Source organism: Papaver somniferum, chromosome 6, assembly GCF_003573695.1.
Source record: "Papaver somniferum cultivar HN1 chromosome 6, ASM357369v1, whole genome shotgun sequence".
Taxonomy (NCBI): domain Eukaryota; kingdom Viridiplantae; phylum Streptophyta; class Magnoliopsida; order Ranunculales; family Papaveraceae; genus Papaver; species Papaver somniferum.
In genome coordinates, this window is record NC_039363.1 from 90,992,502 (window position 1) to 91,064,397 (window position 71,896).

Sequence of the window (71,896 nt, forward strand, 5' to 3'; positions counted from 1 at the left end):
AAGGTTCCGCGTTATCATGGTTCGATAACCTGCCGTCAAACTCCATCGATTCCTACGACCAACTCACAGAAAAATTTCTAGCAACATACATGTACAACAAGGTTGTCAATACCGGCATTGATAAGATATTCTCACTGGAGATGAATTACAAAGAGACCATCAGAGAATATACTGATAGATGGCACAAGATTTTCCAAGCTATTGGCAACGTAGATCCTGTGGTTAGTATCAACTGCTACAAATGGGGGATGGACAGGATGAGTCCTTTGTTTGTGGAGATCCACGGGACCATCCCTACCGCCGAAGGAGATCTCCGGATAATCATAGAAAAGCATGCAAGGTTAGAAGAAATTCAGCGTGCAAATCCCAGAGCTCATACTCAACGTCCTACACGCACAAATTCCGTGGATCAAGCCAACGGGTCCAAAAGAGGAATCACAAAATAGCATCCCAACGCAGAAAGGAAAGAACGAAGGGATGATAGAAGAAGAGATGATCGAAAATTTGAAGATCAAGTCTATACCAAGCTGAATACCAGTTATTCGCGCATCCTGAGACAGATCAAATGGAGGGAGAACTTCGATTGGCCATGGTCCAAGGGAAAGCAGCCTCCTAGATCAGAAAAATCCAAGGAATACTGTGAATACCACTGTTTCAACGATCATCAAACAGAAAAGTGCAAAAATCTCAAGATAAGGATTCAAAAACTAATCGACGCAGGAGACCTAAAGCAATATATACGGAAGATTGATAACGAAGATAGAACCAAGAGAGGCAAGCAGGTTCAATTACCAGAAGGCAACCGCACCCTCAACACAATTTCATGTTCAGAGATTCAAGTACCATCCCTAACCGCCCAGATTGGGAAGAGATTAAGAAAACAATTCGAAGATTATTGTGAGCTTTATAAGATCGATGGGAAAGAGGTAAACGAGCACGAACAATGGATGGACGCGCCCATGACCTTTGACGCAAACGATATGGAAGAAGACATGGAAGACCATAATGATCCTCTAGTCCTCACACTCCCAATAGCAGGGTGCAATGTCAAGAAAATTCTCATCGATGGAGGAAGCTCAGTCAACGTCCTGTTCTATGACACGTTCAAACGTATGGAACTCAACGACGAGCAACTGTTGTCATCTTACTACACCATCTACGGATTCAATGGCGCAGCTATAAAGCCCCTAGGGGACATTATCTTACAAGTAGACGCAGGGCCCATGAAAGTGGACACTCGATTCAGCGTCGTAGATGCACCTTCACCTTACAACGCCATCATCGGAAGAAGATGGGTTCACAAGCTCAAAGGAGTAGCGGCAACTTACCATCAATATCTCAGATTCCCAACACCCCGGGGAGTCATGGAAATTAAAGGAGACCAAGTAACTGCGCGGGAACGTCAGACCTCACATAATCAGATCAATAACGAGCAGTAAGAAAACCACTAGTCCCGAAGAGCCAAAAATAAGGAAATAACCATAGATACATATCTGAAAGAAATCTCCGAAAAAAAACCTTCTGAACGTGAGCACCACTGGCAGCGCAGAAGCCAGCACCTCCGCGACAAAAGAAAACGGAGAGCACACCGAATAGCAATCAAAGAATGTTCCTCTCTTGGGGGAACCAAAACCCACGTTTACGCCTGTCGAAGCAGCTAAAGAAATCAACATAGGTACTGAGGGATATCCAAATATTATCAGAATAGGCACCTTGATGGATGAAGAAATAGAAGCCGCACTAATCAAACTTCTAAAGGAATACGCGGAAATATTTGCTTGGAAATTAGGGGACATGCCGGGAATTGACCCAAAGTTAGTTCATCACGAACTTCGAATAAAACCAGGTACCCCCCCCCTGTTAGGCAGAAGGTGCGCAAAGTAGCTCCAGAATACCATCGAGCAGTTGAAGTGGAACTCCGTAAACTACTGGACGCAGGATTCATCAAAGAAGTTAAGTACCCAACATGGATCTCTAACATGGTCATCGTACCGAAGAAAAATGGCGGAGTAAGGATATGCATCGACTTCACCAACCTCAATAAGGCTTGCCCTAAAGATAGCTATCCACTGCCAAGCATTGACCAACTTGTTGAGGCAGTTGAAGGATGCGAAGAAATGTCATTCATGGATGGATACTCTGGATACAATCAATTATTCCTAACAGAAGAAGATCAACAACATACAACATTCTATACACCACACGACCTCTATTGCTATGTAAGAATGTCCTTTGGATTGCGAAACGCAGGGGAAACCTACCAAAGAATGGTGGATGCAATTTTCAAACCATGGATTGGAAGTACGCTGGAAGTATATGTGGATGATATGCTCGTTAAAAGAAAGCTGCGCAAAGATCATCACCAAGACCTAAAAGATATTTTCCAAGTGATGAGTGCCAAATATTGTATATATTTATCCCTTTTTGTTGGCATTTTAACTCATCTTTTATGCATTAATTCTACATTTTATCCCATATTCTGTATTTTCATTGTTTTCAAGAATAAATATTTTTATTAATTAATTTTGCATTTTTAGGTAATAAATAAAGTTCGGATGAGTCGCGGAGCGAAAAGAGCAGAAAAGTAGTGAAAAGCCGGGAGAAATTACGCAAGGAAGCCGCGAAGAATGGTGCGCACAACCTCATTTTCTACACACAAAAGCGCCTCCGTTCTCAGCCGTCAGATCAGTTCCCAAAAGCATCCGATGGTCGCTCCTTCATAGAGCATCAAAATCTGAAGTCTCTGCCAAGCACCACAGCGCTGAAATTCCAAGCCTTCAGATTAGATGGTTGTTGAATCCAACGGTCGCTCCCTTGCTGTTCATCAACGTCTGATATCTCCGCCTTACACTACAACACCTAACCCCATCTAGAGCCGTTAACTTCGTTGTATAAAAAAATCCAGCGGTCGCTACAAGCTTCACTTCATCTCACCGTCCGATTGATCTTTCATCTCCCTATCCCACGGCTTATTCTCGCTGAACATCAAAAATCGATGAACTCGCCTCACACCAAAATAACCCTAGGATTTATAACCCAAAAAAATGAAGAAACCCTAATATTTTCACTTCTCCTTCTCTTTCTTCCTCTCTGCCCGTACCACCTTCTCCACCGAACACCATGTCCTCCACCGTACACCACCACCTTCTCCACCATACGTCACCACTTCCACCAGCTCCAACAACCACCCTACTTCACCCTAGAAACGTACCCATCACCCTAGTTAGCCCATAGCACAAATCCTACCCACTGCTAGGGTTTTGATATGGGAAAACAAGGTAGATGGCTATGATTCATCACATGCGCATGGAGAGAATGAAAGAAGAGCAGCAGAAGACACATGGGTTCGACAAGACCAAACGAGTTAGGTAAAATAGAAAACCTAATTTCATCTTTTTGATTTTTGGGGAATTTTGGATGAACCCTAATTTAGGGTATAAATACTGGGGTTTGTAGAACGTGTGGGGGGTGTGCTTGGACTAGCCAAGTCTCCAATTAGGTTTAATTTCAGTTCTAGTTTCTTCAATTTCAAATCAAATTCAAAATTAGGGTTTCAATTTTTAGTTTAATTTTAATTCAATTTCAAGTCCAATTTCTATTTCAGTTACAATTAAGTTTGTTTTAATGTCAATTTCAATACCAACAGTTAAATTTAGGTTTTAATTTTGTGTTTAGCAAGTTTAATTTTGATTTAATTTTCAACTGTTAGTGCAATTAGGTTTATGTTAGTTTAATTTTAATGTTTGGTAATTTCTAGTTCCATGCTTAGGTTAGTTTTAATTTCAGTTTCATTGTTTCAATTTTTGCCTCAATTTTGTTTCCTGTTTAGCAATGATTCCTGTTTTGTTAATTTTTGTTCCCTGTTTTGTTAATTTTTGTTTCCTGTTTTGATACATTGTGCATATTTAGTTTAATTTCTAGTTTCATGTTTAATGTAATGTTAATTGGATATACTGTCATGTTTAGTGTGTGATGTTTAGTGTGTGATTTTTTGTTTCTCAAACTGTTAAGTTTAATTCACTGTCAAGAAGTGGAATGCTAGGTTAGAGCTTTGAAGCATTGGATTGATTGAGCAGTGGGGAGAAACTAGTGCTCACTAGTGACTGTGAGCAAGCTGGTTCTCTTCCCACTCTAGATGAATGCCTAAAGCCATTGCCTTGGCTTTGCTTGTTTTTCCTTCCTTTTTTTTTTACTTCACTGTCTCCCCTGCCCTTGGCTCACAGCCTTGGTTCATGCCATTTGCCCTCTTTGTTTCACTGCCACTATAACATTGTGATCTTGTATCTTGTTTTACATCATTTGCTAGCTTAGGAAAACTTCTTGTATGCTCCCACTCCCTGTGGACTAACCCCTACTCACCCCTATACTATAAAGCTTGGCCTTGTATACTTGCAAGCATATTGTGTGCATCTTAGAATTCACACCAAGTTTTTGGCGCCGCTGCCGGGGAGTGGTGCTGCCATCTGCTGATTTCCTTTGCTGATTTCCTTTGCTGATTTTCTTTTGTGGTGTTGCTGATAAACAAGCCTGCAAACTGCCTGTTGCTGTTGTTGAGCTGTGCTGCTAGCCTGAACTGCTGCTGTGGAGCTGGTGCTGCACTATTGTTGCTAGAACTTGTGCTCCTGCTGGTGCTCCTGCTGGTGCCAGGCCAAGTCTGCTGCAACCTCTGCTGCTCCTGGTCCTGCTGCTGCTGCTGCCTGCTGGTCTGAGCTTGTTGCTGAGAGCCAAAGCCCAACTGGGCCTCTCCAACAAAAAAAAAATTTAGGAAGACCCAAAGCCCAACTGGGCTGTAAGCTGCAGAAGGTGAAGAAGTTGAACCAAAGCCCAACTGGGCCATAGAAAAGCCAAAGCTTAGGACGATCCAAAGCCCAACTGGGTTTTTGCAACCAAACCGAACAGCTGGGCTGTGCTTTAGGTAAGCCTAAACCCATTAAGAGAACCCAACCTGTGGGCTTCCATTTTTAATTTGTGGGCTTGTAATAATTTTTTTGTTCTTTATTTTTTTTAATTTGGGCTTGTAATAATTATTTTTATTTTTATTTTCTTTTTCTTTTATTTTCTTTTATTTTTCTTTTATGGGCTTGTAATTATTTATTGTTGTTTTTATTTTCTTTTGTGGGGGTGATAATTTATGCTAGGCTAAGTTCATAAAAAAAAAAAAAAAAAAAAAAAAAAAAAAAAAAACTTTACTTTACTTTGCTCCCATTTCAAAACCAAATTTTCAAATATATCCCACCAAAACCAAATTTTTCCCAAAAATCCAAACCCTTTAAAAAACCAAATTTTGGGCTTTGTAACATAGTTACTTAGCTTTTGAGCCAATCATGTCTGGATTTTGGTCTGCTCCTGGGGATGGAAATAAAACTCTTAGAGAACTTGCTTATGGGAATGTGCCACGTTATGAACCTTCCACGGACCATGATGTCAATAGTCATAGGAATTATTATGGACATTTTCAAAGTCCCGAGCCGCAATACATGAACCCTAATGACTATTCATACATGCATCATTCGTCGCAACGTGAAAATGAACATTTTGCTAGTGCCTCACTCACACAATCATCACTTATGGATCAAATAGAAGCTCGAATCACAGCTTTAGAAATGCAATCACATGAGGAATCTTTCACATCTAATTTTCTTAGGCAACCTGAAATCTATGCATGTCCCGCATGTGGTAGTTTAGACCACCCTGTTGAGAATTGTCATATTTTGCATAATTTTAGGCAATCTAGAGAAAATCCAATGTATGAAATGCCCATAAATTGTGAGAATGGTAGTCATTGGGATCATAATCAATCCTTTGAGGGTTGCGATCAATATTTTGTAAACCCTAATGACCATGCACACATGTATCATTCACCACAATTTGAACATGAAGAATTTTGTACCCCCATGAATTTAGACTCCACCACAGAAGCTTTAAGACTCTGTAAGCAAGACTATGATAGATCTACAGCACGAATTCATGCACATTTAGATCAGATTTTGCTTCACCGACAAAAGGAGGAAATTCATGAGGAAATGTATGTTGTCCCTAATGAAGTGTCTAGTCCCATTCATGTAAATAATGTTGAATATGAACCCAATTTAGAGGAACATGAATCGACTAATGACACCACCACTGTTAATGAGGATCAATATGCATGCTACCATGATGATGATTATGATGATTATGATGATATGTTAGAAGAACATGAAAATATTGTGGAACCTGTTGGTTCAAAAACATATGGCTTCTCGCCCTCGACCTTCATGAATGTTGTTTTTTCTAATACTCATTGTAATTCATATGATTTTGACATTGACATGGGATTCGTACAATTATTCTGTGAAGATGAGCATGACATAGGAATAGTTGAATCTTCTGTAGACACTAATATGCATGAAAATATATTTGATGTGTCTGATTCTCTACCTAGGTCACATTGTGATATTTCTCCTGATTTGCCGATGCATGAGAATAAATTTGTTGATGATGTTGATGATTCTGAGTGTGAACTTGCTAAACTGATTGATGATTGTGAGCATTATGACATGTGTAGATGATTTAGGAGATTTTGATTTGATTAATAATGACGCACCTATTCTCCTACATGAGTCACAATCTGTTGGCCTTCCACCCAACCTAGATTTGGTTTGTACCAATATTGTAAAACCAATTTTTCTGAGAATGCCCAACCTAGGTTTGGAACTGTATGCTTCCCAAGTCCTCTTGGACTATTTTGCTTCTAAGTATAATACATTTGAGGAACCACAGTTGGAATTAGCATGTTTGCCCGTCCCTAGCAAAGTTCATTTCGAGCTAGACCTTGTGCATGATGAACCCCCAAAACTGCGCGATTTTGTTTTCAAAATTGTATCTTCTGTAAAATCCAGGTTTGGGGGTAGCTCATTTGGTTTCACAGCTTCACGTGCTTTTCTTTCATGTGTGAAGTTGTTGAAACCGCTACACTTTGTCTTTTGGGTTGATCCTCAACTCTTTAGACTTTTGGTGTATGGTGAATTTTTTGTATATAATCCAGTAGATAAATTTTAAAACTTTTTGGTTTCTTTTGTATATATTTTTGCTAATCCAATATAATCTAAGTTGAAAATGTTGGATTCTAGCCGGTGAATAATGGAGTTCGGTTCGTGTTTTCGACGAATCGGGTATTCTCTCTCCTTTTACTCTACTTAGCATGTTCCTCTTCATATGTTGCATTATAATTTTGTTATCTTTTGAAACATTGAGGACAATGTTTAGTTTAGGTTTGGGGGTATGGAATGGATACCATGATAATATGCTATAATTGAAAACGAACTCCTTCTTCTTTTGAAAAAATCGAAAAAATTCAAAAAAATTAAAAAATAAAAAATTGAAAAAAAAAACATAAAAATGGAGCTCATTTACCTTGAAATGTTGACTCTTGTGCAAATATGTAATTATTAGGAGTCTTAGTCTAGATATTTAGGCACCCTGATTCTAGCACAATTCACATAGTGATAAGAAACTTGCACGCGCACGATCTACCAATACATGTATAGCCTCGATCTTCAAGGTGTTTGATAGGAAGTTAGATTGCCAATCACTTTAGAATACTGAATGAGACTTGACTAGCTTGTTCTTTGGTTGGCTGGGATAGAAGTTGGAGGATACGTTAAGAAAAGCAACCATAGAATTTGACCGGATGCATTCGATAAGGGCCACCTCTTGCTAAGAGTCATGTAATTATGTTTTTCTTTTTGTTCATGTATCAAAAGTGTCACTATGTTGTAAAGATCAAAGTTATTTCTTACCAAAAAAAAAAAAAAAAAAAAAAAAAAAAAAAAAAAAAATCAAAAAAAAAAAAAAAAAAAAAAAAAAAAAATCAAAAAAAAAAAAAAAAAGAAAAAAATCAGAAAAAAGAAAAAAAATAAAAATAAAAAAATCAAGTATTTATTATTCCATGTTTTGTCATGTTAAAGACAATAGTTCTCTCTTGTTCCAAAAATAAAAGAGAGTAATCAATGTAAATAAGAGTCATGTAAAGAGTTATCTTTTTGTTGTAAATAGTCTTGTAATAAGCAAGGAGGGTGCAGCCATCGATGTATAACGCGGGTAAACTGAAATATCACCAACTCATTGGGTGAACATTCACAATTCTCGTAAAGCCGGACAGCTAGCTTGGCTTAGAATTCGGTTCTTAGCCTAAAAACTATCTCTTGGTGGTTAGTAGTCATAACTTCAGGTCATTCTAGAAACATGTGTAGATACACTTTACACTCTTATCACATGTCTTTTTTTGTTATCAGTGCTAGGATTGTGCCTTTGATAGCTAGATTGACATCTCCATTTTGCTGTGAGCTTAAACTGACTTGCACATGTCACATTTGATGGAATCTGAGCTTATATTTTGACCTAGAACTTTGTAGGTACGTTCTAAGCAAACCTTCACGAGACTTCAACTCGTCCACTAGGGACACTTAGTGGTTTAAAAGGCTTAGTGCATACGCTAAATGCATTCGAGAGACCAGCGACAGTGGTATAGTTAGGATTTCCTTAGTTTTGTTTTACTTGAGGACAAGTAAAATTCAGGTTTGGGGGTATTTGATGAGTGCCAAATATTGTATATATTTATCCCTTTTTGTTGGCATTTTAACTCATCTTTTATGCATTAATTCTACATTTTATCCCATATTCTGTATTTTCATTGTTTTCAAGAATAAATATTTTTATTAATTAATTTGCATTTTTAGGTAATAAATAAAGTTCGGATGAGTCGCGGAGCGAAAAGAGCAGAAAAGTAGTGAAAAGCCGGGAGAAATTACGCAAGGAAGCCGCGAAGAATGGTGCGCACAACCTCATTTTCTACACAAAAGCGCCTCCGTTCTCAGCCGTCAGATCAGTTCCCAAAAGCATCCGATGGTCGCTCCTTCATAGAGCATCAAAATCTGAAGTCTCTGCCAAGCACCACAGCGCTGAAATTCCAAGCCTTCAGATTAGATGGTTGTTGAATCCAACGGTCGCTCCCTTGCTGTTCATCAACGTCTGATATCTCCGCCTTACACTACAACACCTAACCCCATCTAGAGCCGTTAACTTCGTTGTATAAAAAAATCCAGCGGTCGCTACAAGCTTCACTTCATCTCACCGTCCGATTGATCTTTCATCTCCCTATCCCACGGCTTATTCTCGCTGAACATCAAAAATCGATGAACTCGCCTCACACCAAAATAACCCTAGGATTTATAACCCAAAAAAATGAAGAAACCCTAATATTTTCACTTCTCCTTCTCTTTCTTCCTCTCTGCCCGTACCACCTTCTCCACCGAACACCATGTCCTCCACCGTACACCACCACCTTCTCCACCATACGTCACCACTTCCACCAGCTCCAACAACCACCCTACTTCACCCTAGAAACGTACCCATCACCCTAGTTAGCCCATAGCACAAATCCTACCCACTGCTAGGGTTTTGATATGGGAAAACAAGGTAGATGGCTATGATTCATCACATGCGCATGGAGAGAATGAAAGAAGAGCAGCAGAAGACACATGGGTTCGACAAGACCAAACGAGTTAGGTAAAATAGAAAACCTAATTTCATCTTTTTGATTTTTGGGGAATTTTGGATGAACCCTAATTTAGGGTATAAATACTGGGGTTTGTAGAACGTGTGGGGGGTGTGCTTGGACTAGCCAAGTCTCCAATTAGGTTTAATTTCAGTTCTAGTTTCTTCAATTTCAAATCAAATTCAAAATTAGGGTTTCAATTTTTAGTTTAATTTTAATTCAATTTCAAGTCCAATTTCTATTTCAGTTACAATTAAGTTTGTTTTAATGTCAATTTCAATACCAACAGTTAAATTTAGGTTTTAATTTTGTGTTTAGCAAGTTTAATTTTGATTTAATTTTCAACTGTTAGTGCAATTAGGTTTATGTTAGTTTAATTTTAATGTTTGGTAATTTCTAGTTCCATGCTTAGGTTAGTTTTAATTTCAGTTTCATTGTTTCAATTTTTGCCTCAATTTTTGTTTCCTGTTTAGCAATGATTCCTGTTTTGTTAATTTTTGTTCCCTGTTTTGTTAATTTTTGTTTCCTGTTTTGATACATTGTGCATATTTAGTTTAATTTCTAGTTTCATGTTTAATGTAATGTTAATTGGATATACTGTCATGTTTAGTGTGTGATGTTTAGTGTGTGATTTTTTGTTTCTCAAACTGTTAAGTTTAATTCACTGTCAAGAAGTGGAATGCTAGGTTAGAGCTTTGAAGCATTGGATTGATTGAGCAGTGGGGAGAAACTAGTGCTCACTAGTGACTGTGAGCAAGCTGGTTCTCTTCCCACTCTAGATGAATGCCTAAAGCCATTGCCTTGGCTTTGCTTGTTTTTCCTTCCTTTTTTTTTTACTTCACTGTCTCCCCTGCCCTTGGCTCACAGCCTTGGTTCATGCCATTTGCCCTCTTTGTTTCACTGCCACTATAACATTGTGATCTTGTATCTTGTTTTACATCATTTGCTAGCTTAGGAAAACTTCTTGTATGCTCCCACTCCCTGTGGACTAACCCCTACTCACCCCTATACTATAAAGCTTGGCCTTGTATACTTGCAAGCATATTGTGTGCATCTTAGAATTCACACCACCAAGCAATGACAGTGCACAACATGAAGGTAAACCCAGAGAAGGCACTTTTGGTGTCACTTCCGGAAAGTTCCTCGGATATTTGGTGACGAAGAGGGGCATTGAAGTCGATCCCGCATACATGGAATATGGTTGCAAATAGGGTTGCAATATAATGTTTATGACAGAACATTGTCAGCATACATGAATTGGTGCAAACACTGGCATCACAAATCCCAAACATCAAATTCCGACACCTGGCAAGGAAGGAACTCAGGCACGCGGATGCCCTGGACTACATATCATCGATGCTCAGAAACGAGGACGTCAAAGCAATCAAAGTAACCAGGATTTACGAGCCTTCAATTGATATTCAAGAACTCTGCGCTGCACAGCAGAGGAACCATGCAGAAGAAGATATGGCAGATGATGACGTGGGAGAATTCATCGCGGATGATTTCCAAGAAGACGACATCATGGCTAAGGCAGATCAAGATGAAGACTTCAGCAAAGAAGAAGATTGGAGATCTGAGATTCATCTTTTCCTAAAAGAAAGAATTCTACCGTCAGACCTAAAGCAAGCCAGAAAAATACAGTCAAAGGAAGGAAGATATGATCTGAGAAAAGAAATTTTGTACAAAAAAATCTTTTCTCGGACCATTATTACGTTGCCTATCCAGATCCGAAGGAAATTTGATTTTGAAAGACATACACCGCGGCGACGCAGGAAATCACAGCGGAATGAGATCCCTAGCAGATAAGGCGAAAACTCAAGGATATTACTGGTCAACAATGATACGAGACGCTGCAAGAATGTCACGAAGATGCGAAGAATGCCAGCGTTTCGCCAAAAAAATCCACGCACCAGCAACAATGTTAAACCCAGTAGACAGCCCTTGGCCATTCTCAAAATGGGGCATATACATCGTGGGTCCCCTAATCGAAGGATCAGGGAAGAGAAGATTATTGATAGTGGCCACGGACTATTTCAGCAAATGGGTAGAGGCTAAATCCCTGGAAAGCATTCGAGACGCAAATGTCTTCACATTCATTTTTCAAAACATCATTTGCAGGTTTGGCATACCAGCTGAGATTGTATCTGACAATGGCAAGCAATTCCATGGAAAAAACATCGACTTACTCTTCGATACTTTCAAAATTCGAAAGAACAAGTCAACACCAATTTACCCTCAAAGCAATGGTCAGGCAGAAGCCACAAACAAAACCCTCGCACTCATCCTCAAAAAGCAGTTGGACGAATACAAGAAGCATTGGTGTGAGCAACTACACAACGTTTTGTGGGATTATAGGACAACTCGAAGATCAGCCACGGGAGAATCCCCATTCTTACTCACCTATGGAGCCGAAGCTATTATCCCAACAGAAATAATCATGCCAACTACGAAGACTGAAGCATGGGAAAAGAACCTCACAGCGGACATGATGTTGGAAAGGTTGGATGATCTAGAAGAGAGGAGGGAGGCAGCACTACAAAAAATGGAAAACTATCAAAGGAAACTAGCAAGGGAGTATAATAAGAGGGTTAAGCTTAGAAATTTCGTAGAAGGGCAGTATGTGCTGAGGACCATTCCCCAATACCAACGAGAAAAGAAGTGGGGAAAATTAGCACCAACATGGGGGGACCCTTCGTCATACATGATGTTGCAGGAAATGGGTCTTATTATCTGCGCAACCTAAAAGGGGAGATCCTCAAACACCCATGGAATGCAAAATATCTCAAGCCATATTACCCGTAGAGGGCAACGCAGACCTGCATCTACGTGAAGAGCACCAGAAGAAGAAAACGACGCTTGCGATCGACATGTTTCTATCTCTGAGAGAGGAATAGCAAACCTCAACCTATCAATCAAGCAAACTTTTGGCAAAAAATAGGCAATACATGGAGCAACATATAACAAGACGACTGCGTGTAAATATAACACCTCACGAGAACCCTACACCTGTAAATACAGCCTCCGCGTCAATACTTCATCCTCCTGTTTTTTACTATTTACTACCTCAGAGGTTCCATCAATGGAATTCTTCTAAATGTAACTCAACTGAATAGACACTTTAACCCTCTTTCACCCGTGGACGTAGACACTCTGCTGTCGAACCACGTAAACACTGATGTTAATTGTTCTATTTTACTTGGGGAAAGTAGTCACCTACAATCTCTCGGGACTCCCCTATCAGCGTCTATAAGTGTAGGACCATGGGGAAGGCATCCAGCAGAAAGAGATACCCAACCAATCTTATGGCAGCGGGTTGACGGAATGAACATACATTCCAAACAACTCATATCCTAGAACGCTGCCCCGACCCCCACCGTCTGGGAATCCTCTGGCCCAGGATTAGCCAGCGGGGTGACAGGTCTCAAGACGTTCACGAAGATACACATATCTTCGGGTTCGCACTCAAACACTTCACTTACACTTATGGCAGCGGGTCGACGGAATGAACGTACATTCCAAACAACTCATATCCTAGAACGCTGCCCCGACCCCCACCGTCTGGGAATCCTCTGCCCAGGATTAGCCAGCGGGGTGACAGGTCTCAAGACGTTCACGAAGAGACACATCTTCGGGTTCGCACCCAAACACTTCACTATCCCTGGTTACAGTCGGTTATATTCCAAATTAACCATAACAATTATCAATTCATTAAAAGTTGATTACAGGCTTGGCAATGGTACGCGGAAACAAGAAAATACAAAAGGAATCTCACGAAGCCTCATAATCAACAAAGATCAACTCTCTACAAAAATCTACTCGGATGATTCAACCCCACCAGCAGGTTTAGCAATCTTCCCCTTCTGCGTTGAAGGTACGCTCCCACCCGAGGAAGGGCCTGAAGAACCAGATGTAGGGGGAGGGGTTTCTCACGGCGCGGATAGCTCCTGATAAGGCCATGCTCGGTCTTCAGATCATACTCAATGCTATCCAGAATTTTGTTGGTCTCTTCCACTAGTTGACACCGAGCCTTGTACGCAATAACAGTATTCATCATCTCAGCCTTTGACAACAACGAGGAAAGGCGACTCACTTCCTTCGAAGCGGCTTGGGAAGCCTCGTCCCTTGCTGTAGCTAAACCTTTATGATAATTAATCTGACTTTCCTGATGCACTAATTGAGATGAGATGAGCCTCCGCAAGCTCTTCATTTGCAGTACGAAGCTGTCCCTGGAGCTCTGCAAGGAAAAGAAAAACGCAGATGGTTAGGTCCAGGAAATTGCAGAATCACACTCGATAATATAAGCATATACCTTCGACTCTCGCCGAAGCTATTTCATATTCGTTAAACAGCAGCATCACGGGCTTCACCAAGAAAATCATACTCATCTGACAACTTCTTATAATCCGCTTGAAGGGTTGAAAGGGCGTACTGACTCGCATCTAATTCTACCTGTTTCATTGAATCCAAGTGACGAAGATGATTGACCTCATTGTTTAAACCCTCCAGACCCTTGTTGAGCCGGTACATATTTACTTCAAGATTCCTCTCAGCCTCAGCTTGGCGTACCACATCAGCCCTAGACGCAGCTAAAGCTTTGCTGAGAGCACCAGCCTCAGCCCTAGCGTCATCTCTCTCCCTAGCAAGACGCTGAAGGTAATCTTTAACATCAGAGGTCTGAGAAGAACGAGCTTGACGCAATTCTTCTTCCAAGAGATTGATTTTAGCTTCCAATGATGAGACCTGTTCTCGGGATTCACGAAGATTATCACGCGTCCACAACAACGTTCCATCAAACAAACGACGATCATTGTTATATTGGTTCTGCAAATCAATCATTTGGACTCGCCTGACCCGCCACTTCTCTGCCAGAGCATTATGTTCATCGGCACGAGCATTCCACTTATCAGCCTCGCTCTTTATCTTCTCTACCAACTCTGCGATGCGAGATTTCTGACGCTGCCGCTCTTTCCGAAGCCATACTAACTCAGGAACTCCACCCACTGAAGATAGGGTGGGGGAGGGAGACTCAGACAGAACACTAATTACGGTAAAGGACAACACAAGGAAGAGAACAGATAATCAAACCTGTAACAGCCGAAGAATTCTTCTTGGCCTCCTCCAATTCACTACGAACCATAGCAAGATCCATACGAAGCTTCTCCTCCTCCTTGCCTTGCTCCTTAGCCTTGAGGAGACTCTTCAACTCACATATCTCCCTATCCCTATCAGCGATGACAGTCTCAGCCGCAGTAACGCTCCTCTTCCCGAAGACGAAGCTTAGCCTCCAACTTAAGGGATTTGGCCTTAAAAAACTGGTACAACATGTGATTGCAATGCTCACTCCTCATCATCTGCGAATCAGAAGATTAGAACACCCTGACTCTAAAAATTGCTAAAAACTGATACCAGGCAAAATGATAAGAGAACTCACCTCTAACATCCGCTGTTGGGGAAATCCATACTGATACCCATCAGCCAACGCCATCATATCAGCAACAGTCGAGGGAGCATCGACTACTAGAGCAGCCCCGAGGCCCGAAGATTCTTATCCCACGCTACTGCAACCTGGTCCTCGGGAGACAATTGCATCATCTTACGGGTATAGGCATCAGAGTTCTTCTCACCCTCCACCACAGGGGCTGGATTGGGTACGAACATCAAGTTCTTCTTCTTTAAACCAAGCTAAGATGGCATCATCACCCTCCAGGATCAGTGACTGAGGAAAATCATCTCCAGGAGACCCAACCGAGGCCTTACCCATGTCCGTGAATTTAGCACCCGAAGAGTTCGAGGCTACTCTTGCGTCCAAATCTGGAAGGTCTCTAGCACCGCTCCCCTCTGGAACATCACTAGCATCCACGACTCCCTTACCCTTCCCGTCCACCTTGTTAGAATTACCAAGCAATCCCAATCATCGTTGGGGGAAAGCAGGTTGAACTCAGAAGCCAGGCCCAGGGCAGCGTTTATGTCAAAACCATCCTCCGCAGAATAAATCCGACCAAAGGAAAACTCCTGAGACATAGCAGGAATTTCACCACCAGCACCCTCATCACCAAGGCCAGTGCTATCATCACCAGCATCACTGCAACCCGCAGGATTAGCTTCGGCACCAGCATCATAACACCCTGCGGGATTAATCTCACCACCAATACCGCTGCCACCGGCGGTAGTATTCCCTTCAACAAATTCATCAACATCATGACCGGGAGGGGATGTATCAGTACGCTCTTCTATGTCAGACACATCTTCATCCTCGCCAAGCTCAGTCACAGGACTGTTAACTTCTTCATAAACCTCCGCCTCCTCGATTGTTGCGGTGGTGGACTGCTTGGGATTTATCCTCCTCTTCTTCGTCGCCTAAAAAGACAAGGCACAAGAATAAAAATCCCTAACTTTGAAAAGAATTAAAACTGCCTCAACTAAAGGACAAGGCATATAGAAATCTTACCTTGACAACCGCAGCATTCTTCGCCTGAAGATCAGCATCGGAACTCTCTTCGTCATCTCCATCAACAACATCGAGGGCATATTGGAAATTCATGCCCTCAAAATTCAAATGCCAAGGACGGAAATTCCCATAACGAGCAGGAGGAGCCGTACGTATCTGGCTATCTGCGGTAGGACGCCATCCTTGCGGACCTGGAACCCACCCCCAAGCCCAGGGACCAACAACCTCAATAACAGTTGCGTGCCATTCATAGTCATGATCACGCTTGATCCGCTCACGAGTAGGAAACACCAGTTTGTTAGTAGAATTCTCTGTACCCGGGACGTACTTCACCTTAGCACCACTTACTTCACTCAGAAGGCGTATCTCACCACGAGGAGCGGCAATATTCCGAAGACTCACACTCCACGGTTTACGATTCCTACTGTTAACATAGTCACCGAAAGACTTGTTAAAATTCTCAGGCGTATACCACTCCCTTTCCTCAGGGTTGGGAACATAAAGAGTCATCATTGTCTCTCCTTTGCTCCGAAGATAACACTCCCTCAGTGCACGAAGATAATTCCCATGAAGTTGGGAAATAGAGCGACAGTGTGTGTTCTTCGAAGAACCCTCTCGACCAGCCAGCACATCATAATAAAAAGAATCCCCAGACTTGTACAAAGGCAACATAAGACCCGCTTCAAAGGCCCCCACCGTGGTCAGCAGATGAAATTCATCAAACTTATACGTCGATATCATCTCATAAGTAATATCATCATCAGCAGCGTGAAAACGAACATCGAATAGTTGAAGACCATGTTTTTCCTTGAAAACCTCCAGATCAATATGTTTGAAGGTCACTTTCTTCTCCCCAACAGCGACGCTGCGTATCTCTGAGAAATATCCTCCTCCTCCACGGGATCAGGCGCAGAATCCTTCGAAGGGTTTCTATCGGAAGCTTTTCTCTTAGGCTGAACCTTAGATGCATCAGTCTTCGAAATCACTTCTTTCGAAGACCTCCCCTTGGGTTGAGACACTGGAGGGGGAGGTAGAGGATGTTGGTGAGACGCGGAAGGAGGCGCCACTGACCGAAGAGGTAGGACATCCCGCGTTCTCTTAGGATCATCACGCGGATTAGCTGAGGGACGAGAAACAGCATACCGGGAGCCAGGAGTCTCTTTTGGCCGGTCCCCCTTCTGTGTATTCCCTCTATGCGACTCACTCCTCTTAGAAGTTAAGCGCCTCTGACCAGAAGAATACGAAACCCTATGAACGCGGGCATCACCTTGGGAAGATTTAGACGAACCTCCACCAGGCGGAGAAACATCAGGATCCCTACGCGGAGGAGATATACGCGGACTAGGCGGTGGAGTTTGATAAGAAACCCGCGGATGATCATCCATGTCTGCGTAGTACACAAACAAGTTTCAGATTTCCGCGGATACAAAACGAAAATCAAAAAACCCAATTTCACCCAGTTCTTCATAGTTATGAACCAGATGGAAAATAAGAACAAAACCTAAATAAAAAGAGGAAATAACAAATAGGGGCAACCATACACGAAGGACGATATCATTACTGTTTATAATGACGAACATGGGCAATCATACACACATCTATATATATGTTCTTCATCACAAACACATATAGCAGCAACAGAAAACGAATATATTTTTCAAAAGATAATCATACACAGTAGAACCACTTACCTATAAAGGAAAAATCAGGGTCGTAAAGAAAGCTTCGAGGAACAACAACAACAACAGCAGAAAAGCTCCGAGGAACGACAACAACAGCAACAACAAAGACAAAAACAACAGCAACAACAACAACAATTAATAACAAGGAAACAAAAGCAGAGAACAAAAGTTCCGAGGAAAGAGAAGGAATGAAATTTATGACTACAGGATTTTCATATTCCTTCTCATATATATATACAAAGAGAAATAAAACCGCCCCACTACCCAAGAAGAAGTTATTGCAAATAGTGGGGAACGTGCCCTAAAATCTAGGAAAATAATAAAGAGAAGATGAAGAGAGTAACACGTTTTTTCTTCCCACTTCGACTAACCGCCCAGTAGGATGAAAAGGGGCAAATTGTAGGTATACATTTCATCTTCCGCCACGTGTCCACAAAGACACACGTGGAGGATATGCGGCTGAGAACATCAAGATATGATATCATACGTGGACAGCCAAAAGACGCGCCTTATCAAGATAGCGTCGCCACCCACCATATCCAACGGTAGGGGAACGAGGAAGACGGAAACACTAGAACACTGTGAAGCACTGAAGGATAACCCGAGATTCACTTTATCCTATCCCCAGAAAGATCTAAGATTTACGGCTGGGGATAGTCAGACTGACGCAGACAAGACAGGGGCAGAGGACAACTGTTTGCCGCGGACAGACATCTCAACTACCCGCATTAAATACCAACAACATACGTGTCAGTCAGCATGTGGAGGAAGCGCAGATAGCACTGAATATTCAAACAGAACACGCAGAGAAGACCAAGAACACGAAAACCTCTGCGTAAGCGGCACAAGACACAAGAGGATAAGGTTATAACGGTCTTCAGAAGTGAACCCCATGTAACCACCCTATAAATACGCCTCTCTCCCAAGTGAAGAGGGGGGAAAAAGGGAGGGGGAAAAACATTGAGAAGAGAAGACGAGAGAGACAGAGAAATAGAGAAAGTGTAAGTGAGGTTCCTCTTGCTATGCAAGCTTATATTAGTCTCAAAGTCATTCGACTATTTCGGTAATCCCCACCATATAATGAAAAATCCAATCTCGGAGACAGGGATCTGAGTGAGAATCATATAAGTTAATCGTTTCGTCTATGTTCATACATCCATACTTTATATATTCAATTCGTTACTTATAGCATATCATGTTCGTACATTTTATACTTTGTCCATTATTTATCTTATTGTATGAGCTAAGGACAACGATTGTAATTGATGAGACGAGGAAGAGTATTAGAACTCTGAGTCAAGGATTCGACATAACCAATCCGTTCCCTTCAGGCGCAACCTATTTATTGTATTGTCATGAGTCTGCGCGCATTGTTTGTGAATACTCAAATGACTTTGATCTGCATGTTCACACTCACCAAGGAATGGCTGAAAAAATACGAGCCCAACATGAAGCATTGGGAAAAGTTGGTCGAGCCAGATCAAATCAAGGGTCTCCAAGTGTCGGATTACATCTCTATATGAATGGAGATGTAATCCGATTGTGGATGAAATAAGTTAGAGGAAAATAAACAAATTTTAACGCTACAATCGGACTACATATCATCTTACAAGCTCCGATTATTGACCATTTATACTTTGCATAAACCATTAAATTTCAAACTTAGTACTTTACAAGAACTGTTTTTGATTAGATAAATTTTATAAAACTTTATAAATCTTTTTTTTTTTTTGTAGATTCATCATGTTATATAATTCTCTATAATTTGTTTACACAACTTTTTAGAACTCTACAAATCTCTACAAGAATTATGCCAACTCTACAAAACTCTGCAAGTATTTTTCCAACTCTGTAAAACTCTACATAAGTTGTCATTTTTAATGACTCTTTTTGAAATCTATACAAATCTACAAAAATATTTAGTGAGTAAACCCGTTAGTCTTCACAAAATCTCTCCTCTCCTCTCTCGAATTACCCTAATTACCTTGCCTTTTTTTCCCCTTCTTCGATCTTCTTTGCTCTCTCGAATTACCCTAATTACCTTACTTTTTTTTTTTCCTTCTTCGATCGTCATGTGTTTCAACAGAAACTTCTTCTGTCCTTGGTACTTGTACTTGCAATTCCTTTCATAGTGAGCGCTTTTGATTGGGATGTTGGTGATGCTAATGGTTGGTCCATTCAGGCTGCATAGGCCAAGTATAACTACTCAGTGTGGTCGATGAATAGATATTTTATACTCAACGATACTCTTCGATTTGTCGGTCGCACAAGTGATGTCTTAGAAATAAATTCTGATGATTATCAGTTATGTAATTCCAAGTCCCCTCTGGCACTTACACCGTAGAGAATGACATATTTACACTTTCTAAACCTGGTCACCGGTATTTCATTAGTGGTAATTATGTTGATTTCTGCGATGGTATCACGGTTGTTATCGGGGTTGCAAATTTTACGAGGGACGAATTTATGACAAGGAGACCAATCCAAATCCCGAGTCCAAATATCACTACATACTCTACGACCTCTAAGATGTACTCACTCGCCAAGTATAAAGCGGGGTGTCAATGGCTTCAGGGTTCAAATTGCAGTTAGTCACATTTGTCTTAGATTCAGCTCTAGTTATTCCTGTATTAGTTTTTTCTTTTAGTGTTGGATTTGGAACTTGATTTACGTATTTATAAGAAGTTTAATGAGAATTATATTTTGTTTTGTTTATTTTACCCGCGTATTTAGCTCATCTAAGCTCTGTTGCTGACTTCGCTATTGTATTCGCAATGAGCCATGACGGCTCGCCATCCAAAAGCAAATACTTGTCTAGATTAAGTATCACTTCGTTCTTTTGTTGTGTAGCTAAAAAACATACATACCTTATCTCGAAATGTAGAAACTTCTTTTCCAAAAAAATGACCTATACAATTCAGAATAATGATCAAGAACACACATTGAAAAATTGAAGCGTTTCTTCTTTAGATTGAAGCAGTGAAAATGAATATTATCCCTCTTAACAAGCTCTTCATTGCAAAATGGGTATTGTCATTGTTCTTCTTCATTTTCAAGAACAAAAGCTAGTTTAGACTTAAATGAAGACAAATGTGTTAATTTTTTTTTTTGAAGCATTAAATGTGTTAATGTTAATGAGAAGAATAATGCGTGAAGCCTGATAGGCCTCAACTGGACATAGATTGGCTTAGTGAGTAAAAGAGAAAGCCTAAGGCTTCTAGCAAGCTTATGGGTTATGCTTTGCAGTATTGTTCTCCGGGCTTCGAAGCATATCATTTCTTATTTGAAGCCTGAAAGATCTCAACTACACATAAAATATCTTATTTAGTAAAAGAGAAACCTTAAGATTCCTAGAAAGTTGGTTTTTTTCTCTCCCAATCATCGTGCTTGTGCAATCATTAACAGTTGGTTTTAGATTTTGTTTCCTAGCAATTTTTTTTTTTTTTACGAATAAGTTTGTTAGTTTTGTGAGAAAAAACAGACATTCCTCTCGTCAGAGGAATTGTGGTTTGGAGCAAAATTATAGGAGAGAGAGAAACTAGAAATTGAGGTCCCGTACGCTTCTAACTTAAGGAAGGTTTCGTCAAAAGAGAAGATTTTTGCTCTTCGGTAAGCTCAAAAGAGTTATGATGGTTCATATTTTATTGATCAAAAAATAAATAATTAAAAGGGTAAATATGACAATCCGTCCCCACAGTACAATCCACATAATCACCATAACAATGGCCCACCTTGTTGACCGGATGGTTGCGTCAATGGAACCGCCACCTTTGTTTCGTATGATCCTATGGTTCTTACTCTAACTAGAATTCTGAATCCGTTTAGAGAACAATAAATCACTCTCTATATATACCTGATTGGTTTATGCTTAGTCTTCACTTCGTCTATTTTTTTCTTCCATCGTCATGGGTTTCAACACCAAGTTCTTTCTTTCCTTGGTTCTTGTACTTGCGGTTCCCATAATGGTGAGTGCTTTTGTTTGTTATGTTTGTGGTGTTCCAGGTTATTGGTCCAGTCGCGCTGCAGTGTTTGAAAATTCTACTCTTAGTTTTTTTCTATGATCCCAACACAAGTAATGTTTTAGAAGTAAGTTATGGTAATTACGAATTATGTAATTCCAAGTCCCCACTCGCCACTTACACCGCGTGGAACGACTCAATTCCACTGACAAACCCTTGACACCGGTACTTCATCAGTGGTGATCCTGTTGATTGCCACAATGGTTTCAAGCTTGATATTGAGGTTTTAAAAATATCAATGGATACCTTGAGATCAGTAAGAGTGTAAGACCAAAGCCATGGAATGATTCGTATTTCTTTCCATCCTGTACGATGTACCCACTCGCCATCTACAATGCAGGGAGGAATTAAGTGACGCGCGTCAATGGCTTGAGGGTTGAGATTAAAGTTAATTCAAATTTGTCTTGTTGGTGCATTATTTTATAAGATTATTTTTGATGAGAATTATGTTTTCTTTCGCAATGAGCCATGATGGCTCACCATCCAAAAGCAAACACTTGTCTAGATTAAACATCATTGGCTCTTTTGTTGCGTAGCTAATAAACACACATACATTATCTCTCACAATGTAGACCACAATCCCCTAGAACCACAGAATTCTTTTCCAAAAGAGATGTGACACTCTATAGGATTCATAATATCATTCAAAAACTGAATGATTTTTTTCATCATCAGATTTCTAATTAAAAATAAAAGAAATTGAAGCACTGAAAATGAACACTGCTATAACCCTTTTAACAAGCTCTTCAGTACTAAAAAATGGGTACTGCTACTGTTCTTCTGCATTATCAAGAAGAAAAGCTAGTTTAGACTCTAACGAAGATGGATATTGTGTTAATGTTAATGAGAAGAATAATGGGTTTTTAAAGAGAAGAGAAGCTTTGGTTTCTGGGGTTTCTTTAGTTTCTTCATCAGTTCTTATGGGGAGTTTTCCAAGTGATGGATTAGCTGTTATAAAACAAGGACTTTTAGCTGGAAGAGTTCCTGGTTTATCCGATCCTGACGAACAAGGTTGGTTTTCAATAAGCTTAATTGGTTCTGTCACTTTTTTTATATTAGAGGGATTGTTCTGTAATGCCTCATAAACACTAGCCGGAGTAATTCTGTAATTGCAATATTGAACACTAAAATTAGTTAAAGAATCGCAGTTTTGCGCCTTTTGGTGCTTTCTTGCATTTTTGTGAATATATGGAATATATATGTAGCTGCCACTTAATATGAAAAGAAATTACTCAGACAGGTTGGAGGACATATAGAAGACCAGATGCGAAATCAGGAGGGCATGGTGTAGGATGGAGTCCAATCATTCCATACACATTTTCGGTTCCTCAAGGTTGGGAAGAGGTAAGAAACTCAATAACATCCATTTTCAATTGAAGATGTAGTCAAGCGCATAGGTTCTTGTTTGATCGATATATACTAGTTACTGCTCCTACAAAGTTGAACCTGACATAGGCAAATTAGATCGACTAAAACACAATTTGGATATACCAAATGAAGTTTCAGCTGGGTCAACCTAGTTGTGATTCCTACTAAAATGAAGCTTTGTTCGATTAACTGGCAGCCTAGTTATGATGCATTCTTGGGCAATTGTGGCGCTGCAGTAGCCTAGTTTGATGAAAATGACATTATAAGTTGTAAGCATTGAGGATATTGTTCCTCAGCAGTCCAAAGTTTATTTGGGTCTCTTATTGGGAGGTTTTGCAATACAGGTTCCAGTATCAATTGCAGATCTTGGGGGGACAGAAATCGACTTGAGATTTGCAAGTTCTCAGGCAGGGCGCTTATTTGTTATTGTTGCACCGGTTCTTAGGTTCTCAAGTAGTAAGTCTCTGAAAGCAACTTTCCTTTTGATTTTTCTTATTTGTTGTCAATGAAATTGGACTAAGAAACTTTTAAATGCTTAATATAACATGGTAATCAAATTTTATCATTCATGTGTAGGTCTTGGAGATGACGTTAACATTGAGATGGTCGGGACGCCTGATAAAGTGATTAGTGCATTTGGACCAGAAGTCACTGGGGAGAATGTAGAAGGGAAAGTCTTAAGCACGGAAGTAGCAGAACACTCGGGAAGGAAGTACTATCAGTACGAGTTGGAGACTCCCCATGTCCTAATGTCCACAACTGCTGCAGGAAATCGGCTCTACATATTCGCTGTAACAGCAAATGGTACAAGCTTATATGTCTTTTTTTTCTGTCTTGTTTGCATATTTTCTTCATTTTCCTCGGTTCTTTTTATACGTACTTAATTTCTTTGTGATGTGTATCACTTTGCAGGTCTCCAATGGAGAAAACATTATCAAGACTTGAAAAGGATATCCACTTCTTTCCGTGTTGTCTGACAACTCAAATCTCGCAGAGCTCTTTGTTACTCCAATTTTGAGAAGGCCTCAGGTGCATGGAAATACAGGTTTCCAACTGAACTCATCTGAGAGATTACAGAAATCTTGTGTTACTGTAGCATGTTTATATAAAATCATAAATACACACAAATGGACAGGCCGTGCAAAGTGTACTATCAACTCTGAATGCATGATATGCATGGATTGCTGTATAAAGAAATGAATGTTTGTCTATCATTGTTGTATAAGAGCACCAACGTTTTTCTGACATAAAAACACCGAAGTTACCGATTCAGTTTGAAATTCATTACATATATCTACTGCAACAATTCAGTTTGAAATTGTAACAATGGATGTTTAACTTATTGAATTAGACCATTTTTTTGCAAACAAAGACGGAGTTCATAGATCACAATCCGATTAACATGAATTCAAGAAACAAGCCCAGGAAAACATACAGGAACACCACTCCCATTAAGTTGCACTTGTTATTACATAAATATGGTGATTATTGATTGACCACCTGGTCTAAAATACTACTGTTACTAGGAACTTAGTTGTGTCAGAAGAGTTTCAACATCAAGAAACTTAACTGGTTTTTCTATAAACTTGAGTGCCCCGGCCTTTAAGCATTCATCTGAAAATTTCTTCTCAGAAGACATCACCACGACAGGAATGTTTCTCAGTGATGGCTTTCCTTTGATAGTTTTCAGTAACCCGTAACCCGTCATTGACGGCATTTCGTAGTCCGTTACAACAAGTTGAAACAACATATTGTCAGGCAGAAGTTTGTCAAGAGCATCGTTTCCAGACTCAACAGTAGTAACTTTGAAAACCAATGAGGATGAGGATTTAGTAGATGTTGAGGATGATGATGACATTTTAGAAAAGTATTTTTCAAATATGTTTCTGTTAATGTGATCATCATCAACTACTAACACATTGAAGAAATTGGATTTCTTATCCATATCTCAGTTTCCTTTTTAGCTCTCACTACTGAATGCTGATAGCAGTCAGGAGTTCTGCCAATTTATAGGCAAATGGCTAAAGCTGGAAAACACTTCACATGGAAAAAAAAATTGGTTTAAAGAGCTGGAATTAATATCCTTGCAGCATACCATGAGACTGGAATTAATATCTTTGTAGGGAAGTTTGGTAAGAAATCTCAACTTATTCTGTTTCAACTTTTTTAACATCAAAGAAAACCTTCTGCGCAATAAAATTGTTGTACTGCAGGCTAGAAACTATTTTTTGATGCAAGATAAACTGTGAACAAGGAAGGCTCTTTATAAATTATTCCCTGTAAAATCATAGGCACAGCATGCTAAGACGATGTCATCTTCATTGCAGTTGAAATTTCACCCAGCATGCAAGTGTTCTCTCTGCCTGTACTCACCTAGGTGCTCATGAACAAGGAAAGTGGATCAAGTCTTACATTCAAAAGTGGGATGTTGAAATTTCTACTTCATTAGGGAACGCCTTGATAGACATGCTTGCAAAATGTGGTGATCTTGAAAGCGCAATGTCAATGTTCAATCAGATGAGCAAGAAGTGCATTATCACATGGACATCAATGGTTGCAGGCTTAGCCTTCAATGGGCAATGTAAAGAAGCTTTAGCTTTCTTTGATGAAATGTGTGCGGAAAGAATGCAACCAGATGATGTCATCTTCATTGCAGTTCTCTCCGCTTGTACTCATGGGGGACTGGTTGGAGAAGGAAAACGAGTTTTTAGTCAAATGGTGAAAGAGTTCAACATTGTTCCTCGAATTGAGCATTATGGATGCATGATCGATCTCCTTAGTCGAGCAGGGAAATTAGAGGAAGCATTCACGTTAATTCAAATGTGTCATATTGTAGGATAACCTCAGTGCAGTCACTTCTGTTTTTAAATCATCTAGGGCCTCACTTTCAAGAGCTGCCCTTAGGATAGTTGCTTCCACCTCTATATCGAAAACAAAAACATCATCGTTATCCAAGTCAGAAGTTTCGTCATCACTTATTATTTCAGCAGCTGGGAGCACTTCTGGTTTTGGCCTGGGAGTATCTGACCAAATATAATAACCAACTCCTGAAACACCAACTTCAGTGACATCAGAAAATCTTGATGTCAACTCAGGCTCCTCATCACTGTCTTGGTTTGTTGGCTGGGGAAGTAAAGATAGCTTCGAATAAGCGGGTATTACCGGAGATTTTGCTCCAACTACGACCTTGAATGATAAAACTACACCAGGTTGTAAAACCACTCCTGATTTTATCACAAACAAAAGCATTGCTAAGCTGACAACCATTTTGAACCGTGACATTGTCCCAAACATAAGAATTCTCAATTTTTACGTTAGATCCGATACAACAACCTTTACCAATTACTGAATTAGAAAAATCCCCAACGCTTGTCTCAAATCCAACGTAGGTGTCAGGACCCAACGTCCGATCCTTTAAAAATCCCATCACTTTCTTGTTTGATTGCACTGAACATCTGGCACAAACGGGTACGTCCACCGTTGAATTACATCCTTGCCAATGGTGTCGTAGCTTCTCAAATCATCCACTCTAGCAGCATATTTACTTGGGTGAAAAGTTTGTATCCCATGACATTATCATCCAGCAATCCTTTGACAAGATGATGCCGCAGATTCTGGTAGTCAAAATTGTCAGCAAAAAGACTAAGCACTACTGGAGAGCAAATATCAATATGGCAATCCTCTTTGTCACTGTGCACTTCAAAAGCAGAAAAGTCAAGGAGCAATTCCTTACCAGTATCCATCTCCATATCCGAGTTCACGTCATAATACAGAAGCTGCTTCGTTTTACTATCAATACCCACAACCAACTTATCCTTACTAGATGATGAAGACGGTTTCGGTTTCTTAATGATCATAGTCATTATAGCATTACTGTCTTTTATCTTTCTGTCTCTATGCTCTTTTAGTTAGATTCATATTAGTTACAGTATCACCAATCTAAGAGCATCACCAAGGCTAGCACAACCACGGTTTTCCAGAATTGTAACGGTGAATTCAGGAACAGACAACCATTCGGATTTTTCTAAATACTCAATAACTTGTTTGGAATGTGAACAGCAAACTACATATACTTCTTTAACATTTGATGATCTAAGCCAAGCTAGCGTGTAATGGGAAAAGTACCTTTGGTCGTTCCAGGAATTTCTCAGCTGCGAAATTATCTGCTAATAGAACAGCTTCTAGTGTGGGTTGATTTTCATCTTCATCTGCATAATCTGTATTGTTAGCTTGTTTCTTCTTTCGATTTTTTTTCTTGTGGTGTTCTTCTATTTATAGGGCAAACGGAGAAAGTATAAAAAATGGCGCCCTTACCCTAGGACGGTGTACTATTCTCAACGGAAACAGAATACCCTAAAAAAACTCAATTGAAAGACAGATATTCCCAGGGCTGCACATGGGCCGGTACGGGTTTCTTATGAACCCGATACTTGTACCTACTAGTGACCGGTACTCTCGTTGAGTACCTGGACCTGGACCTGAAAGACCTGTCCGATACATGATCGTGCCGGGTTTTTATATGCAAACTTTGATATTAAGTAACAGTCTAAGAATGCGTTTATTTTTTACTAATTCGGGATCTGAATTTAAATCGGTACGAGTCAGATGTCAGACCATTTGTTTTTTATTTTGAGTCAGATCTGACTGGCGATCCGAGTCAGACCTAACCACTGATTCAGACCTGTTTGAGTCAGGTAATAAAATACCACTGACTCATGGGAACAAACCACTGACTCATATTTTTGAATCAGATGAGTCATATCTGACTCGAAAAACAAACATATTGAGTCAGATCCAAATGAGTCAGATAATTTTAGTCAGATCCAGACGAGTCAGATTCAGATGAGTCAGGAGAAAACATACACACTCTAAGTGACTAACAATGTGCATTGTGCAGGTGTAACATAACTACTATATTCTTTAGATAAACAAAGGTTCATAAGTTCAAAGTTCAACATTAAAAAATAGTAGAAACTAAAAACAACACTTCCATAAGTTCGATACAACGATAGAAACTAAAACAACATTTCCATAAGTCTGTGACAACTTCAGGATGAACTTCAAGCAACAGGCAACAAAAAAAATGAATAAGTCTGCGAAAGGGATGAACTTCAAGCATCTGGCAAAACACCACTTCAAGCAACATGCAACAAAAATGAAACATTTACATAAGTCTGCGAAAGGAATGAACTTCAAGCATCTGGAACACCCAATATGTCTGTAGCAGGCAACAAAAAAGCAAAACAAGAAAGAAAGTACGAATACAGTAATACAAGAAAAGTAAGTATTAGTAGTAAAGAAAACAAAAAAAAAACTACTACCTAGCTCATCTTGAGATTATCATCAGGTATACAATCACACAGAAGATCAAGAGCAATGGGTTTTAGAAACCAGCTTTGTGTACATAGGAATACCTCAATTGTCGTAATAAATAAAGATGCGTTCCATGGAGTAAGCACGCGCTTCCCGGTGTTAAAAGCTGATACAAAGACAACTAAAGACACATGCATGGCTTATGTATCTTTTTCCATACATATGATAGTATCTTATACCTGTTAGCATTAGCCTGCTACCAAGCCAACATATCAAACTGGTCATCTTTACCTATTTCACGTAATCCACGCTCCAACACTTCTGTCTAAGTACCTATCCAGCTTTGTTGTTCTTGCTTCCTCAACAATACTTGGGTTGTCCCAATGCTGTCTCTTCCTTGATTGAATTCTAGCCGGCAAACCTTGAGATAACTGAATCAACAACTACCCGAGAAACGCTGGTTGACCCCTCCTCATGAACTAAATACACCGAATTATACTCTTCAAAGAGTTCCTGAAATTCTAATTTCACCTTTCTCATAACTCGTTGAACTTCCCACGTATTGTTCTCATACAAACTTGTAAGATTAAGTTCCAGCCCCTTTTATTTCTCTCTTGGATCCAAAAATTGAGAAAAAAAAACATAACAAAGCTCATCTTTTCATACACACCTCAATAATTATGGTACTTAGCAAATATAAGACGAGACATACGTGCAATAAAGGAATCTGATGCTACATTATTTCTGAAGTCAACTAATTGTTCATGGATGAGTAACAATTGCCCACACAGTGGAAACAGTGAAACCACCAAAAAGCATAAGAATGTGGAGGTAACTAACACAAAATCGACTACTATTTGCTTAAAATATTGTGGATGTAAATACGAGCACAAAGTTAACAAGTAATTTGATTTTGAAACAGAAAATAAAAGGAGAATTAGAACACAAATTTACAAATTTTCATCTTGTTCAGCATATCACTGTTCTTCATCTTCTACTTCTGCCTCTTTCAAACCAGTTATAAAGTTTTGCGCCTTATTAACAAATACTTTGTCAGATGCATCTGCGCCGTCTTTTTCAGATGCCCATGAGAGAATAGTGTCTTCGTCCAGAACATCCTTGTCGTACAGTACACGCAAAATGGGCTCAAACAATGGAGCAAAATCTCTGGCAGAATCTGAGCACATCTCTTCGAACTTCATTATGCTTTCAAACTGCTCATCTATAGAGTATATGTAATGTTTCAAAAGATCCCGCCATGTTGTGATGATGATGACAACACTTTTAAGCAGTTCAGCGTTGGTACCATATGGAGTCTGTAATGCCAATTTCATCACTGCTGAAAAAACTGCCCCAGCACAATTCAATGGTGTCATATTGTACGATAACCTTAGTGCAGTCACTTCTGTTTTCAAATCATCTAGGGCCTCATTTTCAAGAGCTGCCCTTAGGATAGTTTCTGCCACCTCTATATCAAAATAATGATCTTTATCGGATTCAAAGCTTTCATCATCACTTGTTATTTCAGCAGCTGGGAGCATTTCTGGTTCTGGCCTGGGGGTATCTGACCAAAAATAATAACCATCTCCAGAAACACCAACTTCAGCAATGTCAGAAAATCTTGATGTCAACTGATCAAGCTCCTCATCACTGTCTTGGTTTGTTGGCTGGGGATGTAAAGATACCTTTGAGTAAGCGGGTATTATCGGAGACTTTGCTCCAACTACGACCTTGAATGATAAAACCACACCAGGTTCTAAAGCCACTCCTGATTTTATCACCACCCCATCGGAAACAAAAGCATTGTTAAGCTGACAACTATTTTGAACCGTGACATTGTCCCAAATATAGGAATTCTCAATTTTTACGTGAGATCCGATACAACAACCTTTTCCAATTACTGAATTAGAGATCTTAGAAAAATCTCCAATGCTTGTCCCGTTTCCAACGTAGGTGTCAGGACCAACGTGTGCAAAACTCGATATCTGTACGCCCGATCCTTTAAAAATCCCGTCACTTTCTTGTTCGACTGCACATTTTCTAGAAAACTGAATATCTGGCACATACGGGTATGTCCACCGCTGAATTACGTCCTTGCTAATGGTGTCATAGCTCTTGAAATCATCAACTCTAGCAGCATATCTACTTTGATGAATTTCATAAGTGAAGATCTTGTAGCCCATGACATCATCATCCAGCAATCCTTTGACAAGATGGCGCCTCAGATGTTGGTAGTCAAAATTGTCAGCAAAAAGACTAAGCACCACAGGAGAGCAAATATCAATATGGCAATCCTCTTGCTCACTGTGCACTTCAAAGTTAGGATTGTCAGGGAGCAATTCCTTACCAGGAATAAACGTCTCCGTAAACCCATTCACGCCATAACGCAGAAGCTCTTTCGTATTCCGATGAATACCCATAACCAACCCATCTGTGCTAGTTTTGCTATTAGGATCAGCACCCAGAACCAACTTATCCTTACTAGTTTGCTCAGTCCTCGACGGTTTCGGTTTCTTAATGACCATAGTCATTATAGCATTACTGTGTTTTTTCTTTCTGTCCCTATGCTCTTTTAACGCTTGTGTCAGATTCATATTAGTTACAATATCTCCACTTACAAGCACGAAATCGCCATTAATAACATCACTTTGGTAAACAAATCTAAGAGCATCACCAACACTGACACAACCACGGTTTTCCAGAATTGTAACAGTGAATTCAGGTACAGACAACCATTCAGATTTTTCTAAATACTCAATAACTTGTTTGGAATGTGCACAACATACTACATATACCTCTTTAACATTTGATGATCTAAGCCAAGCTAGCGTATAATCAATCATGGGGTTATGTACTAATGGGAAAAGTACCTTAGGTCGTTCCAGAGAAATTGGTTGGAATTTCTCTGCTGCGAAATCATCTGCTAACAGAACAGCTTGTAGTCGGGGTTGATATTCAGCTTCATCTGCATTAATTTTAGTAACTTGTTTCTTCTTTCCCATGTTGAGATCCAGTAAAGAAGCAGCAGAGCTATCTATCGGTTCAGTTGGAGAAGAACGTTAGTAAAAAACTGTGATTTTTTTTAATCTTGTCTCTTAAATAATGGTGGTGTTCTTCTATTTATAGGGAACAAGCTAGAAAAAAATTGGAAATCGCATAGGATTCCTATTTCTAGGGCAGACGAAAAATATATAAACGGAAACAGGATTCAGAATACTCTTCGGAAATCTCAAACAAAAAAACTTAAAGGTAGTGCCCTCACGCAGGATTGAACTGCGGACCTCCAGTTTACAAGACTGGCGCTCTACCACTGAGCTATAAGGGCAACTTTGTTTTGTGGGGTGATTTACACTTCCCTATTCAGAAAATGTTAGAAACAGCAGCTTTTACTCATATTCTGGAAAGCTGAGGGATGGGGTGTCTAAATAATACCTGTAATCTGTATTGGCAACACGAGAAATAATGGAACAGAAATTACTCCAAATTCTACAAAAATGTAGAAATATGAGTCAACTAAAACAGACCCATCTCCAAATTTTGATTCATGGGTGTCAACGAAGTAATTTCATTATACCAAAACTTATAAGTTTCTCTAATAAATTCAATTCATTGGGCTATTCAGTTCAAGTATTTAATAGCTCTCTTTTTCCAAATGTATTTGTTTATAATTCTATGATTGAGTGTTTCTTATGGAAAAACTATAAGAAAGATGCTTTTTTTGTTTATAATTCTATGAGGGTTTCACCTAATAATTTCACATTTACATTTCTTTTTAAGTCATGTCAGTCTTATGATGATTTTGAAACTGGGAGAGTGTTACATGCCCATGTTGTGAAATTTGGGTTTGGGGGTCATGTTTTTGTTCAGAATACTGTTTTGGATTTCTACTCTAAGTGTAGTGAGGATGTGAGTAGTGCATTGAAGGTGTTTGAAGAAATGAGTGAAAGAGATGTTGTTTCTTGGAATTCTATGATTTGTGCTTATATGAATCATGGTGAGATTAAGTTGGCAATTGAGTTGTTTAAATCTATGGAAGAGAGAAATGCTGTTTCATGGAATTTGGTTATTAGTGGTTTGGCCAAGAGAGGAGACATGGAGTCGGCAAGGTTGTTGTTTGAAGAGATGATAACTTGGAATGCTGTGACGAAGAATGCAAGGTTGGGTCTTGATAATGAAGTAGCTTGGAATGCTATGATTTCTGGTTATATGAGGAATTGTGATGTGAAGAACGCAAGGTTGATTTGTGATCAAATGCCGGTGAAATCTGTAGTGTCTTGTACTGCTATGATTTCAGGATACGCAAAAGTTGGTGATGTTGGAGAAATGAAAAGACTTTTCTATTCAATGCCAGTCAAGAATATCATTACTTGGAATGCGATGATTGCGGGTTTCGTTCAGAATCATAAATTTGATCAAGCATTGGATGTTTTTCATAGAATGTTGATGTTTGGTGAATATAAGCCGGACGAGACTACTCTATTGAGTGTTCTCTCTGCCTGTAGTCACCTAGGTGCTCATGAACAAGGAAAATGGATCAAGTCTTATATTCAAAAGCGGGATGTTGAAATTTCTACTATATTAGGCAATGCCTTGATAGACATGCTTGCAAAATGTGGTGATCTTGAAAGTGCAATGTCAATGTTCAATCAGATGAGAAAGAAGTGCATTATCACATGGACATCAATGGTTGCAGGCTTAGCCTTTAATGGGCAGTGTAAAGAAGCTTTAGCTCTCTTCGATGAGATGTGTATGGAAAGAATACAACCAGATGATGTCATCTTCATTGCTGTTCTCTCCGCTTGTACTCATGGAGGACTGGTTGAAGAAGGAAAACGGGTTTTTAGTCAAATGGTGAAACAGTTTAACATTGTTCCTCGAATTGAGCATTATGGATGCATGATCGATCTTCTTAGTCGAGTGGGGAAATTAGAGGAAGCATACATGTTAATAAAGAGTATGTCAATGAGGCCAAATGCGGTTATTTGGGCTACATTACTTGGTTTTTGTAAGTTGTATGGACAAAGAGAGATGTTAGAGGTTATGAAAAAGTAGATCCTCGAACTGGAGCCTTCCAATCCTGATTATTTGATGCTGATTTCAAATTTAAATGCATCGATCGGCCAGTGGGAGGATGTTTTAAGTGTTAGAGCAGCAATGAAGAAGGAAGGTATTGAGAAAGTTCCCGGTAGTAGCTCAATTCAAGTGGAAAATAAAGTTCATGAGTTTCTGGTTAAGGACACCAAACATGAAAACAGGATGGAGATCTTTGAAACTTTAGATTCTCTCTATGATCAGTTAAAAACAATTGGAATTATGGAAAAGAGAGACTATGTGCATCTTGGTATGCCAAAATTTGCAGGGTTCATATGAGGATTTCTGGAGCATATAGATGGTATTAAAAGTTGTTGTTCAGCTGCTTCATACCGTAGAGGCGAAGAAATTTGTCACGAAAAAAACAGCATATGGGGTAAAATTGGTTAGGGAAAAATTTCTGTGAAATTTTCCTCAGAAACATCAGTCACGAATGCTAATCAAGGGGGCTCCATGGTTTAGAAGACAAGTTTACTGAAGACGTGGGAACTTCAAGGTAGACCTAAAAGAACTGCCAGTCTGCCACACAGCTGACCGAGGATGTTGAGACGTTGGCCCGAAAACTACATACTTCTAGTGAAGGCCTTCAGCTCTTTCTTTCGCCGTAACCAGTGGGCACTTTTCTACGTCAAACAATGTCCTTGATTCTTGAATGGTACGTAATAAGTTACGAATAAACAGCAGAACTTGTAATATATATGGTTCCATAGAATCCAGTTGAGGCTCTAAAACTGATTGAGAGTGATTCAGTTTCTAACTTGTAAGTATGTGATTTCATCTAGGCCCATGACAGATGTCTGCTCATCATCTTCGACGTTTCCAACAAGATGCTCTGCCAAGGAGTGAAACTTTGTAATCACGCCTTTAATATGTGTCAAAATGAGACTCAACTGTGTATGGTTTATTTGCGGATGTGATCCAAAGCACCGGGAGTAATAGTCAGAATCAATTACTACATGGGCACAGTTTGAAGCATGTCAACTAAATGAGACTCACCGGTAAGATATGGTTTAATTTTGCATTCAGTTCTTCATTTCCTCAAAATGTCTACGCGTCATGATTTGTATGCATTTCTGAAGGTTAGCTGCAATGTCTAAATTTCTAATGTTTTAAAATACAGTGTTCGTGGTTTTGCTGTTTTATCTTCATAGTATAGTACATTAGATTTTGGAAAAGGAAAACTCTACTTTATAATTGCATAATATGAGACTAAACTGTTTACTTGAACAAACATAGACACTTACAGCAAACCCCAAAAAAGAAATCCATAGACACCTATAGGCTGTAGCAACTAGTTACTTGACAATTTAAATTGATTAAGGGCGGAAACACCGTCAAGTCCTTTCCCGAAGTAATGGTCAGTGTATTCTTTCATCGTAATATTTTTGTAAATAGGGGGATTCACCTCTGATAGTATCTCTTTCATAGGACCGTAAATCTTTGTGTCGTCACTGAATTTTGTATTAAGGAAACATGCTACTGATACTCTTGGTCCATCTCGATTGGCTAGTACCCTGTGTTCAGCGCTTTTGAACTTGCCATTGCTGATAAGCTGTTAGAAATGGAAAGGCCAGTCTGTTTAGGTAATTATGCAGCAGATAATGAGGGCTGCGGAACATAAATTAGTTCGTATTAGTTCTAGCTTCTGAGTGGGAAACATTAATTTACCTGAAGAAGATCTCCAATGTTTACTATTAGAGTTCCAGAGATTGGTTTTACAGTAACCCACTGATTCTGATGAAGAAATTGTAGTCCGCCAATATGATCCTGTAGAAGAAGGGTAAAGAAACTCGGGTCTGAATGCTTACTTGTCCCCAAGGTTAGTTCAGGTTCAGGGCATGCTGGATAATAATGACCACTAAGTACCAAGAAATCAGTAAAAATTCTTTTAAGGTGGTCTTTTTCTAATCCTAGAGCCTCCGATAACAACCCAGTATCTGTATCTGCCAACTTCTTAATATGCTTCCAATACTGAACTATTATATCTCTGAAATTAAGATGGATGATAGATCAGCTTGCGAAGAACAAAAACAGCAGTAGAGAATAATATCGGATTTGATTACAGAGGATAAGATTCTAATCCTATATATGAGTCAACATATAGTACTAAATGTAAATTCTTAGTAGAGTGTAGACTAATTATTACCTGCAAGTGTCTGGCAATTCTCGAGGATCAGGAGATAATATGTTGCATCTTAGACTGTCTCTCCAGTTAGCATATTTTGATACATAGAGATCGAAATTAGTATGAAACATGCATCCTGTTTTGGGATCATTCGAATGATATTGTTTCTTAATCTCTGTATCTTGCTCATGAAATCTTTTGATACCTTTAATAATCTCATTCATTACTGTTAAAGGAATTCCATGGTTCACCAATCGAAAGAAACCCCATGTCCCCGCTGCACGTCGAACTTCATCAATAACTTCCTCGCATCGCCGATGTTCATTTTGATCCACGCTTTTCATATCAATCACAGGAATCTCAAAATTGCTGCTTTCCTGTTCAGTATGATTTAACTCTTCAGCGAGCTCATCCAGTGGTCGTACGAACATGCGAGGGATCTTTACAATTCCAGCATCAACTATTCCTTTCACACCAGCTTTTGATTCTTCAAAGGCCTTCAGTTCTTTGAGACGATCATAGGAAGGCTGCTGTTCTCCAGCTCTAGTAATCTCCATAGCCTGATGGCCGATTCTTGTCCTCCGGATCAAGCCATCCGTATCAACCAACAAGATCAGTTCTCTGGGAGTGATTGATAAGAAAGGGGAAAGGCTTCTGACTTAAATATCTGATTGCACACAGGTACATATAATATGCAAACTGAACTCTCTCCGGCTGGACTGATCTACCTCAAAGTCTTTATGTTGCTAGTTATTTAAGATTATTTGCTTGAAAAATGAATTTTCTTGTAAAATATTTTTATTTTGATGGACCTAGCTACACAAATAGGTGATGTTAGTCTTCCCACGTTTTTTTTTCCCTTTACCTACTACTTTCAATAGACTAGACAAGTTACTCCACATCACCCACTTATTAAGTGTCTGAAAGCAGAGATGTATTGGAGAATGGAAAGAAGAAGCACATGTCTAGCAAGTACAATAAGGTAGAACATGACTAGACTCTATGGGGATAAAATTTAAAAAAGCGTCCTCCATGGGGCTCGAACTACGACCACAAGGTTAAGATCCTTGCGCCAACTGAGCTAGACGGCTTCACTCATAGCTCACTCAATAAGAACTTGATTTCTAGTGCCCAAGCTGCAATAGCGAGGCCTATAAATGGAGATCTTTTTTTTTTTTTTTGACTAAGATATTTGTATTATCTGTTTAATAGCTTTATTAGCAAACTTGCAATATCACTCTAAGTCTAATTAACATCTGTAGTCTGAGACTCTGAATTGCAACTCAAAAGAATGAATAGAACAGAAATTACTCCAAAGTTTCATTTTACCAAAACAGCTACTTCATTGAAATTTCCCCAGAAAAAGTCTACTGAAGAGTGCTAACCAAGAGTGCTCCATGGTTTAGTAGACAAGTTTACTTAAGACGTGGAAACTTCAAGGTAGACCTAAAAGAAGAAAAAGTCTGCCACACAGCTGAGCTGACCGAGGTTGTTGACATGCTGGCCCGTACACTACATACTTCTAATGAAGGCCTTCAGCTCTTTCTTTCAGTCATAACTAGCAGGGACTTCTTTACATCAAACAATGTCTATGTTTGATGATTCTAGAATGGTAAGTAAGAAGTTACAGATAAACAGAAACTTGTAATAGGTATGGTTCCTTAAGAGTCCAGTTCAGGCTCTAAAACTGATTGAGAGTGATTCAGTTTCTGACTTGTAATATCTGATTTCATCTAGGTCCATATCAGATGTTAACTCATCAACTTCAACGTCTTCCTGGAGATGCTCTGCTATGGAGTGAAATTTGGTAATCCTGCCTTTTAAGTGTTGATGATTTGTTTGAGGATGTGATCCAAAGCACAAGGAGTAATTATCAAAATAAATTGCTACATGGACACACTTTGAAGGTATGTGAATTAAATGAGACTTGCTGCTAGGATATGGTTTCATTTTGTATTTAGTGTTCTTCATATCCTCTATGTCTGTGTATCATGATCTGTATCCCAACTGTTTACTGGTCATCCAATTGAGTCTATCCTGATTTATATGCTTGTTTGAAGATTAGCTGCAATTATTGGCATCTTAAGGTTAATAGACTACCGTGTCAGTGGTTTTGCTGTTCCATTTTCATAGTATAGTACATTAGATTCTGGAAAAGGGAAAAATACTGCTTTATAATTGCATAGAAACTAAACGTTTACTTGAACAAACATAGACACTTACAGCAAACCCCAAGATGAAGAAAGATAACCATAGACAGCCTTAGGCTGTATCAACTAATTACTAGACAACTTAAAGTGATCAAGGGCGGAAACACCACCAAGTCCTTTCTTAACGTAATGCTCAATGTATTCTTTCATCGTGATATATTTGTAAATAGGGGGATTCTCCTCTGATAGTATCTCTTTCAAAGGACCATAAATCTTTGTGTTGTCACTGGATGCTGTGTTCAGAAAACATGCCACTGATACTCTTGGTCCAGTGCGGTTGGCTAGTACCCTGTGTTCAGCCTTTTGAACTTGTCATTGCTGATAAGCTGTTTGAAATGGAAAGGTAAGTCTACTTGGCAATTATGCAGCAGATAATAAGGGCATGCTGGAGTGAGAAACATTTATTTACCTGAAGAAGATCTCCGATGTTTACTATTAGAGTTCCAGGGATGGGTTTTACAGTAACCCACTGATTCTGATGAAGAATTTGTAGTCCGCCAATATGATCTTGTAGAAGAAGGGTAAAGAAACTCGGGTCTGAATGCTTACTTGTCCCTAAGGTTAGTTCAGGTTCAGGGCATTAATGACCAATAAGTACCAAGAAATCAGTAAAAATCCTTTTAAGGTGGTCTCGTTCTAATCCTAGAGCCTCCGATAACAACTCAGTAACTGTATTTGCCAACTTCATAATATGCTTCCAATACTCAACTATTATGTCTCTGAAATTTAAATGGGGGATAGATCAGCTTGTGAATAACAAAAATAGCAGTAAAGAATCAAGTTGGATTTGATGACAGTGGATAAGATTCTAAAATCCATATATGGGTCAACGTTTAGTACTAGAAGTGAACTGTTAGAAAAGTGTATATTATTCATTACCTGCAAGTGTCTGGCAATTCTCGAGGATCAAGGGGATCTGGAGATAATAGGTTACATCTTAGACTGTCTCTCCAGTTAGCATATTTTGATACATAGAGATCGAAATTAGTATGAATCATGCATCCTGTTCTGGGATCATTTGAGTAGAATTGTTTCTTAATCTCTGTATCTTGCTCATGAAATCTTTTGATACCTTTAATAATCTCATCCGTTACAGGTAAAGGAATTCCATGGTTCACCAATCGGAAGAAACCCCATGTCCCCGATGCACGTCGAACTTCATCAATAATTTCCTTTCGTCTGCTATGGTCATCCTGATCCAGGCTTTCCATATCAATCACAGGAATCTCAAAATTGTTGTGTTCATCTTCAATATGATCCAACTCTTCAGTGAGCTCATCCAGTGGCCTAACGAAAATTCGAGGGATCTTTACAGTTCCAGCATCCACTATTCCTTTCACACCAGCTTTTGATTCTTCAAAAGCCTTCATTTCTTTAAGACGATCATAGGAAGGATGCTGTTCTCCAGCTCCAGTAATCTCCATAACCTTTTGATTCTTCAAAAGCCTTCAGTTCTTTAAGACGATCATAGGAAGGATGCTGTTCTCCAGCTCCAGTAATCTCCATAACCTGATGGCCGGTTCTTGTCCTTTGTATCAACCAACAAGATCAGTTCTGTCGGAGTGATTGATAAGGGAGAGGCTTCTACTGTATTATCTGATTGCACACTATGGACTATTGAAAATTGATTTTTTTTTTTTTTTATTTTGTAATTTTTTCTTCTTTAGCGATGATGTTAGTCTTCCGACGTTTTCTTTCCCCTTTACCTACTTAAGTTTTTGAAAGTAGAGGTAAATTTAGAAAAAAGAAGATGCAAAAGATAAAAAAGGATGGGATGCGCCCACCGTGGGGCTCGAACCCACGACCACAAGGTTAAGAGCCTTGCGCTCTACCAACTGAGCTAGACGGGCTAATTGTGCTTAAACGTTTCCCTTACCAACAGTCACAAAATCACAAGCATTTGCAATGACCACCCTTTGTTTTTGATGGGAAAGTTGTATATACTAACTAGCAAAGATAGATAGTACATAAGATTTACCATTTCGTTTCTACCAAAAATATTAGAGATAATGCTAGAAGGCTTGAGTTTTTGTTATAATTCGTAGACATATGTTGAAGGTTCTTTATCCTTGCTTCCTTGACGATTTTATCCGCTGCTAAATTGTATTTTCTCATTGTAAATTTTACCTGAGCTTGAGGAAGTTCTTTTAATATTTTATTGGCTTCTTTAACTGTGTTTTCTGCTGTCCACGAAGGGTTTTTGTTTTCCTTGTTGATGCTGTCTTCCAAGGCTTTACAATCAGTTACTATTGAAACGCTAGACAAGACGTTGTCTCTTAGCCATGTAACTGCTTTTTGTAAAGATTTCGCTTTCTCATGAAAAGAAGAAGTAATTGTCCCCGAACCTGCTGAAATGTGCATAAAAGTCTGGTCGTCTACTGAATAAACGATGTGAGTGTATCCCATTGAAAGGTCTTCTTCCTTGAAAGAGGCATCAATAAAAATTATCTAGTCTGTGTTTATGTTCGACCATTTGGTGTTGATCTTCTTGAATAGCTGATTGTTATCTCTTTCCTTTTGGTTCTTTCGGGGGATGGATTGTAAAAACATGTTTATCTGATCGATTAGTTGCATCGGGTTTGGGGTTAATTTTTCAAACACCACCGAGCATCTGTATTTCCATATGAACCATAAGATGGTTGAAATTTTTCCTATCAAGTTAACCAGATCTGGGTTTAAGAGCCACCCTTTAACCCATGTTGTAATCGGATCCGTATTAGCCGAAGAAGTTAGATTTCCTAGTGAAAAACTGAACCAAATAGCTTTTGCAAATGGGAAAGATCCAAATAGATGATTCTCCTGTGCTTGGGAATTACATAGTTGGCAGATTGGGTCAATTTCCGGATTATGCACCCCTAATCTCGAAGAAGTGGGTAAAGCTTTCCCAGCTAGTTTCCACACAAAAAGCTTAATTCTTGGTATTACTTAATTTTCCAAATACTCTTCCATGGGAAGTCTAATAATGAGTTATCATCTTCTTGGTTTTGATTTGCTAGGAAATTATAGATGTTTTTTGCCGAGAAGAGTCCTGATCGGTGGTGTAGCCATTGGATTTTGTCTTTTTTTTTTTGAGGTAATTGCTTTAATTTTCTTCCTATCCTCCGGGCTAAAGAAACTGTCTAGTTTTCCTTGATACTATTTATTCTCTACGGCTATGAGCTCTTGAACTCTTTTTGGAGTTGTGTCTTTCATTTCTTGTGGTTGGAGTATTATTTCCGAATTTGGAATCCATCGGTCTTCCCATATTTTTATTGAATTTCCATTTTTGACTTGCCAGACAAAATTTCCTTTGATTAACTTCAAACCTTTTCGGATGCTTGTCCAAATCCAAGATAATTTAGATACTTTAGACGCTTCCAGGGGATGAGAATTTGGAAAGTATTTTTCCTTGAGAATATTTGCCCATAGTTGGTCTTCCTATAAAATTAATCTGCTGGCTAGTTTAGTTAGAAGTGCTATATTAAAATGATGAGGATTTTTAATACCTAGACCACCTTGAGAAATAGGCTTGCAAATGTATTTCCAAGATCTGATGAAACCCCCTTATCTTTTTTTCCCTTCTTTATTCCACCCGAAGTTTCTTTGTATACGATCTAATTGATTCAAGGTTTCTTTCGGAAGAACGAGTACCTGCATTTTCTACGTTGGGAAAGCTTGAAGAATTGATTTTATCAGAACTGTCCTCCCCCCTTGAGATAAGAGTTTGGATTTCCAGCCTTGGAGAGTGCTGTAGTATTTCTGTAGGAGTGGATCGAAGTTCACTTTCCTATTTTTATCAAATAAAAGAGGAGTGCCGAGATATCTATCATTTTTTGCCATCAGAGGAACTTTAAGAATTCTGGCTATGATTTTTCCATGTTTAGGATGAATTTTTGGGCTGAAGTAGATACTGGATTTTTGTAGGTTTACCATTTGTTCCGTTATGTCCCCGAATAGGGATAAAACTTCTAGAAGATTTTTTGCTTCTCCCATATAAGCTTTTGTGAAGAGGAAACAATCGTCTGCGAAGAAAAGATGAGAAATATCTGGAGCGTTTTTATTGATTCGGGGTCCAGAAATTTTCTTCTCCATTATCGCATTTTCTAGAAGTATGGATAAGATTTCCATACATATCAGGAAGAGGTAAGTGGATAGGGGGTCCCCTTGTCTTAACCCTCTCGAGGTTTTGAACTTTGACCCAGGAGATCCATTGAGGAGGATTGAGAAGGAAGTAGTGGATATGAATTTTAATATGATATCTACCCACCTTTCATCAAACCCAAAGATAAGGAGAGCCCTTTCGATAAACTTCCACTCCACTCTATCAAAAACTTTAGAGAGATCTAATTTAAGGGCCAGATACCCTTTTATCGCTTTCGAAGTTTGCATAGAATGAATGAGCTCATGGTTAATTATAATATTATCAATGATTTGTCTTCGCGGGAGAAAGGCAAATCACCCGGAGTTTGAGGAGTTGAGATTTTTGGGATAAGCGTAATGAAGGAGTGATTTAATTCAGTATCAAGAATACCAGTTTTAAAGAAATCATGAACTGTATTAACAATATCCGGACCAATTATTTCCCACTTAGCCTTGAAGAAACCCGGTTAGAAACCATCGGGTCCTGGCGCGCCCCATTGGTTCATGTTTGATAAAGTGAGCCAGATTTCATTTTTTGAAGGGATTTCTAGGAGAGATTGATTTTCTTCATCAAATATACAGGGTTTTAATATGTCGGACATGTCAAAACTACAATTGTACCAATATGGGTAAAATGGTTGACCAGAAGAGAGTAAATTTGCTCCCTATCCGAGAGCCAAAGGCCCGAGGGCTCTCTGAGGGTATTGATGGAAGTATTCTGTGTTTCTGTCATATTCCTTTAAGAATTTATCTCTAGACAGTTGATGGTAGAAATCGTTTTTGATTTCATACCATTTTCCTAGTTATTCTTGGATATTTTTTAGCTTGTTTATGTCTCTGGAAATATTTCCGGACTTGTGGATACTGTCTATTTTATTGTTTAAGATCCTAATATTTTTATGTATATTTCCAAAGATGTCTGAGTTCCATTGGGAGAGATCGGATGATAAGAGTTGGAGTTTCAAGGAGAAATTTTCATGAGATGTGTTATTGGAATGTAAATCCCAAGATGATTTTACTACCTCAGTTAAAGTTGAGTGAGATATCCAGGATCTAATACACCTAAATGGTTTCTGAAGTTTTAATTTTTCAGGATTTGTATCTAGAAGGATAGGTGTATGATCTGATCCAACTCTAGGTAGATGAGTTACCTTGGTATCCGGGAATTTTTGAGCCCATAAAAATGATGTCAATGATCTGTCAATTCTCTCGCAAATGTTCGCTTCTCCTTTTCTGTTGTTTGACCATGTGAACTGTGCACCTTCGTAACCCGCATCTTGAAGACCTATGAAGTCGATTGTTTGGATGATGATGGTCTTGCTTCTAGAGATGCTTTATTACCCCCTTGCTTTTCATCTGGGTCCAGAATCATGTTTAGATCGCCAATTAGGGACCAAGGGTTATTCACTTGCCGGGCCAATTATGATATGTAGTTCCATTGTCTGATTTTTTTCATCAGTTTCAATAGATCCATAGACACAAGTGATGAAATTCTTCTCGTCACCTAAGATTGCTTCAAAGTGACACACGTTAAATTTTGCTGACACTAATTTCATATCGATGTTATTATGCCAAACAATTGCTAACCCTTTTGCTATTCCTACAGACGGAATAATGAACCAGTCATGAAACTTGGATTTTTTGAAGAAAAACTCATTCGAAACACCGGAGCTTTTGTCTCAGCTAGGAATATTATATCAGGGTTATAGAACTGGTTTAGGTATTGAAAGTGGTCCTTAGTGAGAGGTGTTCCTATACCATGAACGTTCCAAGACAAAAGTTTCATCTTGCCAAAGGAAAGCTACACCAGAAAAAAACACCGGGGGAAGCAAGCAAAAGAAAAATTCCTAGCAAAGCCAAATTGAGAGAAAATTGTAGGACTAAGCAGAAAAAAAGGAGACATCTTTTAGAGTAATAATAGAAACTTCAACCGGACAAGTAGAAAATATAGTGTGGTAAAGCAAGAAAAGACTTAAATAGTGATGCTGGGAAACATGAATTACCAGAAGAAGTAAAACAAGGAAAATTGCACAGGGGGAGGGAACAAAAATTATAAAGATCACAGCAGAAATATATTGAGAAACTACTGTAGGTATGATCAAAGAAAAAAGATCCAAAGCTTTTACAAAAAAACTTCAACTGGAGGACAGTAAACTAGAAGATAGGATTACATAGATTAAAAATATAAAATGTTCAAGAGGTCTAAATAAGGTGCATATGAGATACGATTGAATTCTAGAAATTAGTTATGAACACAACTACTAGAATTGGGGACAGAAAAGTAAGAAATTAACTTAAGGATCTGGAGAGTTATAATGGGATAACACAACAGTTAAGAGCAGGGAGAAGAACAAGGTAAAGCACTACAAAATATATTACACAAAGCAAGATGAACTGAAATTAAGAGTATTCACAAAGCTTAAAACTTAGCTATTAGATACACTATAGGAATGAAAGTACTAGCTAAAACTAAATGCAGTAAAATAAAGGGAAAGGAAGGCTAGAAAGCAAAAAAACTCAAGATACAGAGTTCACAGACTCTGGCAGTAGCCTACACACGGTAACACAAATTTTTCTGCATAGTTAGATTAGGGCCAGACTGGATATTTGTCATAGTTATCCAGATGTTTGCCTTTTCCTTTTGGGTCTCTGTCAGTTTGAGTTGCTTCAAATACTTCTCCTCTATACCACTGGTGAGGGTAGGAGATAATATTGGCATTTTCATCACACACATATATATCTTTTGAAACTTCAGGTATTGACTCTTCAGTTTGCTGATTTGCTGAGTGGAAGCACTGGTCATTATCACTTAGTTCAGTTATTTTCAGCTTCTTTGCAGCTAGCAAAGGTGAGTCCCAATGGAAGTAAGACTGCATGAGGCTTCAGTTTCTGTGATAAGAACCTGATTCCTCGTGCCCCAAGCTATGGTAGACACATCGATCCTATAAATGGAGATCTGTTTCATTTAGAGAAACATGAAAGAATTTTTCTCATCTATCCTCTCCGAAAATTTGGGAGCTCTCTCTGCAATGGCGATTCTCTCCAAGAACTCAGCCTCCCTCACGCTGCAATCCTCTGTGATTGTTTCAGTGTAGGAGTGTGCTATTCTGAACTTCTCCACTGTCCAAGGAAGGATCTGTGATCCTTCCTCTTGGGGCCGAGATTTATTGGGTAGTAGAGTTCCTCGTCTTCTTTTTAAATTATGAAAGTAACGCAATTAGATCCTTTAGTTTTACGATCTAAATCTTTTTCTTTTTCTTGGATCTTTTCTGGTCTTAAATGTGTGAAAAAATTCAAAAACAAATCTACGAATATCGTTTTACCAAGACTAGCAATTCCATGGCTTTCATCGGTGTTAATGATGGCTTTGATGGTGAATATGGAGTAGGTAAAATATGGTCGAAGAGATTTAATAATGTGATGATCCATATTCAATGGTTAAACAACACTTCAGGAAATTTTCTTAGAGTGGAGGAGTTCTCATCTTCTTCTTCGTCAGGGAGTTTTATTTGCATACCTAATGGAGCAAATGGAGGTATCTGGAGAAACTACTGGGAGTCTTTAAACCCTAAAATTATTGTTTCAAAGGATTCTCTGCACGTTCAAGACTCGCAGTAAATGAAGATCAATCAAAAAGCTGCTTGTTTAGATGTTGTGCATAATTTTTATAATCGAGCTCTAGTAGTGATGTTTCATAATTCTCACTCAGGATGGAGTAAAATTAAGCATTTGTTGAAAACAAAATTTAATTGGAAGGATAAGCTGAACTTACGTAGCGTGCATGGAAAATTGGGTTTCTTTTATGCAAGTGATGAGGTTGATTATGACTGTTTCAAGGAAGAGAAATCTTTCCTGGTAGGAAAGGTCAAAATCTCGATTAGGCATTGGAGACCTGAAGATGTTTATATTAGTCCTAGACAAGTGCAGCAAAATGTGTTTTGGTTAGGAATCATAGGTCTTCCGTTTCACTTATGGAACTCACAATCTTTCAAATCAATATGTGATCCATGGGCTAAGTTTTTGGAGTTACATACTACATATGAGAAGTTTTTGGAACTAAACAGATGTATGATCAAGGTGCATGCTTATTTGTCATATATTCCGGCAGTAGTTTGTTTCCAAGGCGTATGGTTGACTGTGGAATGGATTCATGATCAGCAGGATGTTAATCAAGAACTTATTACCAAAATTAAAATATGTGATAGTTCAAGATTCTGAAGATCTTCATCCACCGGTGGAGCAGCAGAATAAGTCTATTCTTTCCTATTCTGATGATATGAAATCTCGGAAGAATAATTCTGCAATTGCATGTCCGGCTTCTGAGCCAAGAAATAAGTCACCAGATTTCTCAAACTCCACCAGCTCATCTTATACGTCAAATACGGCGGTAAAAAGGTTGAAAAAAGTATGGAAGAGGGTGACTGAACTTCATCTAGGGGGTAATAATACTCTAATTGGCTCTTAGGATCATATATGCATACCATGGGTCACGGTGAGAAGGAAGAAAACGGGTTCGAGTCGGTATATGGACCAGATGGGGAGAGTGTCACCAGTTTGTACTGGTTTCGGCTCAACATTATATAAGAACGGAACTCATGTCCATGACTCGACAGAAAACTCGGATCCTAATATAGGCCAGGCGGGGAGAGTGGTATCCTCGGGTGCAGGTTTAGACCCGGATATCGGCTGGACATCATTGGATGGAACTCCAGCTTATGATCCGAATGTTTCTGCACCGTTGGATATAACTCCACTACCGTTAGACGTTTTTGCAATACTGTTGGATGATAATTCCAATTCAAATTCAAATACATTTGAAAATTTGAACTTTCATAATGACACTGTCATAGAGCCGTTGTCTCATGAGGTCGTTGTGCCAGTTCAGATGGATAAGAAAGAAGATAATATTTCAATTGCGCTTGAAAATCAAATGATATTCAATAAATCTATGGGTCTTAATACAGAACATCCAATGATGGTGCATATTAATATAAATTTGCTTTCTAGAAACTCTAAGCCAAATGTTGAAACGAATATTCTGTTGATAGAAGATTTAGATGGAATGGCCGAGTATGATAAAGATGAAAGTTTGCAAGAAGGAACGATTTTGTTAGAAGCTGAAGATCAAATTGAGGGTGTTAGCGGCTCTGTGGAAGTAGAAAATCTGGAGGTGGAGGCGGTTTTCAATCCAATTGCATCCGGGTATGAGAATGTTCATTAATGGACCACAATATATTGAGTTGGAACATTAGGGGTTTGGGCCAAGATATAAAGATTAATGCAATTAGAAATGCTATTGCCAAAAATAATCCTACAATTCTGACTATTCAGGAGTCTAAAAGAGAAGTTGTTGATGACTTCTTAATTAGGTCACTGTAGGGAAGCAACAACTGTAGTTATGTTGATCTAGCTTCTGAAGTTGCTTCTGGTCGAATAATTGTGATGTGGAAAGATGATATTGTGGTGGTGGAGGATCACTTGATTGGCGCTTTCGCAGTTTCTATAAAATTTAGAAATTTTTCTAATGATTTTCTTTAGTTATTCACTGCTTTGTATGGAGCTTCTGATTCAGGCTATTACAATCAATTTTGGCAAGAAATTAGAGACATGAGAATTTTATTTGATGAGCCATGGTTGTTGGGTGTAAATTTTAATGAAACTTTGCATGAAGATGAAAGAAACATCCCAGGTGGAGGAACTGCTAACAGGAATGCTTTCAAATCTTTTGTCAATAGATTTGCTCTTATTGATCTGCCAATGGTTGGGGGAAGATTCACTTGGAATAATTCTCAAAATTCTCCTACTTTAATAAGGTTGGATAGATTCTTTTTATCTCCTGACTTTCAAGCTCATTGTGTTGCTCCAATCCAAGTAAGGCTGAAGAGACCCATTTCTGATCATGCTCCTATTATGCTATATCTTGTAACTCATGTGAGAAATTCAAGTCCCCTTTCAGACTTGACAATTTCATTCTTACTCATCCATATTTTTTACCTAATCTTGAAATGTGGTGGACCAATTTATGTTTTTTTGGGAAGCCTAGTTTTATATTTGCAAAAAATTACAAGCTCTTAAGTCTTTGATCAATAATTGGCAAAGAGCCACTTTTTGGAATTTGCAGTCTCAGATAGATGATTTGGAAACTACTATTGATTTGCTGGACAATCTAGAAGAAATTATTGTGCTGAATGATGAGGAGGTGCTGGCTTGGGAGCAGTCAAAGATAAAACATGCAGATTTATCTATGACTTTGGCTAGGAAATTAGCTCAGAGATCTAAAGAAACATGGATAAAAGATGGTGAGTCTAACTCTAGTTATTTGCATCAATTAGCTTCTTTCAAATACAAGCTTAATAGTATAAATTGTCTCAAGATAGAAGGTGAATTGTGTTTTGATAAAAACAAGATAGCTGAGGAGACAAAAAAGTTTTATTCTTCTTTATTCACTGAGAAGTTTAGTGTAGGGCTTTCTTTTGAGAATCTGGATATGCCTAAGTTATCAGTTATTGACAGTATTAACCTTGAAAAACCTTTTACTGAAGAGGAATTTAAACATATTGTTGATAATTTTGGTCACAACAAGAGCCCGGGACCTGATGGTTTCCTTATGGAATTTTACAAAATTGGTTGTAATGTTCTTAAAGATGATCTCATGAATGTGGTAAAAGAATTTGAAAGTACAAGCATGATGAATTGGAGGGTGAACTGCACTAACATTACTCTAATTCCCAAGTGTAATGGTGTAGTTTCTTTGCACAATTTTAGGCCTATAAGTCTAATTGGGAGCATTTACAAGATTGTTTCTAAACTTCTTTGTTAGAGCATTGCTCGGTTGAACCCACCAAGCGTTGGTATGTCAAGTTTGGTTATCATATTTTAGTGAATCAAAACTCATGTTAAGAGTCGCTTGATTATGTACTATAGTCAACTTCGTATAGGTTAGCTTGAAAGTATTAGGATATGAGACATTACAAAGATTGCGAAGTCTTGAAGATGTGAAGAAGCAAGGAGCTACAACGACAACAATCATCCTTCCACTTGAGGTTAGTGATATTTGACTTGAACTGTTTCATTCCCTAACGTATCTTTAAAATCGTGCATATTGAAAACATAACTGCGAAGCATATTTGAACTCTAGATAGAAATAGTATTAAGGAATACAATACGAGGTTTATTGCTTAACCATTAAACTTTGTATATAAGACATCGCCAAAATCATTTGAATGTTATTGTGATTATGTATGGGTATGAGGTGAGGATTTCATCCTAGGGAACAATGTTGACATGTGTTCTAAGGAAGTAAGTTCATAAACTTGCTTGTGGACCGAAAAGGAAATTTCCAGGTGTTATTGATTTTGTTATTTATTGCATATATTATGAACAACCAATATGTGTGATAAAGTATAACCACTCACAACTTGTTGTGTTCTTGGTAGAACTATTCACAAAGGCCTGACTTATGTATTGGTATAACTTTTATTAGTAAAACCGATCTTAAGTAATCAGCTGTGGTATGATCAGATTTTGTATGCCTGACCAATTAAAAGGAAAGGGTAACAGATCCCTGTAAGGGGTGCATTACATACAAGGGAACCAATCCTTGTATGGGGGTGCAGTAAGGTTTATAGCAGAAAGGGGAACCGATCTTATGGACATGTGCAACACGTTTTTAGGCAAAGGGGAACCGATCCTATGGACATGTGCAACACATATAAGTTAAATACCATATATATGTGGGGAACCGATCCTAGTACCTAGTCAACCGAATTTTTGGAAAGCTAGTGTGACTATGCACAATACTCACATGGAGGTAGAACTGAAACTTATTTTGGTAGAATCGTAAACCCATGATTGTGATTGAATATTGATTTGATCAATCACATAGTTCTTGAAAGTCAGATGAACCAATTCTAAACTTGTTTGGAAGTGTGGCAAATCAGTTTCAAGGTTTTAAGTGTGAAAGAGAACTTACAAATTTAAGATGTCGACAAACTTTGAACACGTGCTGTGAATGTTTATTTCTTTAATTGTTCAAAGATATTCCTTAACGGCTAAGGGAAGAGAATCCCAGGATCGAAACATAATTAAGCTAAGAATCTTTTAATTAAGGTTATTAATTTCATTTTGTAGGGAAATTACAGAATTAGTAATGTGCATTTACTAATTAGATTTTCCGAGAGATTTCGATCGTTATTTTTGGACTGAGCATTTCCAGGAATTATGAAAACTGAATCTGTGCTTTAATGAGTATCTTGAAAATATTTTCGGTTTTGGAAATTCCTTGGTGTCCAAACTTCCTTGTCTATAAATACTCGAAGTTTGCCTTTCTAGCAAACTAATCCTTCGTAACAACAGATTTACTCTTTTGTTGTCGTTACTGGTGTAGCCGCCTATTCGGAGAGGAGAGTAACCTAATTAGGCGAAATCTCTTACGACCGCTCAGTTTAAATTCTTCTTTGGGATTGAAAAGCTCTAGCGCGACCCGTTGGTGGGAAACTAGATAATTACGGTTTATCTTTTGTTTTCGATTGATTTGATTGACTAATGGTGGTTGAAATATGATTACACCTAGTTTGTTTATTCTTGAGAATATTTCTTCTGATATAAGATTCACCCAAACTAGTTCAGAGTTTCGAAAAGGATCTTTAGACTGTTGTTAGTTCTAAAGACGATCTTGTGATAATCCATTGTTAACCGACTCCGTTCTGTGCGTGATTGATTACAAGAGATTCAAGTGATTGTGTGCAGGTTTTTATTGAAGATTTACGAAGATTTGAAGACAAAGAAGATATTGAAGATATGACTTGGGTTTTATAATCTTTGGTGTGCATAATACTTGTTTCGGTAAAAGAGGATCCAATTAATAGTCGGTTTATCTTTGTGGTAGATTGGATTGATTAATTGAGTAGATCGGCATCAAAACGATTCTTCGGATTAAAGGTGTTGTTGGCTTAATCTTAATCGATTACCTTTGGGTAATTGAATATAATATAGATCTAAGGACCTGACGAAGGAGTTTATGTTGAGATAAACGGAAGAGACTTTGTCCGACTCGTATCACTTGGTTGAATATAGTTGATACCAAACAGATTTGTTGTTCCTTTACTGTTTGGAATATGAACCAAAGGAATTGTTCCAAGTACGTGACTTATTTATAAGTTGGAGGCGTGTGAATACAAAAGGAACTAGATGAACTATAGGGTAATTTTGTGTAGCGGCTTAATCCTGAGAGTATTCAATTATGGACTAGGTCCCGAGGTTTTTCTGCATTTGCGGTTTCCTCGTTAACAAAATCTTGCTGTGTCATTGACTTTTATATTCCGCATTATAATTTTTTTATTATAATTAAATTAAATTACACAAACGTTAATTCCTATTTACTTGATAAGCAATCCTATTGTGTTTGGTTAAGTCCAAACCTTCGTATCAAGTAAACATACTTCGTTGTTGTATTGTCTCGATCTCGTATCCATAGACGATCACACGAAGTGTGAACGATTAGTTTTATTGTCTCGACTCAGTCCACAAACAATTATTTTCGGAGAAAGGACTTATAGGTAGGAAAAGTTTTAGCTTGAGGTATATTTGGGTACCCTCGCCTTTTCATTCTTGCTAAGATAGTAAAGCCGGTTCTTTCTTCTATAATTTCTGAGTTTCAAGGAGCCTTTGTGCATGGTAGGCAGATTCATGATGGCATTTTGATAGCTTCTGAGCTCATTGATTCAAGATTAAGAAATTTGGAAACTGGTTTGATATGCAAAGTGGACTTTGAAAAATCTTTTGAAAACATTAACTAGGGTTGTGTGGATACTGTTCTTGCTAGATTTGGTTTTGGATGTAAATGGAGGAGTTGGATAAAATGGTGTATTTCAACTCCAAGCTTTGTTGTCTTGCTTAAAGGTGAAGCCTCTGAATTATTCAAAAGTCAAAAATTTATTAGGAAGTGTGATCCTATTTCTCAATTTCTCTTCATTTTGGTAGCTGAAGTTCTCTCTCTGATGTTCAAAAAAGAAGCAGCTGAAGGTCTTATCACAGGTTTTAAAGTTGCTCAACAAGGCACTGAGATTACTCATTTGCAATTTGCAGATGATTTAATTGTCTTTCTTGATGATAATGAATTTCAAATTAACAATTTGAGAAGTATATTAAGGTCAATTTCAGAAAGAGCACTATTGTAGGCCTTGGACAAATGCAGAATGGGGAGGTATGTGCTGATTTATTTGGTTGTTCTTTAACAAACTTCCCTTTGAACTACTTAGGAATTCCTCTTGGAAGTAAATCTAAGTTTAGGAATGTTTGGAATGACATAATCCAAAAATTTCATAAAAGCTAGGAGCTTGGAGGAGGAGATATTTATCAAAATGGCAAAGAGTGATTTTGTTTCAGAGTGTACTAGATAGTTTGCCTGTGTATTATCTCTCTTTATTTCAGATGCCAGCAAGTATAGTCAAGGAGTTGGAGAGAATCATGAGGAATTTCTTATGGGGTTCTTCTCAGACAGTTAAGAAAAAGAGTTGGGTTTCTTGGGCTAATGTGAATCTACCTAAAGCTAGAGAGCGAGTAGGGATAAAAAAAACTTAAACTGGTGAACAAAGCTTTACATTCTAAATGGATTTGGAGATATGGGAGTGAAAAGAATGCCTTGTGGAGAAGAATCATAAATCATAAATTTGGAGGGATTACTGAAGCTTTGTTTCCAAATCACTCCAATAAGTCAGTCTGTTTTAGCTTATGGGATGGAATTTTTAAAGCAAGAGATTTTGTAAAACAGGTTCATCTTTGTTGGTTGGTGACGGGAGCAACATATATTTTTGGGAGGATGTCTGGGTTGGAGAACATGCCCTAAAAAAATCTATCTCCTACTTTGTTTAAGCTTTCTAAGAAGAAAACTGCAATAATTAAGGATGTAATCTCAGTTGATGGAGCTTGGAATCTAGATTTTTCAAGAAGCTTGACATAGTCTGAAATGCTGGAGGTGATAAATCTGCTGGAAGTAATTGGTGATCCTAGGGAAAGAGTGAATAACATGGCAGTTGTTGAAGATAGCAGACACTGGATTTATAATCAAGGCAAAGGTTTCTCTGTTGGTAGTGCTTATGAATCTCTACAGACTGAAGGATTTCTTGCTTTCCCTGATAAGCATCCGTGGAATCTCAAAGTACCTTTGAAAGTGGCTTTCCTAGTTTGGACCCTTTGTTATGATGGTGTTCCAACTTTGAAATTTTTTTTCAATGCAGGCTTGGTGCAGGATGCAGTTTGTTTGCTATGTGGTGATCATATGGAGACAAACCCTCACTTGTTTCTTCACTGTGATTTTACCTTTACTGTGTGGATGTATTTTTTGAAAAGTTTTGGTGTCTCTTGGGTGCATTGTAGTGATGTTAGAAGAACCATGTGGGAATGGCGCAACAAGAAGAGCAACAATAGAATTAAAGTATTGTGGAGTTACTTCCCCTTTGTAATATGGTGGTGCATTTAGAAGGAGCGCAACAACAGGTTTTGCAATAACCTAGTGAAAAATTCTGAGCAGATCATTATTGAAGTCAAGTGTTTGTTGTTCAGCTGGACAATAAAAACAAACATTTTTGAAAATTATTGTCTTTCTTTCTAAGCTTTGATGCAAGCTTCTTTGTAACTCTCCTACTTGGTCACTTCCTTGTGACTGATTAGTTTTTTCCCTTAATAAAATTTTCCTTCTGTCAAAAAAAATGAAGATCTGTTTCTTTTTCAAATTTTTTTATTTAATAGCTGTATTGGTTGTGATTTTTTTGTTTGAATCCTTTTTCAAGATAAGAATGGATATACCAAATCCGATCAAGAGTTCAGTAAACTTGCAATATCACTGTAAGGCCAAGCACTATAGTGTCTCATTTCCCTTTCCTATTCCTCATTTGTAGGGAAAATTCCAAATTGGCAATCACTATGGTCTCCCATATCCCTAAATTCAAGGGAAATCCCTCCCCTTCCCTACTAGCTGGATCAGATGTGATCCAGCTAGTAGGGAAGGGAAATGTGACGGATACTCAGTTTTCGTCAAAATTTCTACATTACGGATACTCAGTTTTCATAGCATTTTACACCGTAACTGAGTTTCCGTATTTGTTTTTTATTTTTGGTTTACCCTAAATTTTTTTTTACTCTTTTTTTTAACTAAAACTCTTTTTTTACCTATAATATCTATTTTTTACCTATTATATCTCCTTTTTTTACTCTAAATTATATTTATTTACCTAAACAAATACATTTCAATGGAAAAAAAATTGGGAAAAAAAATACGGAAACTGAGTTTCCATATCGCACTATTCATACGGAAACTCATTTTCCGTCACATGTAGGGAAAAGATGAAAAGACACCATAATGGAACTGCCTTGTGACCCATATCCCTTCCATTTATTTGAAGGATAGGGAAGGGATGGCCTGCACCATAGTTCTTGGCCTAAGTTTAAGTAACTAGCTCTAAGGTTTAGTGAACTTGCGATATCATTTTAAGTCCAAGTAGTTGAATTTAATAACTCCCGAAGTCGAGCAATGATATATGGGAATAATATACTAAAAACAACTGCTGCTCCGCAAGTAACTTGTATTAACTTCAGCGTAAAAGTGGCTTAATAACTAATTGGCAGCAGTCTAATGCATCCAGTAGAGCATTCAACTTGCGGTTTATTCTCCAACACATTAATCTCACTTAATGTTGTAAACAAAAACATAACTGAGAAACATGTCAACCTTCTATTACAGTAAAAACTCCATATATTAATAAACTCTACATATTAATAAAAATCACACTCCAACTTGGGCCAGTTGTGAATAGTAATAACCTCCACATTTTAATATTAATAGATTTTTCTAGTCCCGTCATAAGGAATTTACCTCCATATATTAATATAATTGACATTATCGGAAACTTATAGATCTAGTTACATCAAAAATTAAGATGAAATAAAATACTTGTCTACAGATGCGAATACGTTTGTATTGGAACAATAAATATTTGTATACATCCAATATCGTTTACATATAGAAAAACATTTAATTGGTTGTTAATGATATTTTAATTAAGTTCATAAATAGATACATGTATTTGCGTATTGGAACGACAAATACATTATCCAATATCATTTACGTACTTTGAATTAGTAAAAAAAAATTCAATCTTTTGGTATACCTTCCTATATTAATAATTTTGTGAAGTCTTAAGGCTATTAATATATGGACTTTTTACTGTATGTAGAAGAACTAGAATGCCTTTTTACCAACAAAAACAGGGGATAACCTGCAAGAAACTGTTGATACCATGAGAAAACTAAGAATAACTATTCTAGAATGTATTATTACCCAAATAACATGATACTGGTTACAAGAGAGGGATCGGTACATACCTGACAATACAAGACTTTAATCAATGTCAGATGACTATACATTGACTTACAATAATACACAAACTGTAAAGATGCTTCAAGTGTTAAATAAGGTTACGGAGAAAGTTACTAGCCTGTTAAAGCTTAAACTCAAGTGGGGAACAAAGTTAACGAGTTTCTGGTTAAGGAAAGTTGGATGGAGATTTTCGATACTTCAGATTTTCTCCATGATCAGTTGGAAATATGTAAGTGACATAAAATGTGCTTCCTGGTATATAGGTGCAATATTTTTTTTCCCTCCTCGCGTAAGATTAAAATCGATTGAAAAAGGATCACAGCATCACAAGCCATAAGCAAAGTGAGCCACCAAAATAAACATGACATACCCAAGTAGTCCAAACTCCAAAAGGAGCCAATTGATGGTGTGAATAAAATTTGTTCAAATTCATATGTTTGATCTCAAAAAGACATTTTTCGCGAAAAACACAGTAGAACTATGCAACACAGTACGTGTTGCCTTGATTTTGTTCACACAATAAACGGATTGAAAATACTAGCTCTTGTCATTGGTTTCAACTTGTATAATGGCTTGATAAAGACAAATAAAATTTCCAAGAAACCAAGCATTCATATTTAAATTTTCTTTTTCTTCTTTCCAAACTTCCAAGGTCTTTTTAGGTTTAGGTGCCCATCTCAGCCACTATTTTTCCTATGTTTATTGAAAGAAAAACCTGCGAGGCTTACTTATAGTCTATATAGCAATGTAACTTTGAAACATTTACTAGTTTGAAATATCAATAATGTTGCACTTATTTGAGTTAATATGAAATTGTATTGCAATATTGTTCATAACAAGGGCGATTCATCCAACTATGTTTGTGTATATAAAATTACACGAGATCGACAAAATATATATACATATATATAGCACAAAGTACAAAACAAAAAATTCCAAAACTTACTTTTCCCATTACACGTATTCTTCTCCCATTAGCAAATATGTTTTTGAAGGCGATTAATACGATCGTAAGAGATATTTGTAGCATAATAAAGATAATTGAAGCAATCAACATCTTACCCTTAACCAAAGCTTTGATCTTTAAAATTCTTTATAGCCATAACTCTCTTCCAATACGATACCCACTATCTAAGTGACATATATTATGCTGATGTAAACGAATCCAATCATATATATTATAATTGTTATAACACGAAGAATATTAAACGCGGAATTTGATAATCCAACTGAATAGTAAAATACTATTTGAACTGAAACAAAGTTGTATAGAAACATGATGAGAAAGGTCTGTTAGAGCACTTCTCGGTCGAACTCGCAAGCTTTGCTATCTCAAGCTTGTTTGTCAGTGTTAGTAATCAAAACTATAGGTCTTGATTTCTAGTCTACTTATAGTGATGTCTCGGACTATGATAGATTGTGTAGTTGAGCATTAGACTTCACGGCGTTCATCAATTGAAGACGAAGAACTACTAAAGCGAGCTTGTGGAACTTCATCAACAAAAGGTATGTGGAGACTAAAACTCATCTATCACTTGGAAAGTCTATTTCTAATCTATCTCCTATATTGAGACAAAAGTCTAATTACTATATAGTTGTCGATTATACACATTTGAAATTTCTCGGAATATGTGTTGGTAAGATTTCGCTTCAACCAAGTTCATCTTATATTCTTGACGAAAGTCAAAAGATGATCATGTGAAATCGCCGAGTAACATCTTACATGGTTTGTGTGATACAATCATTTGGTGTAGACTTGGAATGTTTCGTTATGATTATTTCAATAACTTGAAAATTTCTTTGATGCTAATAGTGTGTGAAAACGACTATTGTCATCCTTTAAGAAAGTTTCAATGATTGAAATAAGAGTTTAGAATACTTAACCATCATGGGATTATAAACATAGTGTGCATTCTTGCATGTATGTGATCCATGACCGGAACTAAAGTACGCATACCAGTATGCGTACTTGAAGTTGTGAAAATCCGTGTACCAAGTACACATACCGGTACGCGTACTCGCGTAAGGTATAGGTCCATGAATTTTTTCTGGGTTTTGGAAGTGTACTAAGTATGAGTACCCGTTTGCTTACTGGCGAACAAAAACCCAGACCGGCTACTTAAGTATGCATACCCGTTTGCATACTTGAGTGGCTAATGTTATAAAATCGTTTGGCTCACGAACTAATACATTTATATATCAAGGAATGCATTCTTTGCAAACTGTGGCTATAATTTTCATGAATTGATTCAAGTGAATCGAACCGATTTTGCTTCAATTGTGTTCTTGTATACTTCTATTAGAATATAGCAATTGAACAACTCTTTAACTAGTTTCATTTGAGTCATTTAAACTAGTTATGGTTAAGATGAATAAGGTTAATATGAGAGTGTTCATATAGCTAACCTCGGTTAACTACGGTTGAGACAACATGGTGTACACATTTAGGTACGGTTACTAAACCTAAATGAGGGTACATTTCATTTCTGTATAACAAGCTAATTTCGATCTAACGGTTGAAAGATATTAGCTTGAATCTAATCAGGTTTTCATCTGACGGTGAATATTGAATGCTTTGTTACCAAGGTAACTAAGATTGCAAACCCTGATTTGAAAACTATATAAAGGAGAACTCTAGCAACTGAGAAACCTAATACCCACACCTCCTCTGTGATACTAGTTGTATAAGCTATAGTTGATTCTCCTTTAACCTTAACGACTTAAAGACTTCATTGGGATTGTGAAGCCAAACCCAACTATTTTCTCTGTAGTTGTGTGATATGATCTTGCTGTTTCTATCATATTTTAGTACTATCTTCTTTAAGATTTACTCGAGATTTAATCTCCGATAGGCAAGATAAAACGTAGTCACAAACATCTTCGTCTCATCGTTTGTGGTTCCACAATATCTTGTTTCGCTACCATATGATTAAGATTATTGTGAGTTGATTGATATTTCTAGGCTATTCTTCGGGAATATAAGTTTGGTATATCAATTGGTTCATGTTCGCCTTGATTTATCAAAAGACGGAACAAAACTCGTAGGTATTTATGTGGGAGACATATTTATCTATTCCTATAGACTTTTCTGTGTGAGACAGATTTTTTTATCAAGTCTTCGACTTTGGGGTAGCAGCTTGGTAGGTTCGGAAACCTACAATAATAATACTGCAAGTGCACAGTGTCTAACTAGTAGATAATGGCAAATACAGGTCGTTCCCACGAGGAGTGTGAAAATACTACTACTAACTAATACAAAAAACTAACAAATCAATAAGGTGATGTTTGACGATTTTTTAGATATTCGGGACAAAATGAAATAATAAATAATTCTAACAATAAACAAAATGGGTAACAGGTTGTTAAGGTTTTTGATTTCCACCAATTCAATCATATAAACTCGACTAATCTCTATTTATTACTCAAGAAAAATTTCGAAATCAATCTCATGTCTCGGAAGATAATATGTTTAAATTCTAAAATATAGTTTCTCCGCTGTAATTTCCGTCGCTTCACGGGTAATGATTCTAAAGTATTACATATTAATCCTAAAACATATTGCGTCAAAGACCAAGCACGCTATATCAATTGAAAAGTATAAGTAACCAAGAAAATCACATAATCGATTAAACACCAAGCTATATGAAGAGAAATCACTAGTCAGTGAATCATTATTAGAAATATCATCGTAGAGTTCATATAAATAAATTGGCTTCAATCTAAACCCTAACAAACAACTTAGAAAACCATGAGAAAAGAAAAATCAAATAAACCAAACCCTTGTCGCCTCTTCTCTCTGTCAACGGCTCTGCGGCCGCCTCCCCTCTCAAATAGTCGACACCCCTTCTTATAACCTTCCCTTTATTTTATTTCATTAATCAAAGAATAAAAATAAATTATTCTATGAAAATATCTTGCATGCAAGTTGATGTCGTCATCAGTATCTTTCCCCAAATAGTATTTCCACCTCGTTTTTCCAATGAAATAATAAACTCTCCTTATTTCCAAAATCTCCCAAATGAAGAAAGAATTATTTTATTTCCAAAATAATCTCACGTGTAAATATTCCTCAATTAATTCTTCACATGGCAAATAAATTATCTTTCCCGGTGGAATATATTTGTAATAAAGTAAGAAAGATAAAATACTTGTCATTTTTAGTTTGCATGTGCCAACCCCATTTTGATTTCAATTCCTTTGTTGCGTTTTGATGAGTGCTAAAAAGTGCATATTTCTATATATTTTTCTTGGCATTTAACTCATCTTTTGTGCATTAATTCTACATTTTATCCCATATTCTGTATTTTCTTTGTTTTCAAGAATAAATATTTTTATTAATTAATTTTGCATTTTTAGGTAATAAATAAAGTTAGATGAATTGCGGAGCGAAAAGTGCAAAGACACGGAGAAAGCCGACGGAAACTCTAGAGGAAAAGAAGTGCAGAATGCGGTATGGAAGACTCAAGGATGAAAATGGGCTCACAAAGGAAGAAATTGTTCTTAAAGAAGAAGTGGGCTCAAGATTGTTTAAGCCCAAAACCTATTTTCTAAGCCTAAAATCAATACCCAAACCCGTTTCCCCTCTTAACCGTCAGATTGGATCAATTTCATCATCTAACGGTCGTTACATCAGAGTACATCGAGCTTTGATGTTCCTGTCTAACACTATAGCACCTAACTCCATCTTGGACCGTCATTTTTGATGTATCTCAGATCCAACGGTCTTTCCACACCCATCTCCATCACGCCGTTGGATCATTCCTTCATCTTTTCATCCAACGGATTCCCCTTACAAAACATCAAATATTGATGATCCCGCACAACACCCTAGTACCTAATATCTATACCCCAAAACAAACGATCCCTAAACCTAAATCCATCGATCTCTTCTCCTCCACCTCCTCCCTCACCGTCTGCAGAGAAAACCCATGTCCTCCATCACCACCACCTGCTCTGCCTATACCACCACCACCTGCTCTGCCTATACCGCCACCACTACACTCCATCATTCTCCTATCCCCTAGCCACTCATTACATCAACCCCTCAACCTATTCTTCCCACTGAAACCCTAGTTTTAGGGGTTGATGAAATTAGTGAGCTAGAAACGCAATTGAAGGTGTGGGAAGCATCAGGAGACCATAAGGAAGCATGGGTCGACATACTCAAGAGTTTTCAGAGATTAGGTAAGGGCTAATTCAATTTTTGATAAAACCCTAATTTTGGATTTTTGGGGATTTTATGTTTTAATGATTGTATGTATGAATTGGAAGCATGGGTGAGAGCTACTGAGTGAATTCATAGAATTAGGTGAGGTTAATTTGTATTTTTAGCAAACCCTAATTTTACTGATTTGGGGCTTTTGGGGATATTTTGGGGGAATTGTAATTGACTATAAATTAGAGTCTTGGGGTGTTGTATAGGGCATGCCTGGATTAGCCAGAGCATCAGTAGAATAGTTTAGGTTTGTTATTTCCATGAACTGTAGCTTTGAGGTTTATCAATCTTTTCAATTCCATGATTCTCAATTCAAATGCATTGGTAATTTTAGCTGTTATGAACTCCAACATGTATTTAATTTGAGTGTGTGATTGTTACAATTTATATCAAGCTCCTGTTCATGTTTATTTTATGTTTTGTTCTTATGATTTGTTCTTAGGATAGTCTCATTCTAGTGCACTGTTGAATGATGTATTGCTAGGATAGTTATCTTGATGCCTGTTTTGCTTGAGCAATGGGAAGTAATCAGTGCTCTGGTATGCATGTGATTGACTGTGCTGTCAAAAGACAGTCAATACTAGGGGCATATCAGTGAGCAAGCTGATTTTCCTCCCATTCTAATATATGCTGAAGGTCTTCAACTCAACCTAGAATTGCATTGCTTGATTAGGACACAAGGTGGAAATCAGTGCACAAACTCCTCCCTGCCCTTGGCTTACAGCCTTGGTTCTTAACTGTTTTTCCATATTGCTTTGCTGTTTTGGTTCTTAAATTTCATGTCATTTGCTTTGCTTTGTTAACTGTTTTCCCATCTTTGCCTTGCTCACTGCCATAGTGCTTTGCACCCATTGATAGCTTAGGAATGCTTCAATACACCCAAAGTCCCTGTGGAATGACCCTGTTCTTGCACACAAGCTACAACTGACCCTGTGCACTTGCAGGTATCACTGTAGGCATGTCTTTGCTCTTATTTTATACATATCCCAAAGCCTACCAAGTTTTTTTGGCGCCGTTGCCGGAGACTTGGCTGCCGTGTTTTTGAAGTTTTTCTTGCTGTTCTTTGCATACTCATACCTGCTGTGTAGTTCTGATAAGCATCTTAGTGTACTCATCTTGCATATTGCATCTGTAGCTGTAACTTAGTACCACCTGTAGTTATGCACCATTGTAGTTCAACATCATTCCTGTCACTTTGCTGATTTTTACTTCATTCCTGTACCTATTTGTTTCAGCTGTAAATTGTAGTTCTTTACTGCATCTTAGTTTGTTCACTGCATAGGAAGCTGTAGCTCATCTTGCATTCTCAGCTGCATTCTCATACCAGCTGCATTCTTTGCTTGCTTCTCATAATCAGCTGTGTAGATTGCTGTAGATTACCTGCCATTTTGTAGTTGTTAACCTAGCATCACTGCATTTTCATTTTCACTGTCCCTGCATTCCATTTTCATCTGTAACTTCTATAACTACATGTTAGTTTTCCGTTTGTAGCTGCACCTACATCATTGTCCTGTCCATTCCTGGCTTGGCTTGTTGCTTTACCCATTTGATTCAGAGATCTGAACTTCTTATCTGAGCTGCCAGGTGCCTGAGCTTGTGGTGTTGCTGATAAACAAGCCTGCAAACTGCCTGTTGCTGTTGTTGAGCTGTGCTGCTGCCTGTTGCTGTTGTTGAGCTGTGCTGCTGCTGCCTGTTGCTGTTGTTGAGCTGTGCTTGTGGTGCTGCTGTTGCAGCCAAGCCAAGGCTGGAAAGGAGAGTGCAGAAACTTTGAGCTGAAGCTTGCCAAGCTACAGCTCACCCATTTCACATTTTTATTGGGTTTGTGGTATTCCTCTCACACTTACCTCTCTGGGCTTTGTAAAAGCTTGTTTCTGAAATTGTATAAACCCACCTGAAAGTTAAGCTTTGAACTGTGGTCCTAAACCCATAGAAACTGAAATCATTTTAAATCCCAGTTGGGCCTCATATTTTAGTTAGTAGCTAGCCAAAGCCCAACTGAATTTCTGGGACTGTGGGCTTAACATCCATTTGAAAACTAAACATTTGCACTGTGGGCTTGACCTAAAAACAGAAAACGTTTTCAAAGCCCAGTTGGGCCTCGACCTTTAGCTATCTAAGAGCCCAAATTTCAAATTGTTACCTGGGCTTGTTTCTGAACTGTGGGCCTGAACCAAACTTCAAGTGGGCCAAAATTTCAAAATTCCAAAAACCAACAGTGAGCTTTACTCACCAGCAGTGGGCCTGTTTTTCAAAAACGTAGCTGGGCTTCGCAAAACCCAACAGTGGGCTTGGTCTCCTTATCCCATTAAAAAGCAAATTTTTTTCCCTAAAAACCAAAATTTTTCTTTTTCCCATCAAAACCAAATGTCTCCCGACAAAACCAAATTTTTCCCAAAAAGTCCAATCCCATTAAAAACCAAATTTTCTTGTATAAAATCTAGTAGATAGTTTCTTAGTTAAATCTTTTGTTTCTTTTGTATATATAGTGCTAATCCAATATGATCTCGGTTAAAAAATGTTGGATTTTTGCCTTGAATAACGGAGTTCTAATCTTGCTTTCGCCGAAATCGGGTATTCTCTTTCCTTTTTCTCTACTCAGCATGATCCTCTTCATATGTTGTATTATAATTCTTTACATCTTTTGAAACATTGAGGACAATGTTTAGTTTAGGTTTGGGGGTATAAAGTAGATACTTTGATAATATGTCATAATTGAAAACAAGAACTCCTTCTTTTTGAAAAAAATGAAAAAAAATGAAAAATCAAATTAAAAAAATGATAAAAATAAAAACATAAAAATGGAGCTCATTTACCTTGAAATGTTGACTCTTGTGCAAATATGTAATTTTTAGGAGTCTTAGTCTAGATATTTAGGCACCCTGATTCTAGCACAATTCACATGTGATAAGAAACTTGCACGCGCACGATCTACCAATACATGTATAGCCTCGATCTTCAAGGTGTTTGATAGGAAGTTAGATTGCCAATCACTTTAGAATACTGAATGAGACTTGACTAGCTTGTTCTTTGGTTGGCTGGGATAGAAGTTGGAGGATACGTTAAGAAAAGCAACCATAGAATTTGACCGGATGCATTCGATAAGGGCCACCTCTTGCTAAGAGTCATGTAATTATGTTTTTCTTTTTGTTCATGTATCAAAAGCGTCACTATGTTGTAAAGATCAAAGTTATTTCTTCAAAAAAAAAAAAAATCAAAAAAAAAAAAAAAAATCAAAAAAAAAGAAACAAAAACAATCAAGTATTTATTTATTCCATGTTTTGTCATGTTAAAGACAATATTCTCTCTTGTTCCAAAAATAAAAGAGAGTAATCAATGTAAATAAGAGTCATGTAAAGAGTCATCTTTTTGTTGTAAATAGTCTTGTAATAAGCAAGGAGGGTGCAGCCATCGATGTATAACGCGAGTAAACTGAAATATCACCAACTCATTGGGTGAACATTCACAATTCTCGTAAAGCCGGATAGCTAGCTTGGCTTAGAATTCGGTTCTTAGCCTAAAAACTATCTCTTGGTGATTAGTAGTCATAACTTCAGATCTTTCTTTACACATGTGTAGATACACTTTACACTCTTATCACATGTCTTTATTTGTTATCAGTGCTAGGATTGTGCCTTTGATAGCTAGATTGACATCTCCATTTTGCTGTGAGCTTAAACTGACTTGCACATGTCACATTTGATGGAATCCGAGCTTATATTTTGACCTAGAACTTTGTAGGTACGTTCTAAGCAAACCTTTACGAGACTTCACTCGTCCACTAGGGACACTTAGTGGTTTGAAAGGCTTAGTGCATATGCTAAATGCATTCGAGAGACCAGCGACAGTGGTATAGGTAGGATTTCCTTAGTTTTGTTTTACTTGAGGACAAGTAAAATTCAGGTTTGGGGGTATTTGATGAGTGCTAAAAAGTGCATATTTCTATATATTTTTCTTGGCATTTAACTCATCTTTTGTGCATTAATTCTACATTTTATCCCATATTCTGTATTTTCTTTGTTTTCAAGAATAAATATTTTTATTAATTAATTTTGCATTTTTAGGTAATAAATAAAGTTAGATGAATTGCGGAGCGAAAAGTGCAAAGACACGGAGAAAGCCGACGGAAACTCTAGAGGAAAAGAAGTGCAGAATGCGGTATGGAAGACTCAAGGATGAAAATGGGCTCACAAAGGAAGAAATTGTTCTTAAAGAAGAAGTGGGCTCAAGATTGTTTAAGCCCAAAACCTATTTTCTAAGCCTAAAATCAATACCCAAACCCGTTTCCCCTCTTAACCGTCAGATTGGATCAATTTCATCATCTAACGGTCGTTACATCAGAGTACATCGAGCTTTGATGTTCCTGTCTAACACTATAGCACCTAACTCCATCTTGGACCGTCATTTTTGATGTATCTCAGATCCAACGGTCTTTCCACACCCATCTCCATCACGCCGTTGGATCATTCCTTCATCTTTTCATCCAACGGATTCCCCTTACAAAACATCAAATATTGATGATCCCGCACAACACCCTAGTACCTAATATCTATACCCCAAAACAAACGATCCCTAAACCTAAATCCATCGATCTCTTCTCCTCCACCTCCTCCCTCACCGTCTGCAGAGAAAACCCATGTCCTCCATCACCACCACCTGCTCTGCCTATACCACCACCACCTGCTCTGCCTATACCGCCACCACTACACTCCATCATTCTCCTATCCCCTAGCCACTCATTACATCAACCTCTCAACCTATTCTTCCCACTGAAACCCTAGTTTTAGGGGTTGATGAAATTAGTGAGCTAGAAACGCAATTGAAGGTGTGGGAAGCATCAGGAGACCATAAGGAAGCATGGGTCGACATACTCAAGAGTTTTCAGAGATTAGGTAAGGGCTAATTCAATTTTTGATAAAACCCTAATTTTGGATTTTTGGGGATTTTATGTTTTAATGATTGTATGTATGAATTGGAAGCATGGGTGAGAGCTACTGAGTGAATTCATAGAATTAGGTGAGGTTAATTTGTATTTTTAGCAAACCCTAATTTTACTGATTTGGGGCTTTTGGGGATATTTTGGGGGAATTGTAATTGACTATAAATTAGAGTCTTGGGGTGTTGTATAGGGCATGCCTGGATTAGCCAGAGCATCAGTAGAATAGTTTAGGTTTGTTATTTCCATGAACTGTAGCTTTGAGGTTTATCAATCTTTTCAATTCCATGATTCTCAATTCAAATGCATTGGTAATTTTAGCTGTTATGAACTCCAACATGTATTTAATTTGAGTGTGTGATTGTTACAATTTATATCAAGCTCCTGTTCATGTTTATTTTATGTTTTGTTCTTATGATTTGTTCTTAGGATAGTCTCATTCTAGTGCACTGTTGAATGATGTATTGCTAGGATAGTTATCTTGATGCCTGTTTTGCTTGAGCAATGGGAAGTAATCAGTGCTCTGGTATGCCTGTGATTGACTGTGCTGTCAAAAGACAGTCAATACTAGGGGCATATCAGTGAGCAAGCTGATTTTCCTCCCATTCTAATATATGCTGAAGGTCTTCAACTCAACCTAGAATTGCATTGCTTGATTAGGACACAAGGTGGAAATCAGTGCACAAACTCCTCCCTGCCCTTGGCTTACAGCCTTGGTTCTTAACTGTTTTTCCATATTGCTTTGCTGTTTTGGTTCTTAAATTTCATGTCATTTGCTTTGCTTTGTTAACTGTTTTCCCATCTTTGCCTTGCTCACTGCCATAGTGCTTTGCACCCATTGATAGCTTAGGAATGCTTCAATACACCCAAAGTCCCTGTGGAATGACCCTGTTCTTGCACACAAGCTACAACTGACCCTGTGCACTTGCAGGTATCACTGTAGGCATGTCTTTGCTCTTATTTTATACATATCCCAAAGCCTACCACGTTTGTGCCACGCCTATGAAACAATTTTATGCTGTTGATATATATGGAGATACCAGGCCAGCTACATTTTGTCATTTTTTCATTGTGGTTGCTGATATATGGAAATACCAGGCCAACCTCATTTCATCATTGTGGTTGCTGATATATGAAAATACCAGGACAACCCCATTTCATAATTGTGGTTGCTGATACATGGAAATACCAGGCCAACCCGGCAGCTGATACATGGAAATACCAGGCCAGCATAATAAGTGATGCTGATATATAGAAATACCAGGCCAGCATAATTGATCATTGTGGTTGCTGATACATGGAAATACCAGGACAACCACATTTCATCATTGTGGTTGCTGATATATGGAAGTACCAGGCCAACCACATTTTTCCATTTTCGTCGCAAACACCATTAAGTCTCACATTTTGCTGTTTAGTCACTGGATGATTGAATTCACTTTTACTTTCTACAAAAGCACTAAAATAGTATTAGTAACTAAAATATTGTATCATAGATGATATAAATATGGGTATAAAATGTAGCATTTACATGCTTATCAACACCCCCACACTTATATTTTGCTAGTCCTCGAGCAAAACATAGATATTATGCAATAGATCTTTTTTTTGTTTTTTGTTTTTTAAAGAAAAATCCTAACAAAATCTCCACTCCCCCACACTTAAACATTACATTGTCCTCAATGTAATTGAGACATCCAACGTATAAATTAAGGTGGGAAATTCTAAAATATATATGCAAAAACTAAAGAACTAAAAATAAAAGATAGAGTGCAGGGAACAAATCTGATGGGTTGACTCTCATGAAGCGAATTGTATTTGTTTCCCGACTTGCCAGTAGCACATTCTCAAACAATGTGGGGTTGGTACCCCAAGGTAAGATGCGAATTATATATATAAAGCCTGAAGAGTTGGGGATCAACCCAACTAATCTGATTAGTTGAAAACATGAACCTACAGTAAGAAAGATTAATACCCAGAGAGATAAATCTGAATTCAATCTTATTTAAAGCATAATTCGAACCTTTAATATGAAGTAAATCAGGTTCGCAGATGATTGCTAAAGATTGTCTAAGGAATTGAATAGTTATTGTGCTCCCTAAATCTGGTTCTAAGTCAGCAGAAAATAACTTCCACAACTGATATTTTTTCAAATTCACTCGCTGAACAAGGCCTCAATGGAACGATAATATCACGACTCTTAGACCCGTTATCATCTAAAACGGTTTCATTATGAATATCATCAAGACGAAAAAATTCAGAACTTAATGGCTTATGGGTCAAGGTAGGAGCATTCTCGACTGATTGAACTAGTCGAGATTCGGACAGAACTAGAGGTTCTAGTTTAGGCTTCCATTTATTAGTGTCTAGCAGTGATGTGGAGTCTAATAAGGCGTTGACTTCACAAATAACACTATCATCATCAAAATCATACCCAAAATGAGATAAGCAAACCTCTAATGGATCTTCCAAGTGGCCCTTGCAAATGTCTTGCGAGTGCATACTTTCTTTTCGCCCGCACTTCAAACTAAAGTACCTAAAAAAAAATCAAACAAACTGCGTAAAAAGAAGAACTAAAAGAAAAATAAAAATAAATTATGTACAAAAATTAAAAATAAGCTATATACGCTGATATCAACTAGTGAGTATTTTGCTACCACTCCCCGGCGGCGGCGCCAAAAACTTGGTAGGTTCGGAAACCTACAATAATAATACTGCAAGTGTACAGTGTCTAACTAATAGATAATGTCAAATACAGGTCGTTCCCACGAGGAGTGTGAAAATACTACTACTAACTAATACCAAAAACTAACAAATCAATAAGGTGATGTTTGACGATTTTTCAGATATTCGGGACAAAATGAAATAATAAATAATTCTAACAATAAACAAAATGGGTAACAGGTTGCTTAGGTTTTAGATTTCCACCAATTCAATCATATAAACTCGACTAATCTCTATTTATTACTCAAGACAAATTTCGAAATCAATCTCATGTCTCGGAAGATAATATGTTTAAATTCTAAAATATAGTTTCTCCGCTGTAATTTCCTTCGCTTCACGGGTAATGATTCTAAAGTTTTACATATCAATCCTAAATCATATTGCGTCGAAGAATTTAACCAAGCACGCTATATCAATTGAAAAGTATAAGTAATCAAGAAAATCACATAATCGATTAAACACCAAGCTATATGAAGAGAAATCACTAATCAGTGAATCATTATTAGAAATATCATCGTAGAGTTCATATAAATAAATTGGCTTCAATCTAAACCCTAACAAACAACTTAGCAAACCATGAGAAAAGAAAAATCAAATACACCAAACCCTTGTCGCCTCTTCTCTCTGTCAACGGCTCTGTGATGAGTGCCAAATAATGTATATATTTATCCCTTTTTGTTGGCATTTTAACTCATCTTTTGTGCATTAATTCTACATTTTATCCCATATTCTGTATTTTCATTGTTTTCAAGAATAAATATTTTTCTTACTTAATTTTATATTTTTAGGTAATAAATAAAGTCTGGATGACTTGCGGAGCGGAAAAGAGCTGAAGAGTAGTGAAAAGCCAGAAGAAATTACACAAGGAAGCCGCAAAGAATGAAGCGCACGTCCAAAAAGCTAGGAATGGGCTCAAGAAGGAAGAATTGTTCTTAAAGAAGATATGGGCTTGGCATACCCAAGGCCCAAAACCCTTACCCAAACCCATTTTCTATATCCATACCCGCCTCCATTCTCAGCCGTTAGATTGGATCCATCTCATCATCCAATGGTCGCTTCTTCATCGTGCATCAAAGTCTGAAGTCCCTGCAAAACACCATAGTGCCTAAATTCCAAGCCTTCAGATTAGATCACATTTTGAATCCAACAATCGCTTCTTTGCCTGCGCATCAAACCTCGATACTTCCGCTTAACACTACAACACCTAACCCCATCTAGAGCCGTTAGTTTCGTTGTTATCTGCATCCAACGGTCGCTGCCAGCATCTTCACTTTTAACCGTTGGATCCACCTACCATCGTCGCATCCCATAGACCATATCGCGATACATCAAACTTCGATGATCCCACTCAACACTCAAACACCTAAGTGTATATCCCACAAACCAAACATACCTTACCCAAATTCTCATCTTCCTCCTTCGAGCAGTCGAGCTCTGCTCCTGCCATGTCCGCCACCTTACCCTGCCCCGCTCAACCACCACCTCAACCACCACCATCTCCTCTCAAATCAACCAAACACCATAACCCATCTCCACTACCATCATTACAACCTATCTAGCCACCTAATTTCCCATTTTTATACACGTTTTTCTCAAAACCCTAACGTGTGAAAAATTGGTAAATTAGGTGAGTTAGGAGAGCAATTGGAGGCGTGGGAAGCATCAGAAGACCATAAGGAAGCATGGGTCGACGTACTCAAGAGTTTTCAGAGATTAGGTAAGGGCTAATTCAATTTTTGATAAAACCCTAATTCTGGATTTTTGGGGATTTTATGTTTTAATGATTGTATGTATGAATTGGAAGCATGGGTGAGAGCTACTGAGTGGATTCAGAAAATTAGGTGAGGTTAATTTGTATTTTTTTTACAAACCCTAATTTTACTGATTTGGGGGAATTTTGGGGTTTCAACTGTATGTATAAATAGGGGACTTTGGGTGTTGTAGAAAGTATCTCTGGACTAGCCAGTGTATCCCCATGAGGGCTGGACTAGCCAGTTCCTCTTGGGTAGATTTTTCTTCCATGTTTGTAATCTTCTGTTTTAATTCCAAGTTTCAATTTCAATTACTCTTTATGATTACCATGTTTAGTTCATCACTAGGAAGTAGATGAAGCCTCTATGCCACAGTGAAGTAAATGATTAGTTTTGTTCTTGATGAGCTTGATTTAGAACCATGGAGAATTGAGTACTCAGTGATGATAGTAACCTGTGATTGGTGGTGCTGTAAGAAGACCACCAATGCTAGGGGTGAACAGGATTAACTAGGTGAGCAATTTTCTTTAGATATAGGATAGTTAGTCAATTAGTGATCAAGTCCATCTGTGATTGATGGTGCTGTAAGAAGACCATCAATGCTAGGGGTGCATGAGTGAACTAGGTGAATAACTTATCCTAGATGAAAGCCCAGAACACAAGGCAGGCCTGAACTTTCACCTTGTTTACTAAGGCCAAGAGCAAGACTTGCACTGAACATGATATAGCTGAGGATTTAGGTGGATTCAATATCCTAGTTTTCCCAAATTCCCTGTTTAGGTAGATTTTACTTAGAAAACAACCATAGCTCCCTCCAAGTCCCTGTGGACAAACCCTTTCTTCCCATCACTAGCTACAATTGACCCTGTATACTTGCAGGTCAGTTTGTAGGTGTTTTCAAAACCCCATCAAGTTTTTGGCGCCGCTGCCGGGGACTTGGCTGCTGTGTAGTTGAAAAGAAAAGAAAAAAAAAAAAATCAAAAATCAAAAATCAAAACAAAAAAATTTGCTCTTGTTTTCTGTTTTCAAATTTTGCTGTAACTTAACTTAGCTATATTAGTGTAACTGTCTTTAGCTTTGCCCTGTAGCCTGTGCTCATTAGCTTGTTAGTTTTGTTGCAACTGCACCTGCATTCATTCCATTTCATCATTGCATGTCTGTCCTGTATTTTTGCATCTTAGCATCTGCATCTGCATCTGCTGCACCACATACATCATTGCATATTTGCATCATTGTTCTTGCATCTTTGCCTTGTGCTAGCATGCTAGTGTAGTTGATATCATTCTGTTCTGCAACTGTAACAATATTGTTGAGTGCATTTGGCTACTTTGCCACTGCAGCATTGCAGTTCTTCAATTTTGCTCACTTTGATATTCAACTGCACTCTTCACCTGAACTGCACTGCTTTATGCAGTTCTTCATTCCACTTACACAATTCCCTGCCTTTTTCTGTGTACTGATCACACACATTTAAGTGTGCAGGTAGATGGTGTTGTTGCTTAACTGGACAGCAAGCCTAAGAACTGGAAGAGAAGAAGAGAAAAGCATGGCGTGGCTAGGCTTCAACTGAACAGTACCTAAAAAGCTGTTGCTAGCAACACTGAGAACCAAAGGTTGCTGTTGTTGAGCTGCTGTTGTGCTGTTTTTGCTGCTGTGGAATTGCTGTTGTGCTGTTGTTGTGCTGCTGTTGCTGCTGTAGATTTACTGCTAGCTGCTGCACACCTGTTGCTGCTATGCTGCTGCTGGAGAGAACCAAGCCCAACTGGGCTGTGCAACTAAGAGCCCAACTGGGCTCCCCTTTTCAAAGTGTAAGCCTAAACTAAAAGTAGAAATTCTGAAAGTGTAATTATTCTGGGCTTGTAACAAATTCTGTTTCTGAAAATTTTGATAACCCATTTCTAAAACTCACTTATGGGCCTGTTTCTACTCTGGGCTTGACCCAAACAAAAAATTAAAAAACATTTTCAAGCCCCCGATGGGCCTAA

General features: G+C 38.1%; 5 protein-coding genes, 2 non-coding genes and 1 pseudogene across 11 annotated transcripts; 2 read left to right on the top strand and 6 right to left on the bottom strand.

The window, feature by feature from the left end:
• The first annotated feature begins 22,340 nt into the window (after positions 1-22,340).
• On the top strand, positions 22,341-24,327 carry LOC113288384 (psbP domain-containing protein 4, chloroplastic-like). Its single transcript, XM_026537406.1, has 5 exons — positions 22,341-22,698; positions 22,928-23,031; positions 23,400-23,511; positions 23,632-23,859; positions 23,968-24,327. Exons 1-5 carry the CDS (start codon positions 22,401-22,403, stop codon positions 24,030-24,032), a joined length of 807 nt encoding a protein of 268 aa, XP_026393191.1. The 5' UTR covers positions 22,341-22,400; the 3' UTR covers positions 24,033-24,327.
• A 250-nt stretch (positions 24,328-24,577) lies between these two features.
• LOC113291062 (two-component response regulator ARR15-like) lies at positions 24,578-25,000 on the bottom strand. Its single transcript, XM_026540640.1, has one exon. It carries the CDS (start codon positions 24,998-25,000, stop codon positions 24,578-24,580), a length of 423 nt encoding a protein of 140 aa, XP_026396425.1.
• An 866-nt stretch (positions 25,001-25,866) lies between these two features.
• On the bottom strand, positions 25,867-27,555 carry LOC113291063 (annotated as a pseudogene).
• A 1,790-nt stretch (positions 27,556-29,345) lies between these two features.
• On the bottom strand, positions 29,346-31,370 carry LOC113291064 (translation initiation factor eIF-2B subunit epsilon-like). Its single transcript, XM_026540641.1, has 2 exons — positions 30,841-31,370; positions 29,346-30,804 (listed from the first exon to the last, which is right to left on the bottom strand). The coding sequence occupies exons 1-2, from the start codon at positions 31,368-31,370 to the stop codon at positions 29,346-29,348; spliced, it is 1,989 nt and encodes a 662-aa protein (XP_026396426.1).
• A 251-nt stretch (positions 31,371-31,621) lies between these two features.
• Positions 31,622-31,693, bottom strand: TRNAT-UGU. Its single transcript has one exon. It is a non-coding gene; the product is annotated as a tRNA-Thr (tRNA).
• Positions 31,694-31,933: 240 nt separating this feature from the next.
• LOC113288385 (pentatricopeptide repeat-containing protein At3g21470-like) lies at positions 31,934-39,017 on the top strand. Of its 5 annotated transcripts, none has more exons than XM_026537407.1 (6): positions 31,934-34,114; positions 34,242-34,457; positions 35,820-36,265; positions 36,945-37,196; positions 37,322-37,491; positions 38,891-39,017. In XM_026537407.1, exon 1 carries the CDS (start codon positions 32,041-32,043, stop codon positions 33,418-33,420), a length of 1,380 nt encoding a protein of 459 aa, XP_026393192.1. In that variant the 5' UTR covers positions 31,934-32,040; the 3' UTR covers positions 33,421-34,114; positions 34,242-34,457; positions 35,820-36,265; positions 36,945-37,196; positions 37,322-37,491; positions 38,891-39,017. The 5 variants fall into 5 exon arrangements, with proteins under 5 accessions (XP_026393192.1, XP_026393193.1, XP_026393194.1 ...); XM_026537408.1 differs by having other exon boundaries at positions 36,994-37,196; XM_026537409.1 differs by having other exon boundaries at positions 37,029-37,196.
• LOC113288388 (1-aminocyclopropane-1-carboxylate oxidase homolog 1-like) lies at positions 34,636-39,638 on the bottom strand. The gene is made up of 3 exons (XM_026537412.1): positions 38,674-39,638; positions 35,128-35,446; positions 34,636-35,011 (listed from the first exon to the last, which is right to left on the bottom strand). Exons 1-3 carry the CDS (start codon positions 39,216-39,218, stop codon positions 34,751-34,753), a joined length of 1,125 nt encoding a protein of 374 aa, XP_026393197.1. The 5' UTR covers positions 39,219-39,638; the 3' UTR covers positions 34,636-34,750.
• TRNAK-CUU lies at positions 39,572-39,644 on the bottom strand. Its single transcript has one exon. It is a non-coding gene; the product is annotated as a tRNA-Lys (tRNA).
• Between the last annotated feature and the right edge of the window lie 32,252 nt (positions 39,645-71,896).

Coding starts and splice junctions, on each gene's coding strand:
- LOC113288384 (XM_026537406.1), top strand. CDS start 22,401: ATGAACACTGCTATAACCCTTTTAACAAGCTCTTCAGTACTAAAAAAT. Junction 22,699..22,927: donor ATCCGATCCTGACGAACAAG/GTTGGTTTTCAA, acceptor TTACTCAGACAG/GTTGGAGGACATATAGAAGA. Junction 23,512..23,631: donor GGTTCTTAGGTTCTCAAGTA/GTAAGTCTCTGA, acceptor ATTCATGTGTAG/GTCTTGGAGATGACGTTAAC.
- LOC113291062 (XM_026540640.1), bottom strand. CDS start 25,000: ATGGATAAGAAATCCAATTTCTTCAATGTGTTAGTAGTTGATGATGAT.
- LOC113291064 (XM_026540641.1), bottom strand. CDS start 31,370: ATGGGAAAGAAGAAACAAGTTACTAAAATTAATGCAGATGAAGCTGAA. Junction 30,805..30,840: donor GAGCAAACTAGTAAGGATAA/GTTGGTTCTGGG, acceptor TAGCAAAACTAG/CACAGATGGGTTGGTTATGG.
- LOC113288385 (XM_026537407.1), top strand. CDS start 32,041: ATGATTGAGTGTTTCTTATGGAAAAACTATAAGAAAGATGCTTTTTTT.
- LOC113288388 (XM_026537412.1), bottom strand. CDS start 39,218: ATGGAGATTACTGGAGCTGGAGAACAGCATCCTTCCTATGATCGTCTT. Junction 35,447..38,673: donor GAATTGCCAGACACTTGCAG/GTAATGAATAAT, acceptor TCTTAATTTCAG/AGATATAATAGTTCAGTATT. Junction 35,012..35,127: donor ACATTGGAGATCTTCTTCAG/GTAAATTAATGT, acceptor CATTTCTAACAG/CTTATCAGCAATGGCAAGTT.